At 45.5% G+C, this 69788-nt stretch overlaps 7 protein-coding genes across 8 annotated transcripts; 3 read left to right on the top strand and 4 right to left on the bottom strand.

Moving 5' to 3' along the window:
- Positions 1 to 694: 694 nt before the first annotated feature.
- Positions 695 to 15275, bottom strand: LOC120032411 (phosphatidylinositol 4-kinase type 2-alpha-like). The gene is made up of 9 exons (XM_038978494.1): positions 14795 to 15275; positions 5825 to 6025; positions 3871 to 4002; positions 3477 to 3630; positions 3280 to 3338; positions 2931 to 3030; positions 2604 to 2737; positions 2443 to 2502; positions 695 to 1785 (listed from the first exon to the last, which is right to left on the bottom strand). The coding sequence occupies exons 1-9, from the start codon at positions 15131 to 15133 to the stop codon at positions 1624 to 1626; spliced, it is 1341 nt and encodes a 446-aa protein (XP_038834422.1). The 5' UTR covers positions 15134 to 15275; the 3' UTR covers positions 695 to 1623.
- Positions 15276 to 19461: 4186 nt separating this feature from the next.
- LOC120032444 (M-phase inducer phosphatase 2-like) lies at positions 19462 to 24408 on the top strand. The gene is made up of 8 exons (XM_038978549.1): positions 19462 to 19479; positions 19807 to 19965; positions 20151 to 20258; positions 20427 to 20489; positions 20756 to 20854; positions 22725 to 23017; positions 23153 to 23270; positions 24187 to 24408. Exons 1-8 carry the CDS (start codon positions 19462 to 19464, stop codon positions 24310 to 24312), a joined length of 984 nt encoding a protein of 327 aa, XP_038834477.1. The 3' UTR covers positions 24313 to 24408.
- Positions 24409 to 24816: 408 nt separating this feature from the next.
- LOC120032861 (phosphoglycerate mutase 1-like) lies at positions 24817 to 27694 on the top strand. The gene is made up of 4 exons (XM_038979072.1): positions 24817 to 25145; positions 25769 to 26043; positions 26269 to 26449; positions 26714 to 27694. Exons 1-4 carry the CDS (start codon positions 25007 to 25009, stop codon positions 26881 to 26883), a joined length of 765 nt encoding a protein of 254 aa, XP_038835000.1. The 5' UTR covers positions 24817 to 25006; the 3' UTR covers positions 26884 to 27694.
- A 580-nt stretch (positions 27695 to 28274) lies between these two features.
- Positions 28275 to 37180, top strand: LOC120032858 (exosome complex component CSL4-like). The gene is made up of 8 exons (XM_038979069.1): positions 28275 to 28349; positions 29264 to 29379; positions 30149 to 30223; positions 30457 to 30545; positions 30798 to 30831; positions 34710 to 34760; positions 35038 to 35122; positions 35970 to 37180. Exons 1-8 carry the CDS (start codon positions 28322 to 28324, stop codon positions 36074 to 36076), a joined length of 585 nt encoding a protein of 194 aa, XP_038834997.1. The 5' UTR covers positions 28275 to 28321; the 3' UTR covers positions 36077 to 37180.
- A 1422-nt stretch (positions 37181 to 38602) lies between these two features.
- On the bottom strand, positions 38603 to 42910 carry LOC120032543 (lysine-rich nucleolar protein 1-like). 2 transcript variants are annotated; one of them, XM_038978686.1, is made up of 7 exons: positions 42749 to 42910; positions 42360 to 42425; positions 42027 to 42095; positions 40654 to 41757; positions 40116 to 40184; positions 39265 to 39342; positions 38603 to 39136 (listed from the first exon to the last, which is right to left on the bottom strand). In XM_038978686.1, exons 4-7 carry the CDS (start codon positions 41755 to 41757, stop codon positions 38822 to 38824), a joined length of 1566 nt encoding a protein of 521 aa, XP_038834614.1. In that variant the 5' UTR covers positions 42027 to 42095; positions 42360 to 42425; positions 42749 to 42910; the 3' UTR covers positions 38603 to 38821. The 2 variants fall into 2 exon arrangements, with proteins under 2 accessions (XP_038834614.1, XP_038834613.1); XM_038978685.1 differs by having other exon boundaries at positions 42345 to 42425.
- A 3462-nt stretch (positions 42911 to 46372) lies between these two features.
- Positions 46373 to 48476, bottom strand: LOC120032371 (G-protein coupled receptor family C group 5 member B-like). The gene is made up of 3 exons (XM_038978421.1): positions 47363 to 48476; positions 47063 to 47175; positions 46373 to 46417 (listed from the first exon to the last, which is right to left on the bottom strand). The coding sequence occupies exons 1-3, from the start codon at positions 48474 to 48476 to the stop codon at positions 46373 to 46375; spliced, it is 1272 nt and encodes a 423-aa protein (XP_038834349.1).
- Positions 48477 to 54837: 6361 nt separating this feature from the next.
- LOC120032445 (lipopolysaccharide-induced tumor necrosis factor-alpha factor homolog) lies at positions 54838 to 60609 on the bottom strand. Its single transcript, XM_038978550.1, has 4 exons — positions 60465 to 60609; positions 59565 to 59639; positions 55384 to 55534; positions 54838 to 54943 (listed from the first exon to the last, which is right to left on the bottom strand). The coding sequence occupies exons 1-4, from the start codon at positions 60607 to 60609 to the stop codon at positions 54838 to 54840; spliced, it is 477 nt and encodes a 158-aa protein (XP_038834478.1).
- Between the last annotated feature and the right edge of the window lie 9179 nt (positions 60610 to 69788).

Below are 69788 nucleotides of genomic sequence, written 5' to 3' on the forward strand. Positions count from 1 at the left end.
ACTATTGGCAGGTGACTATGGCTGTGTTCGAGAGCATCATTAACATTATCAATCCAGTCACTGTTCACTGACTGATCAGACAGACCGATCTATACAACACTAATCGGCAGGTGACTATGGCTGTGTTCGAGAGCATCAAAACGACTGCAGGCCACTGTCGAATCTACAAATCACCTTGCGTCAAATAACTCATTTGTACAATAGTCGGTCAGTTACAATTTACCCATGATACATTACGGTTTTGACCCTCTCGAACACGGCCTGTGTGTGTGGTCCAAAAATCCCAAAGGCACGGAGTTCGTAGAAAAGCCAGTAACACTAGAAGTTGTTCTCTCTGTAACAAAGCTCTACCTGGTAGATATCCAAGTCCTTTCAGGTTTAGTTGTAGGCTAAACAACATGGCAAGACAACATGGCAAGACATTTACAGAGCATTAACTGTGATGATGTGCTTGGCATCATATGATGTAAAACACATGACAGTTATCACTCTGTACTGAAAGTGGTCCAACAGTGGACTAATGAATAAAACTACGATTTAGTTTGAGTGAAATATCCATTTAAGGGTTATGGTTGACATGCAAATCTGTCAAAGTAAACTTGCATATATGTATTTGTGTGTATAGCTTTGTCTGACAAATAGATGAATGTCGTCACCAAATAAAGTGGGGGGGGAATAAGAATAAAGTCTTCTCTCTAAATAAAACACATTTATCAAAACAAACGACAAGATACATGGTATTAATGTAATACAGTTTTGTTATAATCTTTCATTAAATATATTACATACAAATTATACAGTGCATTGTCACAATACATTTCAGGTCAGTTAGAATCTGTGGCAACAGCAGGAAGTCCTGATAGTGTGTTTTCAAAAAAACGTGTCCATCTTTCTCCCACAAGTCAGAAAAAATACCAGAAATCAAAGTAAACAGAAGCGATGAGCGACATCTTAAATGTATTTGACTACAGAATGGCAGAGAGAAATCTGATCTACTTTTCCCCTGTTATTTTCAGAAAGGGGGGAAAGTAGTAGTTTCTCCAAATGTGGCCCCCTAAAACTTCAACGCGCTGCAGTACCTTGCAGTTCCTCATCCGAAGACAAAGGGGGCAGTAGAGAGCCGTGAGAGCAATGAGTCCGCATGGCTTGCTGCTGTCCACAGAGTGGCCCATAAGGAATGCAACACCACCTCTCACCCAAACGGGGGAGAAAGAGAGAGAGGCTTTAAAACTGCAGTGGCTGAGTTAAGTGTCTGTTTCCCAAATGGAACCTTATGGGCCCTGGTCAAAAGTAGTGCACTAGGGAATAGGGTTCCTTTTGGGACATAGACTGTGTGCAACTCCATAGAAAGGGAGTTTACTAAGCCCCTCATATAGACTCCATTCCTTATAGGAAGATATATCATCTTTGACATCCACACAAGGCACAGAGACAAACGGACGGAGGGATAAGCGTTCTCTTCCTTTGTCCTCAGTCCTCATCTTCCTCAGTCCTCATCTTCCTCAGTCATTCTCAATACCGTCTGTGTCCGTTGGGGGTAGGAGAGGGCGGAGAGACTCCTCACTCGTTTGCCCTTTACACACATACATTTGACGTACACACTTGCTCACTCCTCCTCCTCCTCTACCACCGGGTGAAGAAGGGTCTCCTGCTCTGGAAGCTCTGTGTGTAAGACTCACTGTTGGCCCTCTGTGGTGCTCTGGCTGTTTCTACTATGACTGGAGGCATCTGGACAAGCTGGAGGGGGGTCTTACTGTCCTTCAGAGCCTGGCTGAGGTTCAGGATCTAGGCCACCAGAGGCGCCGAGGGGGGGGTGGAGGAATGAGAGAGAGAGACCGACAGGTTAGATACTCTCCATAAGGGCATGACAATCTGTGATGCATTGTGGGTCAATTGTGACTGACTGATCTACAAAGAATGAGAAGTTATTTCTAAATAAATAGTTATTTCCAACTTCAATTAATAGCCCAACATTTATTTGCTTCAATCACTGAACACGACCGGCGCTTAGAGACAGGCTTCCATTTCCTTAATGCGCACAGCTTTCGCCCAATCAAAATGTTGAGAAGACTACCACGCGTTTTACTGTGACCAGTATACACATTAGAGTAACACATTCAGGGCAGGTTAGGCAGAGACTGCCTAGTAACCCCAGAGTTCCTGTCTCAGCACCATTCTCTCACTCAGTCTCTCGTGTCGGCTGTAGCTGAGACGACCACGTCACACCACACTGCTGTCTCATCCAATGACGTTGCTCTGCTTTACGTTACTCACTGACTTTCACTTGTAAAACAATTCATCTAGACCCGGCTTTTATTTGCTGAAATGTGTGCCGACGCCCAGGCTATTAAAAATGGACAGGCGGCGTTTAGACACTCTGTGTTTAATTGAAGCTTTCCGGGATATATTATTAAAAAGAGGCATGGCATATTTAAAACATACCTGTCCTCTCATAACAGCTATCTGCCTGTGGAACTGCCCTCTGTCGAAGCCTGGGTCTTTCTGCAACACACAAGTCAAGGGTCAAAAATACTCAAATAGAAACACCATCAAAGCTTGGATAATCAGTTCAGTTTGAAGTTAGCTCCCTCCCTCCTCTTCACCTTAAACAGTTCGTACAGGTCTTCCTCCAGATCTTTGATAAAGTTGGGATCGGCCAGTTTGGGCAGAACCAGCTCTCTTATCTCCTGGGAGAACGGAACCTTGGCTTGGGACAGCCACGCCCAGTAGAACGGGTCTACGATTGGTCAAAGAAATGAATCAACTTTAGTAAGAAATGCAATGATTGGTCACAGAGAAGGTGCATCTCTATAGGGTGCTCTGTGATTGGTCAGTGGGAAAGTGCGTCTCTACAAACTGCTCTGTGATTGGTCAGAGCATCTCTACAAGCTGTTCAGTGATTGGTTGAGGAGGCAGAGGGCGGTGCTTACAGGCTCTCCAGGAGTCGGGATGTTTGAGAGGGAAGGCCAGTCCGTTGTCTATAGCAGCTAGTTGGATGATAGGATCCTTCACTACTACCCAGTCTGTGTCCTAGACAGAGAGAGTGGAGGGGAGAGAGAGAGAGGAGGGACAGAGAGAGAGAGGAAGGGAGAGAGAGGAGGGGTGATAGACGGGAGGGGGGGGGTAGACGGAGAGGTGGAAAGAGAGCACTCTGAGTCAGACATTAGTGCATAAGAGTACTACCCCCCCCCCCCCCCCCCCCCCGGAACAGACACCTGAAAAAGGAACAGACACACAAGGTTTCGGTGCCTGTTCTGGTGTGTGTGTGTGTGTGCTTACCCTGCTTCCCTGGTCCATGGGACAGTCATATTTTAGAAGCCAGTTATCGTTTCCCCGATCTGTGGAGACAGAGAGGTGTTAGAGTTTAATGCACCTTCCACATCACCATTTCTAAAAGGGATTGACATGTCACATATTCACACAGGTGTCAGTCGGCCTGCTTGTTCTTCTTCACCGTCATCGCCTTGGTTACGTACCTGTGTTCCTGATGATGTAATCGAGGACCACCAGCCTCTCAAACTGTAGTTGCATCTGTCTGTTGGTGTTCTCTGGCAAGGGGTCTGCCTCAAACCTCCGCAGCCAGAAGTCTGCATCCTTAAAGCCCTCAACGAAGATCTGGAACGAACCCAACTGGAGGACAGGAGGGAGAGAGAGAGGAGAGAGGAGAGAGAGAGAGGGTGGAAGGGGTGGGAAAATAACCTTTAATCTGCTAAATCTCTTTACTTCAATTAAGGATTCACTTTAAAAACCCTTCATCCTGCATTTCCCTCTGGGCGGCCTGTAGTTCAAGAATTAGTATGTGAACTAAGTAGTGCACTATAAAGGGAATAGGGTACCCTTTGGAACACACCCAGGAAGCAGCAGACGTACCTTGGGAGGCAGGCCGATCCTGTGGAAGTGTTGTCCCACTTTGGGTACCTTCTCCAGAGCCAGCCTCTTACCCCTGGACTTGACCCGGTCTATAGCGTTATAGTTAAACGTCTCACTGGCCAGGTACACCACCTAGTGGAGAGATGGGGTGGGGGCAAGAGGGTGGAGAGAAGGAGAGGGTGAAGAAGATGTAGAGAGAGAGCGAGAGGACAGGAGAGAGTGTGTGAAGGAAATCAAGAGAGAACCCTGACGCAGGACCTCCCAGTACCTGCGTGTCTAAGTGTGTGTGTACCTGCGTGTCTAAGTGTGTGAGTACCTGCGTGTCTAAGTGTGTGTGTACCTGCGTGTCTAAGTGTGTGTGTACCTGCGTGTCTAAGTGTGTGTGTACCTGCGTGTCTAAGTGTGTGTGTACCTGCGTGTCTAAGTGTGTGTGTACCTGCGTGTCTAAGTGTGTGTGTACCTGCGTGTCTAAGTGTGTGTGTACCTGCGTGTCTAAGTGTGTGTGTACCTGCGTGTCTAAGTGTGTGTGTACCTGCGTGTCTAAGTGTGTGAGTCTCTGCGTGTCTAAGTGTGTGTGTCTCTGCGTGTCTAAGTGTGTGTGTCTCTGCGTGTCTAAGTGTGTGAGTACCTGCGTGTCTAAGTGTGTGTGTCTCTGCGTGTCTAAGTGTGTGTGTACCTGCGTGTCTAAGTGTGTGTGTACCTGCGTGTCTAAGTGTGTGTGTCTCTGCGTGTCTAAGTGTGTGAGTACCTGCGTTTCTAAGTGTGTGAGTACCTGCGTGTCTAAGTGTGTGTGTCTCTGCGTGTCTAAGTGTGTGTGTACCTGCGTGTCTAAATGTGTGTGTCCCTGCGTGTCTAAGTGTGTGTGTACCTGCGTGTCTAAGTGTGTGTGTACCTGTGTGTCTAAGTGTGTGTGTACCTGCGTGTCTAAGTGTGTGTGTACCTGCGTGTCTAAGTGTGTGTGTCTCTGCGTGTCTAAGTGTGTGAGTACCTGCGTTTCTAAGTGTGTGAGTACCTGCGTGTCTAAGTGTGTGTGTCTCTGCGTGTCTAAGTGTGTGTGTACCTGCGTGTCTAAGTGTGTGTGTCCCTGCGTGTCTAAGTGTGTGTGTACCTGCGTGTCTAAGTGTGTGAGTACCTGCGTGTCTAAGTGTGTGTGTCTCTGCGTTTCTAAGTGTGTGTGTCCCTGCGTGTCTAAGTGTGTGTGTCCCTGCGTGTCTAAGTGTGTGTGTACCTGCGTGTCTAAGTGTGTGTGTACCTGCGTGTCTAAGTGTGTGTGTCCCTGCGTGTCTAAGTGTGTGTGTACCTGCGTGTCTAAGTGTGTGTGTACCTGCGTGTCTAAGTGTGTGTGTCTAACCACTACCTTGGCCCCGGGGACTGTATTTAGTTTCTGATCGCACAGGCTTCAGACAGACAACCCTGGTTCAAAGTGTGTGTGTGTGTGTGTGTGTCTAACCCCTCCCTACCTTGGTCCGGGGTACTATGTTAAGCTCTAGTTTCTGGTCCACCAGACTGGCCCCGGCCTCAGACAGATAACCCTGGTTCAGTGTGTGTGTGTGTGTGTGTGTGTGTGTGTGTGTGTGTGTGTGTGTGTGTGTGTGTGTGTCTAACCCCTCCCTACCTTGGTCCTGGGTACTATGTTAAGCTCTAGTTTCTGGTCCACCAGACTGGCCCCGGCCTCAGACAGATAACCCTGGTTCAGAGTGTGTGTGTGTGTGTCTAACCCCTCCCTACCTTGGTCCGGGGTACTATGTTAAGCTCTAGTTTCTGGTCCACCAGACTGGCCCCGGCCTCAGACAGATAACCCTGGTTCAGAGTGTGTGTGTGTGTGTCTAACCCCTCCCTACCTTGGTCCGGGGTACTATGTTAAGCTCTAGTTTCTGGTCCACCAGACTGGCCCCGGCCTCAGACAGATAACCCTGGTTCAGAGTGTGTGTGTGTGTGTCTAACCCCTCCCTACCTTGGTCCGGGGTACTATGTTAAGCTCTAGTTTCTGGTCCACCAGACTGGCCCCGGCCTCAGACAAATAACCCTGGTTCAGGACCAGACAGTCCCGTCCAAAACAGCAGGGACAACACAGCTTCTGGAGCCACTTGGTCCACTTTGGGTTCAGCTGACCGTAAGGCTCCTCGTTCTTAGGCTTGAACACACCGATGATCTTCTACAGACAGAAACAGAGAGAAAGACAGAGAGATTTAAGTGTGCATTTTCTTCTTGCAAACTCACCTGTGCTGTGAGCAAATGTAACATTAGTAAAAGATGGGATGAGTGAAGTTAAAATATGCAGAGGAGACAGAGAGGAATTTCTCCACAGGTGCTGCATGTTAACTACTACCATGCTTCATACTGTACCAACACTGTTCTGTTAACTACTACCATGCTTCATACTGTACCAACACTGTTCTGTTAACTACTACCATGCTTCATACTGTACCAACACTGTTCTGTTAACTACTACCATGCTTCATACTGTACCAACACTGTTCTGTTATCTACTACCATGTTATCTACTACCATGCTTCATACTGTACCAACACTGTTCTGTTAAGCACCAAAGTAAATGCAAAAAGGTTAGTAGTATTTCTAGTTGTCACAATGTCCTTGTAAACCACTAGAAGTGGGTGGTTGACATCCCCCAAAAATAATTTCACTCTTTCACTTCCACAGGCAGTGTTTCAGTTGTGACAGGCAGGAGAGGACCCAGACGTTATCATTGTTTCAGTTGTGACAGGCAGGAGAGGACCCAGACGTTATCATTGTTTCAGTTGTGACAGGCAGGAGAGGACCCAGACGTTATCACTGTTTCAGTTGTGACAGGCAGGAGAGGACAAAGACGTTATCAGTGTTTCAGTTGTGACAGGCAGGAGAGGACCCAGACGTTATCACTGTTTCAGTTGTGACAGGCAGGAGAGGACCCAGACGTTATCGTTGTTTCAGTTGTGACAGGCAGGAGAGGACCCAGACGTTATCACTATTTCAGTTGTGACAGGCAGGAGAGGACCCAGACGTTATCATTGTTTCAGTTGTGACAGGCAGGAGAGGACCCAGACGTTATCATTGTTTGTTGTGACAGGCAGGAGAGGACCCAGACGTTATCATTGTTTGTTGTGACAGGCAGGAGAGGACCCAGACGTTATCATTGTTTCAGTTGTGACAGGCAGGAGAGGACCCAGACGTTATCATTGTTTCAGTTGTGACAGGCAGGAGAGGACCCAGACGTTATCTCTATTTCAGTTGTGACAGGCAGGAGAGGACCCAGACGTTATCACTATTTCAGTTGTGACAGGCAGGAGAGGACCCAGACGTCATCACTATTTCAGTTGTGACAGGCAGGAGAGGACCCAGACGTTATCTCACTTTATCAAGTCATGACTCATCTGAGGTACTGTAGGTGAATAGGCACGCTCCATTTCATTTTAGTCACGGTAGCATAGCCTATGTAGCATGCGTAAGCCTATGGCATGTGGACGTACGTACGTATACCACAGGAGGCAGCTGAAGGGAGGACGGCTCATAATAATGGCTAGAATGGAGTGGTATCAAACACATGGAAACCACGTGTTAGACGTGTTTGATACCATTACATATATTTCTCTCCAGCCATTCCTTTGAGCCAGTCCTCCCTAATTAACTTATGGATAGGGGGCAGCATTTTCACGTTTGGATGAAAAGCGTGCCCAGAGTAAACTATCAAATCAAATGTTATTGGTCACATACACATGGTTAGCAGATGTTGATGCGAGTGTAGTGAAATGCTTGTGCTTCTAGTTCCGACCGTGCAGTAATAACCAACGAGTAATCTAACCTAACAATTTCACAACAACTACCTTATACACACAAGTGTAAAGGGATAAAGAATATGTACATGAAGATATATGAATGAGTGATGGTACAGAACGGCATAGGCAAGATGCAGTAGATGGTATCGAGTACAGTATATACATATGAGATGAGTAATGTAGGGTACGTAAACATAAGTGGCATAGTTTAAAGTGGCTAGTGATACATGTATTACATAAAGATGACAAGATGCACTAGATGATAGAGTACAGTATATACATATCAGATGAGTAATGTAGGGTATGTAAACATTATATTAAGTGGCATTGTTTAAAGTGGATAGTGATAAATCTTTTACATCAATTGCCATTATTAAAGTGACCTGGAGTTGAGTCAGTATTTTTTTATTTCACCTTTATTTAACCAGGTAGGCTAGTTGAGAACAAGTTCTCATTTGCAACTGCGACCTGGCCAAGATAAAGCATAGCAGTGTGAACAGACAACAACACAGAGTTACACATGGAGTAAACAATAAACAAGTCAATAACATGGTAGAAAAAAAGAGAATCTATATACAATGTGTGCAAAAGGCATGAGGAGGTAGGCAATAAATCGAATAATTACAATTTAGCAGATTAACACTGGAGTGATAAATCATCAGATGATCATGTGCAAGTAGAGATACTGGTGTGCAAAAGAGCAGAAAAGTAAATAAATAAAAGCAGTATGGGGGTGAGGTAGGTAAATTGGGTGGGCTATATACCGATGGACTATGTACAGCTGCAGCGATCGGTTAGCTGCTCGGATAGCAGATGTTTAAAGTTGTTGAGGGAGATAAAAGTCTCCAACTTCAGAGATTTTTGCAATTCGTTCCAGTCGCAGGCAGCAGAGAACTGGAAGGAAAGGCGGCCAAATGAGGTTTTGGCTTTAGGGATGATCAGTGAGATACACCTGCTGGAGCGCGTGCTACGGGTGGGTGTAGCCATCGTGACCAGTGAACTGAGATAAGGCGGCACTTTACCTAGCATAGCCTTGTAGATGACCTGGAGCCAGTGGGTCTGACGACGAACATGTAGCGAGGGCCAGCCGACTAGGGCATACAGGTCGCAGTGGTGGGTCGTATAAGGTGCTTTAGTAACAAAACGGATGGCACTGTGATAAACTGCATCCAGTTTGCTGAGTAGAGTATTGGAAGCTATTTTGTAGATGACATCGCCGAAGTCGAGGATCAGTAGGATAGTCAGTTTTACTAGGGTAAGTTTGGCGGCGTGAGTGAAGGAGGCTTTGTTGCGAAATAGAAAGCCGACTCTAGATTTGATTTTGGATTGGAGATGTTTGATATGAGTCTGGAAGGAGAGTTTGCAGTCTAGCCAGACACCTAGGTACTTATAGATGTCCACATATTCTAGGTCGGAACCGTCCAGGGTGGTGATGCTAGTCGGGCGTGCGGGTGCGGGCAGCGAACGGTTGAAAAGCATGCATTTGGTTTTACTAGCGTTTAAGAGCAGTTGGAGGCCACGGAAGGAGTGTTGTATGGCATTGAAGCTCGTTTGGAGGTTAGATAGCACAGTGTCCAAGGAAGGGCCAGAAGTATACAGAATGGTGTCTTCTGCGTAGAGGTGGATCAGGGAATCGCCCGCAGCAAGAGCAACATCATTGATATATACAGAGAAAAGAGTCGGCCCGAGAATTGAACCCTGTGGTACCCCCATAAAGACTGCCAGAGGACCGGACAACATGTCCTCCGATTTGACACACTGAACTCTGTCTGCAAAGTAGTTGGTGAACCAGGCAAGGCAGTCATTAGAAAAACCGAGGCTACTGAGTCTGCCAATAAGAATATGGTGATTGACAGAGTCGAAAGCCTTGGCCAGGTCGATGAAGACGGCTGCACAGTACTGTCTTTTATCGATGGCGGTTATGATATCGTTTAGTACCTTGAGCGTGGCTGAGGTGCACCCGTGACCGGCTCGGAAACCGGATTGCACAGCGGAGAAGGTACGGTGGGATTCAAGATGGTCAGTGATCTGTTTGTTGACTTGGCTTTCGAAGACCTTAGATAGGCAGGGCAGGATGGATATAGGTCTGTAACAGTTTGGGTCCAGGGTGTCTCCCCCTTTGAAGAGGGGGATGACCGCGGCAGCTTTCCAATCCTTGGGGATCTCAGATGATACGAAGGAGAGGTTGAACAGGCTGGTAATAGGGGGTGCGACAATGGCGGCGGACAGTTTCAGAAATAGGGGGTCCAGATTGTCAAGCCCAGCTGATTTGTATGGGTCCAGGTTTTGCAGCTCTTTCAGAACATCTGCTATCTGGATTTGGGTAAAGGAGAAGCTGGGGAGGCTTGGGCGAGTAGCAGCGGGGGGGGCGGAGCTGTTGGCCAAGGTTGGAGTCGCCAGGAGGAAGGCATGGCCAGCCGTTGAGAAATGCTTGTTGAAGTTTTCGATTATCACGGATTTATCGGTGGTGACCGTGTTACCTAGCCTCAGTGCAGTGGGCAGCTGGGAGGAGGTGCTCTTGTTCTCCATGGACTTTACAGTATCCCAGAACTTTTTGGAGTTAGAGCTACAGGATGCAAATTTCTGCTTGAAAAAGCTGGCCTTTGCTTTCCTGACTGACTGCGTGTATTGGTTCCTGACTTCCCTGAACAGTATGTTGGCAGCAGCCACTCAATGTTAGTGCCTGCTACTCAGTCCCAGTTGCTAATATATGCATATTATTAGTAGATTTGGATAGAAAACACTCTGAAATTTCTAAAACTGTTTGAATGATGTCTGAGTATAACAGAACTCATATGGCAGGTGAAAACATGAGAAAAATCCAACCAGGAAGTGGGAAATCTGAGGTTTGTAGGTTTTCAACTCTTGGCCTATCAAATACACAGTGTCTATGGGGTCATTTTGCACTTCCTAAGGCTTCCACTAGATGTCAACAGTCTTTAGAACCTTGTTTGATGCTTCTACTGTGTAGTGGGGCCGAATGAGAGGGGATTGAGTACGGTCTACCATGACCTGAACATGTGCTGACCATACACGTTCATGTGAGAGCGTGCTCTGTTCCATTGCATTTCTGAAGAGAAAGGAATTCTCCGGTTGGAACATTATTGAAGATTTATGTTAAAAACATCCTAAAGATTGATTCTATACGTCGTTTGACATGTTTCTACGGACTGTAATATGACTTTTCGTCTGAACTTTTGCCTGGACCTGCACGCGCGTTGTGAGTTTAGATTGTGTACTGAACCAAAAGGAGTAATTTGGACATAAATGATGGACTTTATGGAACAAATCAAACATTTATTGTGGAACTGGGATTCCTGGGAGTGCATTCTGATGAAGATCATCAAAGGTAAGTGAATATTTATAATGCTATTTCTGACTTATGTTGACTCCAACATGTCGGATATCTCTTTGGGTTGATTTGTCGTCTGAGCGCCGTACTCAGATTATTGCATGGTTTGCTTTTTCCGTAAAGTTTTTTTTAAATCTGACACAGCGGTTGCATTAAGGAGAAGCATATTTTTAAATCTGTGAATAACACTTGTATCTTTTATCAATGTTTATTATGAGTATTTCTGTGATTTGACGTGGCTCTGTGTAAATTCACGGGATGTTTTGGAGGCAAAGCCGAATGTAAACTGAGGTTTTTGGATATAAATATGAACTTGATTGAACAAAACATACATGTATTGTGTAACATGTTGTCCCGGGAGTGTCATCTGATGAAGAATATCAAAGGTTAGTGATTAATTTGATCAATATTTCTGCTTTTTGTGACTCCTCTCTTTGGTTGGAAAATCGCTGTATGCTTTCTGTGACTAGTTGCTGACCTAACATAATGATATGTTCTGCTTTCGCCGAAAAGCTTTTTTGAAATCGGACACTGTGGTTGGATTAACGAGAATTTTATCTTTAAAATGGTGTCTAATACTTGTATGTTTGAGAAAATTGAATTATGAGATTTCTGTTGATTGGATTTGGCGCCCTGCAATTTCATTGGCTGTTGCTAGCGGAACCCCAGTCCTAGACAGGTTAAAGGTGCCACCGGCCGCCTGTGACGTACACACACACACATTATAAACCTAACCCTGCTTGTGGCGCGGATTAGCCTAACAGAGAGTTACCACCACTGTACTGATGACTGTTATATAAGTAGAGGGGCTGAAGGGGAGAGGAGAGGTTAGACTAGAGGGAGAGGAGGGGTTAGACTAGAGGGAGAGGGGTTAGACTAGAGGGAGAGGAGTTAGACTAGAGGGAGAGGAGGGGTTAGACTAGAGGGAGAGGAGGGGTTAGACTAGAGGGAGAGGAGGGGTTAGACTAGAGGGAGAGGAGGGGTTAGAATAGAGGGAGAGGAGGGGTTAAAATAGAGGGAGAGGAGGGGTTAGACTAGAGGGAGAGGAGGGGTTAGACTAGAGGGAGAGGAGGGGTTAGACTAGAGGGAGGGGTTAGACTAGAGGGAGAGGAAGAGTTAGACTAGAGGGACAGGAGGGGTTAGACTAGAGGGACAGGAGGGGTTAGACTAGAGGGACAGGAGAGGTTAGACTAGAGGGAGGGGTTAGACTAGAGGGAGAGGAGGGGTTAGACTAGAGGGACAGGGGAGGGGGTGAGAGTAAAGGGGGCAATGAAGGGGGGGATTGAGAGGTAGACAGAGTGACCCAGAGTTCAGGGATAAAATACTCTCACTTCTGTGTTAAATCCTGTGACTGTATGCGAATAGCACAGATCCCTAACACACGTTACTGAGGGCCTCGGCTCACAGATCCCTAACACACGTTACTGAGGGCCTCGGCTCACAGATCCCTAACACACGTTACTGAGGGCCTCGGCTCACAGATCCCTAACACACGTTACTGTAGGCCTCGGCTCACAGATCCCTAACACACGTTACTGTAGGCCTCGGCTCACAGATCCCTAACACACGTTACTGTAGACCTCGGCTCACAGATCCCTAACACACGTTACTGTAGACCTCGCCTCACAGATCCCTAACACACGCTACTGTAGGCCTCGCCTCACAGATCCCTAACACACGTTACTGTAGAACTCGGCTCACAGATCCCTAACACACGTTACTGTAGGCCTCGGCTCACAGATCACTAACACACGTTACTGTAGGCCTCGGCTCACAGATCCCTAACACGTTACTGAGGGCCTCGGCTCACAGATCCCTAACACACGTTACTGTAGACCTCGGCTCACAGATCCCTAACACACGTTACTGTAGAACTCGGCTCACAGATCCCTAACACACGTTACTGTAGAACTCGGCTCACAGATCCCTAACACACGTTACTGTAGGCCTCGGCTCACAGATCCCTAACACACGTTACTGTAGAACTCGGCTCACAGATCCCTAACACACGTTACTGTAGGCCTCGGCTCACAGATCCCTAACACACGTTACTGAGGGCCTCGGCTCACAGATCCCTAACACACGTTACTGTAGGCCTCGGCTCACAGATCCCTAACACACGTTACTGTAGGCCTCGGCTCACAGATCCCTAACACACGTTACTGTAGGCCTCGGCTCACAGATCCCTAACACACGTTACTGTAGGCCTCGGCTCACAGATCCCTAACACACGTTACTGTAGGCCTCGGCTCACAGATCCCTAACACACGTTACTGTAGAACTCGGCTCACAGATCCCTAACACACGTTACTGTAGAACTCGGCTCACAGATCCCTAACACACGTTACTGTAGGCCTCGGCTCACAGATCCCTAACACACGTTACTGAGGGCCTCGGCTCACAGATCCCTAACACACGTTACTGTAGACCTCGGCTCACAGATCCCTAACACACGTTACTGTAGGCCTCGGCTCACAGATGCCTAACTCCCGTTACCGTAGGACTAGAAAGTCCTGGCCTTGGCTCACAGCCCTCACGTTTCTGCAACTGAGGCTAATAACGTCCTGCTGTTGATACTGTGGAGACCCTGAGTTTATATGTGCGGATATCGACTGCCACAGGAGCATGTTTCATGGCAGAGCAGATCTCTGCGCTTATAAACACAGGGTCGCTACAATACTATAGACAGACCTGGCTGAATACCGGTAGACAACGGGCTGGTTAGGAATTACACATACAGGAAGTGAAATCTGGTGGATTCCCCCACACGTCAGGACTTCCAAAGTCCCCAGAGACACTTCCATTTTTAACCAACAAATGTGACCGCATCGTGGAGTTTCAGATGATGATAAATGTTGGGTAAATTGCTACCAGTACTAGGTCTATGTCTGTGCACCAAGTCACCATAGTTTGCTTCTCCCTCATGTTTCTATCCAAAGATTAGATTTTGGTTAGAATTCTCTAGACTGGAGTTCAATCAAATAGAAAGAGCACTATTTTCCATCCCAAAAAAACCTCGTGACAATTCATCATTATTACCAAGAGTGTGTGGGTGATTACAACCCCATGAGTTCAGCGCAACAATGACAATGCGGATGTAGATGGATAGACTGTGTTGCGTGGAGCTGTGTGGGAGTGTACATGTGTATTTGGGCTCTGGTCAAAAGTAGTGCACTATATAGGGAATACAGTGCCATTTGTGAGTCATTTGTCCCTGCGTTACACACACACACACACAAAGTCTATCCGTGAGTCGAGGCCAACACATGAGAGTGAGTAGAGGGCACTAGGCTCCTCAGCTGGTGTTGCCACAGTGACACAGCTGTTCCAGATAAGAGATTGGCTAGACTGTAACTGGGTCAACTCTACTGTATGGAAGTACAGTCAATAAACAACACCAAAACTAGGCCATATTGGAGACAACAAACAGTACAATGGAGGTTGAAGTTAGACACCTGTTTCCCCAGGCGGTTTCTCCGGTGGGAGGATATATTTACAAGTCATACTGAAGGAAATAAACCAGAGGCCTTGTCCACTTTTAGAGTACATAGTGAGATGGGAGGAATTTACCTGCAATAGTGTAGCCTTCTGGACAATAAAAAGACGCACAAAACATCATTACTCAAGGATGATAACTAATGGACTAACTAATCTCATTGTTGTCATTCATAAACAATAAAACAAAGTGTTGTACTTATCTTTGATATATGCTAGCTAAATATGACGACATGCAATCCATAGTTGCGTAGGTGAGCTAGCTAAATCGATCGATTGTGATCTCCTTTTCACTCTTTCTTACCCCTTGTGAATCTTTGACAAAGTAGCTGCCGCTGGATCCCTGGTAGATTCTCTCCGGATAGATCCCTTCGTCGATGGCGCGTTCCGCCTTGCGGATGATCTCTCGAAACTCGGGATCCTCCGGGAAGTCGTTTCTATGCGGATCACGCGGTGAACCTCCTCGGTCCCGGTCCAACAACGGCTGTCTCTCCCGGCTGCGCTCCGGACTCCCGGCCGGGATGCGAACCACCGAGCCCGGCGTGCCTCCAAATCCGCTCCGGGGACTGGTGGGCTCGGTGGGGCAGAAGCCGAAGTCGTTAGAGTCCCGTAGCGGGGAAACCAACGGACTAGTTTCGTCCATACCGGGGGACGCGGAGGAAAGATTGGTAGAGAGAAAAGAGGGAAAGACGAAGGGATGAGCTTTTGTGTTTAGGATATTTACCGATAATGTAATGTCACCGTTGTCAATAAAAACAAATCAGCTGACAGTCAGCTTCCGGGAAGAGGCGGGCCCAATTGGTGATTGCTGGAGTGTTTGGCCAATCAGAGCTATCATCCGGCCGCAAAGGATCTTTGTGCACGCAACTATTGGCTGGAATCATAACGCCCCCTTGAAGCATGTGACAAAAAAGTGCCACACAATTTAAATACAGGACAACGACTCAAAACTCTTTCTAAATCAGTGGTATTCAAACTTTTTCATCGGGGACCGCCTTTTTTCACAAATAAGTTCTGCGGACGCCATATTTACATAAACAAATAACCTTAAATTAATTGCATTTGACCTTAAATGCAACAAACCCTACCCATACTAGATTACGGAGACATAATTTATACTTCGGCAGGTAAGGGTGCTCTCGAGCTAGATGTTCTTTACCATTCGGCCATCAGATTTGCCAACCAATGCTCCTTATAGGACACATCACTGCACTCTATACTCCTCTGTAAACTGGTCATCTCTGCATACCCGTCGCAAGGCCCACTGGTTGATGCTTATTTATTAAACCCTCTTAGGCCTCACTCCCCCCTATCTGAGATATACTGCAGCCCTCACCCTCCCCATACAACACCCGTTCTGCCAGTCACATTCTGTTAAAGGTCCCCAAAGCACGCACACACATCCCTGGGTCGCTCGTCTTTTCAGTTCGCTGCAGCTACCGACTGGAACGAGCTGCAACAAACACTCAAACTGAACAGTTTTATCTCAATCTCTTCATTCAAAGACTCAATCATGATTACTTCCGGCGCTGACAGAGATGGCCGCCTCGCTTCGCGTTCCTAGGAAACTATGCAGTATTTTGGGCCATCACTAACATTGAGTGGCTGCTGCCAACATACTGACTCAACTCTAGCCACTTTAATAAGGGAAAAATTGATGTAAAAAATGTATCACTAGGCACTTTAAACAATGCAACTTTATATAATGTTTACATACCCTACATTACTCATCTCATGTGTATATACTGTACTCTATACCATCTACTGCATCTTGCCAATGCCGTTCGGCCATCACTCATTCATATATTTTTATGTACATATTCTTGTTCATTCCTTTACACTTGTGTGTATAAGGTAGTTGTTGTGAAATTGTTAGGTTAGATTACTTGTTAGATATTACTGCATTGTCGGAACTAGAAGCACAAGCATTTCGCTACACTCGCATTAACATCTGCTAACCATGTGTATGTGACAAATAATATTTGATTTCATTTAATTTGATTTCATAGACACTTACTGACAGTTGTGGCTGCTATGCGTGATGTATTGTTGTCTCTACCTTCTTGCCCTTTGTGCTGTTGTCTGTGCCCAATAATGGTTGTACCATGTTTTGTCCTGCTACCATGTTGCTGTCATGTTGTGTTGCTATGTTGTTGTCGTATGTCTCTCTTTGTGTAGTGTGGTGTTGTCTCTTTTGTCGTGATGTGTGTTTTGTCCTATATTTATATGTTATTTATTTATTTTTTAATCCCAGCCCCCCTCCCCGCAGGAGGTCTTTTGTCTTTTGGTAGGCCGTCATTGTAAATAAGACTTTGTTCTTAACTGACTTGCCTAGTTAAATAAAGGTTAAATGAAAAAAAGATATAACATTTTTATTTTTCTAATTATCTTTCTCAAAAACGTTTGCATATTGTCCCATACAATTATCTGTACTCTTAATTGTTTGTAACGTGTTTTTTTAAATACATTTTGACGACCACGCTGCAGTGCCCCGGAACACCACTAGGAGTAGCGACCTCGACTTTGAATTTAATTTAACCTTTATTTAACTAGGCAAGTCAGATGATGGCTTTTGATAGCACTGAAAATAAGTATTGTATTGATAACATAGCCTACTATCAATAGCCTACTATCAGTCATGGAAGAAGACTGCTATAAGGTTCACTTAATGCAAAATGTGTATAGCCCTATAATAAGCCAACTATAGGTAGTCATTCTGTAGAGGTGAGATGTTTACATTGTGTGCAAGCAGCATATAGCTTAGCCATAGTATAGGGCCTTAGGCTAATAGATTTTGTAGGATGGCTGCAGATCAATGGAATGGTGGTAAATGATGACCAACTGAATGCATTTCCAGAGGGAGAACAATTAGAATGTAATTTGTTATTTAACCAGGAAGTTGAGAGATAATAAAACAGTGTCTGGTTAGTCTCAGATAGGCCTTGTGTCAGAAATGATGAAAACATGAAATGCCTGATATTGCATTATATCTTCATACATCCAAACACCTTTAAATGACCAACTTTAGCCTACTGTTCAGTGAAGGACATAGGCCACCTTTTGGAAGTGTCAACATTTATTTTTCGTACTTAGCCTGTAGGCTATTGTGTAACTTTTTATTGTGTAACTTGATATGCCCCCATGAGATGAAGGAGCTCCTCATAATAACAACAAATGCCGCATCATCCCGCGGATGCGTTACCAGGGGAACGAACCACCACCAACACAGTCACCGTGGGTGGCCGCCTGACCGGCCAGTGTTTTGGGTTGGTGACTCGGCTATGTGTGCGTCCCATCTCCTTTCTCCTGAAGTCTCCACTCGTTCACTACTTCCCACAAATCTAAAAGCACTGGATTGGTGGAGGATGGGATAGAGGGAGAGTTTCTGTAAGTATTCATTAAAGGACTGTATGGGTATAGGCTAAACATAACCAACAGTATATTTCTTAGTCATTTCCTTTCAAATCAGTGAAGGGAAGTGAACAAGTAAACACTTTGGGGGAAAGGAGAGATAAACAGGGCCGCTTGGTTGGTGAGGGTGGTGGGGACGTGCCCCATGCATGCCCGGTCTAGCTGGCTTGTTGTAGCAACCACGGTTGCCACGGGGAAGGGGCTGAATGAAACATCCCTGCTGTGATGGTAGGATGGAGACCCATAACATAATCATCATCACACAGCTGAGACCGGTGAACACTTTTGGAAAAGCTTTACGCAAATAGTGTATCTTGATAGTATGCATATTGTGTAGACTTAGATATGTTCGCTGGTTATAATTTGACGCATGATTGTAGTTTTACGCATGCATTTTACGCATGACGTTTAACAGAATTGAGGCACATCTTGATTACTTCTAAATAAGCATAATTCGCTGCTCTTGTTTTATGATAGAATAGGCTACGAGGAATGGAGACATTCAATGTACTTGGGAATGAAATCTCTCCGGGAGACACACTACCTCGGCCGTCACACAACGAGACCGTTTGGAGCTTGTCACCTTCACCGGGCACCGGACCTTCACCTGTATCCGAGCTCTCCTTCAGCCTAAAGAGCCTCCGATGCCACGACGGCGCGTGAGTACACACACAGTTATCACGGTTACTGAAAAGCTAAAGGAAGCTATGTGTAGGCTAGGAGATGTGGAATAATATAAGTAATACAATGTGGGCACTTTGGGACGTTGTGCGCAACAGAGCGACTGGAGACGATCAAGTCCAGTTGTTATATAGTTGGAAATCTTTTGATCTTTGTTAGTTAAAAAAGTTCAATTTCATCCTCCACAGCGACACCCCACGCAGAAAGCTGCGACTGACGCCGGAGCTAGTGACTCCCAGTCCCCCTGGGCCCACGCCGGATTCGACGTGTGGCAGAGGGCTTGCCCCCAAGGGAGAGGAGACGCCGACAGGTCTGAGCAAGCACTGGATGACTGACGGAGAAATAAATACCCTATGAATGATTAGCTTTCCTCATGGCTTGATGACGCTGGGTAGAGTTAGAATGCATTAGAGGCAGAACTATTGGGTCAATCCCAAATGGAACACTGTTCCCGACATAGTGCACTTCTTCTGACTAGAGCCCTATGTAGGCCCCTGTCAAAGTTAGTGCACTATATAGAGAATAGGGTGCAATTTGGGACAAAAACATTGAGATTTAAATCCAGTTTGTCCAGAATGTAAATCTCTGTATATCTTATGTTGAGCATGACTTTTCAGTTTGTGAATCATTTACATGTGTAGCTTCCCTTTTGATAAATACATTATTCTCAAAGATTTGAAGTCCGATTTTTTTCTCACAATATTCTCTCTATGTAGGTAATGTCCTGACAGACTCCGGGAACAGGAGAAGAGGAGAGAGGTGAGGACACATGGATTCTATAAGCAAAAATTGCAAAGTGATTAGTAGGTGCCTACAAATAACAGGCGTCTGGTGACCCCTTAATTGGGGAGGACGGCTCATAGTAATGGCTGGAACGGAATGGAATGGTATGGAACGGTATGAAACACATCAAACACATAGTTTCCATGTGTTTGATATCATTCCATTCTCGCCATTCCAGCCATTATTAGGAGCCGTCCTTCCCTCAGCAGCTTCCTGTCTGCTGTCTGAATTACATTTTCAATCATTGTCGTACCATTTACTTTATAGGTTTCTCTCCCCTGCATGTTCTGCTCCTAAAATGGTGAGTGTTTACAAAGTAACTGAGGGAATAATAATCAATAAGGTACTGGAATTGGAACAGAGTGACCTGACTGGAAAAACTCTGGGCTCTAACTATATTCAGGAACATTATCATGTGATGTTCTGGTTCTGGTTGTCCAGAAGCGTCTGCGTGTGAAGCTGTCGACCCGGTTCTGCAGCGTTGCAGTTCAGCGGTCAGACCCAGGGGTCAGGGGTCTCAGATGTCAAGGTCAAAGTTCCCCGCCAGGAGGCGGAGCCTTGCATGTCCGTCAGGGTGACGTGGAGCTGCCAGATGTTGAGGTGAGATCCATTTGCAGTGTTCCAATGTTCTACCCTGCTCCCTGAAGTTTGCACCCCTACATACAAGTGCATACTTCTGGGAGGAGGGTAGAGAATGATAAACATAGGATCCCCCTATAAACCTGGGGCCCATTTGTGTCATGTTAGTTTTATGAAGTCTGGTTAAAAACAGTGTATCTCATCAGGCATTGCTCTCTGTACGGCGGGTCAGGTCCAGGAGGCGGCATTTCCCTCCCAGTAGCCTCCTGTGTTCTACCATGGAGGACCACACCCTGACTGGAGATTACAGCAAGGTGTGCAACCTCACATCAACATCTTCACAACGTTGTAAAATTTTTACTTTTTTTCCAGCTGGGTGATAGTAGGCTAGGACAAGCCCATGATTGGCTGAATCAGGTGTGTTAGTGCTGTGCTAGAACAATATGTTTAATGTGTGTGTGTGTGTGTGTGTGTGTCCACAGACACTACTGTTACCAGTAGAGAGAGTGGAACACCAGGATCTTCACTGCATCTCAGCCCAAACAGTAAGTCCTCTCCTTTCCTCCATCTCTCCTTCCTTCCTTCCCTCCTTTCCTTGTTCCTCCACTCCCACTCTCTATATTCTCCTTCATCCTCTTCATCATAATCATAAAGGATATCCACAGCACACATGTGGACTACAACACTGCTTATTGGACTTCAACATCCTGTTAGCGATGGTATCTAGAGGGTAGTCTCCTGCTAGTACTGTTGCCAGGTTGTTACCGTTGCTGTGGTAAACTGGAGGTGCATTTCTCCTGATGGCCTGCAGGTGGCGTCTCTGCTAAGAGGACAGTACAGCGGTACAGTGGGAGACTTCCTCATCATAGACTGTCGCTACCCTTATGAGTACCACGGTGGACACATCAGGGTGAGGTTTTTTGAGTAAACCAAATAGAGAAATAAACCAAAACCTTGACCATAATATTGATGAAATGTATTTTATTATACATAATAAGTTAACGACTGACTGGTCTGATAACTTATAACCTATTGTATAGGCCTGCTCATCTGAGTCCTCTACACACACACATATATATATATATATGTAGAGGACTCAGATGAGCAGGCCTATACAATAGGTCATAAGTTATCAGACCGGTCAGTTGTTAACTTATTATGTATAATAAAATACATTTCAGCAATATTATGGTCAAGGTTTTGGTTTATATATATATATATATACACAGTACCAGTCAAACGTTTGGACACACCTACACATTCAAGGGTTTTACTATATCTGGACTATTTTCTACATTGGAGAATAATAGTGAAGACATCAAAACTATGAAATAACACATGGAATCATGTAGTAACCAAAAAAGTGTTAAACAAATCAAAATATATGTTATATTTGAGATTCTTCAAAGTAGCCACACTTTGCCTTGATGACAGCTTTGCACACTATTGGCATTCTCTCAACCAGCTTCATGAGGTAGTCACCTGGAATATATTTAATTTCAATTAACAGGTTTGCCTTGTTCAAAGTTAATTTGTGGAATTTCTTTCCTTCTTAATGCGTTTGAGCCAATCAGTTGTGTTGTGTTGTGACAAGGTATACAGAAGATAGCCCTATTTGGTAAAAGACCAAGTCCATATTATGGCAAGAACAGCTCAAATAAGCAAAAAGAAATGACAGTCCATCATTACTTTAAGACATGAAGGTCAGTCAATCTGGGAAATTTCAAGAACTTTGAAAGTTTCTTCATGTGCAGTCGCAAAAACCATCAAGCGCTATGATGAAACTGGCTCTCATGAGGACCGCCACAGGAAAGGAAGACCCAGAGTTACCTCTGCTGCAGAGGATACGTTCATTAGAGTTACCAGCCTCAGAAATTGCAGCCCAAATAAATGCTTCACAGATTTCAAGTAACAGACACACCTCAACATTAACTGTTCAGAGGAGACTGCGTGAATCAGTCCTTTATGGTCGAATTGCTGCAAAGAAACCACTACTAAAGGGCACCAAAAATAAGAAGATCTGATGAGTCCAAATTTGAGATTTTTGGTTCCAACCGCCGTGTCTTTGTGAGACGCAGAGTAGGTGAACGGATGATCTCCGCATGTTGTTCCCACCGTGAAGCATGGAGGAGGAGGTGTGATGGTGCTTTGCTGGTGACACTGTGTGATTTATTTAGAATTCAAGGCACACTTAACTAGCAGGGCTACTACAGCATTCTGCAGTGATACATCATCCCATCTGGTTTGCGCTTAGTGGGACTATCATTTGTTTTTCAACAGGACAATGACCCAACACATCTCCAGCTGTGTACGGGCTATTTGACCAAAAAGGAGAGTAATGGAGTGCTGCATCAGATGACCTGGCCTCCACAATCACCTGATCTCAACCCAATTGAGATGCTTTGGGATGAGTTGGACCTCAGAGTGAAGGAAAAGCAGCCAACAAGTGCTCAGCATATGTGGGAACTCCTTCAAGACGGTTGGAAAAGCATTCCAGGTGAAGCTGGTTGAGAGAATGCCAAGAGTGTGCAAAGCTGTCATCAAGGCAAAGGGTGGCTACTTTGAAGAATCTAAATATATTGTGATTTGTTTAATACTTTTTTGGTTACTACATGATTCCATGTGTTATTTCATAGTTTTGATGTCTTCACTATTATTCTGCAATGTAGAAAATTAAAAAAAAATAAAGAAAAACCCTTGAATGAGTAGGTGTGTCCAAACTTTTGACTGGTACTATATATACGTTTATATATTTATGTTGTTCTCCATGTGTCCCATAGGGGGCAGACAACCTCCACACCGAGGCTCAGATCCAGGGGGCTTTACTCCAGCTCCCTGCCCTCTACCAGCTGTCCTCCTGGGGCAGAGCTCCCACCAGCCCCCCTGGACAGGCTCCAGATCCAGGTGTCAGTGGTACTTCCATGGGTGGAGTGTTACAGAGGTCCAGCTCACAGTCACATTCACCTGGAAGTGGTACCACTCCACCAGGACAGGGGTCACCCATGGAGGGGTCGTCGCCACGGAAACTGATTGTGTTCCACTGCGAGTTCTCGTCAGAGAGGGGCCCACGGCTGTAAGAGAACAACACACACACTCATCTGAACATAGGCTGCACACAAACACACACACGCTGCATGCACCCCCTCATCCCACAAACATACACAACTTCTTGATCCTGATACTGGCTTTTCCCACCTTTCCCCTGTAGATGTCATTACCTGAGAGAGCTGGACAGAGCGCTCCATGCCTCCCTCTACCCTCTGCTCTTCTACCCTGAGCTCTACCTGCTGGAAGGGGGCTACAGACACTTCTACTCTTGCTACCCGGTACGGTTCCTAAGTACATCACTGTAGCGAATTCAGGGGTATCTCCGATCGCTGTCACTACAACAACTTAACCAGCGTTACGCCAAGAGGGCTGTCCAGTCGCTACATTATGAAGCATGTCTTAAACTGAGATGTAATAGGACAGTTTCTTCATAATCAATGTATACTTCCTACTTATAATAGTGTAGCAAATTTTAGGGGGGAAGGACAGTTACGACTGACACTTGAACCTGGATCCCTGTCAGTCCAACAGCTTACCTATTGACAAGGTTGCTGGAGGAGTTGTACTAAAATCACTACGGTATCAACTAAAACAGTGTCTTCTACATATTCAATGTCTCAGAGCAGTGAATCACAAACTGTCTTTTAAGCGTTTCTCATTTCCCCTTGACTCTCTGAATAAACAAGAGCATTGTTTCTAGTTACAACGCAGAGTGTTGTTGACACAACCCTGAGAGTCTCAGCCATGACCCCCACCCCCATGATTTAGACATTTAGGGGGGGTAGGGTATTCATTGTTTCTAGTTACAACGCAGAGTGTTGTTGACACAACCCTGAGAGTCTCAGCCATGACCCCCCACCCCCATGATTTAGACATTTAGGGGGGGTAGGGTATTCATTGTTTCTAGTTACAACGTAGAGTGTTGTTGACACAACCCTGAAGGTCTCAGCCATGACCCCCACCCCCATGATTTAGACATTTAAGGGGGGGTAGGGTATTCATTTCCAAATGATTCAGACTATTCGTAAAAGCTTTCAGTGCATTTTCCCTCTGTTCCTCTGCCTGACTGCCTGCCTGCCTGCCTGCCTGTCTGTCTGTCTGTCTGTCTGTCTGTTCGTCTGTCTGTCTGTTCGTCTGTCTGCTTGTAAGTCTTTCAATCTGTCTGCCTGTGTGTCTATCTATCTGCCTGTCTAGGAGCTGTGTGAGCCACGCGGCTATGTTCCCATGCTCCACAGGGAGTACAGAGAGCAGCTGGGACGATTCAGACGGAAGACCAAGTCACGACTCCACAAGAGACTGCCGCTCTACAAGACTCACTGATTGGACACTTGCTTGCATACCAAGTTTCTACGGTTCCCTTTACACAATGGTGACTGCCACCCTTACAGTCTGCTGTCAGATTGGATATATTGGTATCAGGGGGTCGTCTAACAACCACCTGATGCAGATCTCTTTTGAAATTAGTTATCAATAAAGTTGTTTCAATACAAAAAGAATGTGTCATTATCATGGCCTTATATTGTGACATAATAAACTTCCCTTTTCATGCAAGGGACAGAGAGAGGAAGATATGGCAGCATTTGAGTAGCCTATAATACATGTAAAAACAAGCAATACAATAATAGGCTACCCATAAAGTATCTCAATACTACGCATACACCAAACATAGGCCTAAAATGTCATCACTGTGATACGATGGTCGCCTAGGCTACTGTGCTTTCTATCCACTGAACATCACTGGCTGACGTGCTCCACTGCGCGTTCGCTTCCTCCGCACCGCACACGAGAGGGTTTCTGATTGGTCTAGCGCGGCAGGAAGTCTGTCGGCATTATTCAGAAGGAGCTTTCAAGTTCACAACAGAACAGCCAGCCTAGGTAACCTCTCGAACCGAATCCTCATTTCATATCAGCCACGACACTACTGCGTGGATTTTCTCCGCATTTGACAACAAGATTGTTGCTCTTAAATTCCCGAGAATACAGCGGAGGTCGATTCAAACGTCACGGATTCGAGATGGCTGCGTACAAGTTGGTTCTGATCCGTCATGGAGAGAGCTGCTGGAACCAGGAGAACCGCTTCTGCGGATGGTTCGACGCGGACCTCAGTGAAACCGGGGAGCAGGAGGCGAAGAGAGGAGGACAGGCGCTAAAAGGTGACCCGGTCTATAATGTTACACAGTATAATGTATCTCTCTTTCGTTCTCTCATAGAATTAAGACAGGGCATGGAGGGCCATGGAGCGTTTTGCTGACAGATAGTAGGGCAGGCTATTCCCGTTACGCTAGGCGCGGCTTGAGGAAACAGGTAGTTGTGTCACTGCGGCATTATCTAAACCACCACTTGAAGGACTTGCCCGGTGGCATAATGTGAACTGTTATCAGCCCCTACAACCTGAAAGCATGTCTGCTCTCTGTGTAGTGTAGCTGGTCAAATTGAGGTTGTGTTAGGCTTATAGCCTAGCCTGGATAGCCTAAAGCAACTTGCCCCCCAAAACAGGAAATAAGGGTGCATCTCAATAGTCTGAAGTGGACTCCTCTCCTTGTCTCCTTTCCTTTACCTGCATAAGTAATATGGTGGTGGTGGATGCCTACCAGCTATTTACTGTAACCTGTAATTCTTTCACCTCTGTGCGGATTAAGGAAAGGAGACGAGGAAACCACTTGAGACTTAAGATGTACCCACAAGTAAAGAACCATATGTGTACATCACTCATTGACGCACTCATGCCCCCCCACACACACTCTCTCTCTAACACCTACTCTCTCTCTCTCCTCAGATGCTGGCTATGAGTTTGACGTGTGCTACACCTCAGTCCTGAAGAGAGCCATCCGGACTCTGTGGTTTGTCCTGGACGGGATCGACCAGATGTGGCTTCCTGTCCACCGCACCTGGCGCCTCAACGAGCGCCACTACGGAGGCCTGACGGGGCTCAACAAGGCAGAGACAGTGGAGAAGCACGGCGAGGCCCAGGTTAAGATCTGGAGGAGGAGCTATGAAACCCCGCCTCCTCCCATGGAGGAGGAGCACAACTTCTACAACAACATCAGCCAGGTGAGAGGGATGCGGACACACACACACACACACACGGGATACGGATACAGACAGGCACTCACGTACGCACACAGAGGTACACACACAGAAGCATGCCCATAGAGGCATACACACATCTACAACGTCACTGAACTCATATTCTGTGATTAGACACCATGGTGTCAGCCACACAGACCTGGGCTAACAGGCTTTGACTTTGCAGCACTAACATTCTCTTTCCTGCAGGACCGTCGCTATGGCGACCTGACGGAGGATCAGCTGCCGTCCTGTGAGAGCCTGAAGGACACTATTGCCCGGGCACTGCCCTTCTGGAACGATGAAATCGTGCCCCAAATCAAGGACGGGAAGAGGGTTCTCATCGCCGCCCACGGCAACAGTCTCAGAGGCATTGTCAAGCACCTGGAGGGTAGGTCACTAGGGGCGGTGGGGATGGATAGAGGGAGGGAGAGAGAGAGGGAGAGAGAACCTCCCTACATCTCAACGCTTACTCATGTTCCAGTGGTCATGCCAGAGTAATGGTATGTTACTGATATTGTTGTTTTTCTGATTGTTATTGTTGACTTGTTCTTGTTATTTACCTCAAGGTATGTCAGAGGAGGCCATCATGGAGTTTAACCTTCCTAGTGTTTAGTTGTATATGTTACTGATTGTTATTGTTGTTGACTTCCAGGTATGTCAGAGGAGGCCATCATGGAGCTCAACCTGCCTACAGGGATCCCCATCCTTTATGAACTGGACAAGAACCTGAAGCCTGTAGGGCCCATGCAGTTCCTGGGAGACGAGGAGACAGTGAAGAAGGCCATGGAGGCTGTGGCTGCCCAGGGCAAGGCCAAGAAATAGACACAGCGCCCCCGCGTGGTCAGGAGGCGTCGGTGCGGCTAGAACACGTTATAATAAGAATCACTCACACAGCGTGACATTACATTATCATGTTTACACGCAGACAGATATGTGTGTGTATATACATACATACATACATACATACACACACACTTCAAATACACACTCACACACATCACATTACACTATAGGTGGATTTGATAGGTCTTGCTTTCCTGCACATATATTTTTCCTGCACATTGAGACGTCAGTATTACACAGCCAATAGGAATCAGTAATACTGGATTGTACGGATCATCATAATATGAGTTGATCAAGATTGTTTGAGTTGACCAAAAACACACAGGATAGGGACCAGCTAATAGGGTATTTACAGTATCCAAAAACACAGGATAGGGACCAGCTAATAGGGTATTTACAGTATCCAAAAACACAATCAGGACCAGCATATATAGTATTTATCTAAATGGGGAAAATGATAGTGTGCTTTCTACTGCCATGTAGTTTTGCACTGAGTGAACATGTATGTAAACATTGACGGGCACGTTTGAAAAAGGAAACATTGAATCTCATTGTTATTGTTGTAGCTCTACGGCAACAGTATGTTATCATGGTTATGGTGGTTATTGTTAAAAGGGGCAGGCGGACCTGTTCTGTACTGCTGACCTTAGAATTGGTAGAGCGGGTGTCCTCATTCAGGAGAGGTTCTATACCCCTTCCACTCATTCTAATTCCATGCTGCTGACCTGTGCTTAGTGTTCTGTGTGGAATAAATAAAGATTCATCTCATTATTTATGAGCTGTCAAATGACTGTGACCCATGTCTGTTTCACAAGCTGCATATTTCTTGACTTGGCAGAGTTGAGCTGATTACATGTATGTTGGACTATTGAGCAATTTAGTGCTGGACTTGGACTGATATAGGTGCCAGTACTCATTTTGGGTGCCGGCACTGTTTATATTTAGTTGCTCCACAATACGTTTGTGCTAATATTCTATAAGAGGTTCAGGAGCTCAGGCAGTAGAAAAATGTAGGTGCCGGTACTCAGCTCCTGCCCAAGTCAAGCTCTGGAGCAATTACAACAAACGTGAGCCCTCCAGCTGTTCTCTCTCCTCTTGCCTGTTAGTTTCTGTCTCACATGTCCGGCTGCACTATTTTCTAATTTGCTCTAAAACAAATACATTTCCATTGATGATACTGGATACATCTCTCGTTCTTTATTCCCTGTCTGCGCTCATCTTAAATGAGAGTTCTAATGAGTGTAGCCAGAGTGTAGGTGAAGGAACGGAGAGAAGGTCGCTTTAGACTTGATGCATTCAGAACCAGGACACTGACTTTATCCGGAAAACCACAACAAAGATGGCGGACCAACCTTTCCGTCAAAGACTTGTGCTCAGGTCACATCCAATCGGCTTGCGTTCTGCTCTTCTTGAAAACATGTCGCCCATGAAGCTGTGTGTTCCAGGTGAGTCTGACATTAGAAACGTTTAAATGAGTTGATAACGGCATTCTTTTCACATTTGAGACCATTAGACAAATACGTTAGGCAATATGTTCTTGAAGGTTAAATTGCTATTTATAGCTTTCTAGCACGGGAAATGCGTGCCGTGCCACCACATGCTCGTTTACGTTCTAGCCTAGCTCGGTAGCTAACCTAATCTAGTGTATTTATTCCACATTATGTTAAATACAAACTCAATGTATAGTCACTTGGTACAACGCATGACATAATTTGCTAAATTACGAGCTTGTGAGGTCTAGCTAGCGATGCTGACTTTCAGGTACTTTTCAAGCCCACATTTTTTAAGTGCCCTGCCCACCGCCTCGGGGAGGAGCCCACTAATTCCAAGCGTTCCATCTCTTGTTGTGATCGACTCTACGTGCAAATGTTGAATTAACCCCGGGGACTTGGACTAAATGTCAGCGAAATGTAAACTATAAGGGCAGTGATTTATTTTGATTGTCGTTTGATATACACATATGTTTGTCAGTAACTGGGACGAGAAACTCTTGAGTGATTTAGCGATTCTGATTGTTTTTGTCAGACCATTATTATATTCTACTATTGGAAATGTGATAGATCAGCAGGACTCTGTTAACACGAAAGATGTCTGTCTCTCTACCCCTGTCTCTCTCCCTGTGTCTGTCTCTACCCATCTCTGTCTGTCTCTCTACCCCTGTCTCTCTCCCTGTGTCTGTGTCTCTACCCATCTCTGCCTGTCTGTCTCCCTGTGTGTGTTTACTTGTAATGATAGTGGATGTCTTACCTACCTTAGTTGAAAGCAGCGACTGTAAGTCTCTGGATATCTGCAAAAAGTAAAAAAAATTCTCACCCTGTGTGTGTATACATCTCTCTCTCCCTGTGTGGTGTGTGTGCAGGTGATAGACTATGCAGCACAGAAGACTGTATGCCCGGTACTGGGGTGTACCTACGACACGGCTACATCTACTCCTCGCTAGCAGGCTACGTACTCAGGAAGAACGAAGGAGAGGAGGTGAGACGGGGGGCAGCAGAGTACTAGGGTGTATTCATTAGTCACAGAACATAACAAAACATTTGGTCTCGTGCTAAATATTTACTTACAAACTTTTTGCAAAAAAAAACAAGTTTCTATTGGATAAATTCAGGTAGTTTCCTCCCCGTTCCGTTTGTTTCCTAGAGTAAACAGTAAACACTAAACAGCCAAACATTTTGCTACAGTCTGCCACTAATGAACACACCCCGGTTGCACTGGTCTTTTAAGCACTAACAACACTTGTCTTTTCTGACTAGCGCTGGTTATAGCTGCTTTGAGGGTTTTACTTCTTGTGTTATGTGGTTGTCTTACATTTTTTACATTTGACTAAATGACCCAAATGTGATTTATGAGGTGTGATCAGAAGTGTGACGGGGAGGGACGATGAGAGGAGGTGAAAGGTGGAGGAGGGGATAAGAGGGGAGTGGCTGGTTCATTGGCATGGGGGAAAGCAGTTGGGGCTGGTTTTGGGTGTGGGACTCATGTCAATGGTTATTTATTGTGTAACATTCCTGGAAGTAGAGAAACCACTCCAGGTTTGTTCACTTGGAACCCCTGAGGAATTATGCGGTGTTGTGGGAACGAAATGTAACATGTTCACACCTTAATCCTTCCTTGTCTTTACATTGACACCTCAGTCGTGTGTGTGTGTGTGTGTGTGTGTGTGTGTGTGTGTGTGTGTGTGTGTGTGTGTGTGTGTGTGTGTGTGTGTGTGTGTGTGTGTGTGTGTGTGTGTGTGTGTCTGCAGCTACCAGTCATCTCGGTGGTGAGAGAAACCGAGGCTCAGCTACTACCAGATGTAGGAGCCATAGTCACCTGTAAGGTGAGGTTTGGAGAGCTCTTGATGTGCGTGTGTAAACTTTTTCTACACCCTGGTAGTTGTTGTAGACCTACATAGTGCTAAAAAGCTGTGCGTATCACCTGGATTAAACCGGACAGAATAATTTTGAGGCTTGATAGATGAGGTGCTCTTGTCACTGATCCAAGCTCTCAACAATCGGTGTGTGTGTTTAACCTCACTGATAACAGCCCCGATCTGTCTCCCTTCCTGTCCAGGTGACCAGTATCAACCCCAGGTTTGCCAAGGTCCACATCCTCTACGTTGGTTCCACACCACTGAAGGACCGTTTTAGAGGAACCATCAGGTAACAGGTCTTATTACTGTTATTCTCATGGACTGTCCCAAATGCCCCTCTAGTCCCTATTCAGTGCACTACTTTTGTCTGGGGTCCAAATGGCAACCTATGGGCTCTGGTCACAAGTAGTACACTACATAGGATACCATATGGGACTATATAGGGAATAGGATGCCATTTGGGACTATATAGGGAATAGGATGCCATAACTGTCAAGACTGTTCAAAACTAATCTACTGTTTACTACACTAATATACACAGGAAAGAAGATGTACGAGCAACAGAAAAAGACAGGGTATGTTTTTGAATAAATCTAAAGTTCCCCCACTGTTTGACCAACATATTTTATATTGTGAAAATATCATTTTTGGTATCATATAGACCCATCTGTTACTGTTTGTCATGGCGTCATACCGTTTGATGCTGTTTGTCATGGCGTCATACCGTCTGATGCTGTTTGTCATGGTGTCATATCGTCTGATGCTGTTTGTCATACCGTCTGATGCTGTTTGTCATGGCGTCATACCGTCTGATGCTGTTTGTCATGGTGTCATATCGTCTGATGCTGTTTGTCATACCGTCTGATGCTGTTTGTCATGGCGTCATACCGTCTGTTGCTGTTTGTCATGGCGTCATACCGTCTGTTGCTGTTTGTCATGGCGTCATATCGTCTGATGCTGTTTGTCATGGCGTCATATCGTCTGATGCTGTTTGTCATGGTGTCATATCGTCTGATGCTGTTTGTCACACCGTCTGATGCGGTTTGTCATGGCGTCATACCGTCTGTTGCTGTTTGTCATGGCGTCATATCGTCTGATGCTGTTTGTCATGGCGTCATATCGTCTGATGCTGTGTGTCATACCGTCTGATGCTGTTTGTCATGGCGTCATACCGTCTGATGCTGTTTGTCATGGCGTCATACCGTCTGATGCTGTTTGTCATGGTGTCATATCGTCTGATGCTGTTTGTCATGGTGTCATACCGTCTGATGCTGTTTGTCATGGCGTCATATCGTCTGATGCTGTTTGTCACACCGTCTGATGCGGTTTGTCATGGCGTCATACCGTCTGATGCTGTTTGTCATGGCGTCATACCGTCTGATGCTGTTTGTCATGGCGTCATACCGTCTGATGCTGTTTGTCATGGCGTCATACCGTCTGATGCTGTTTGTCATGGCGTCATACCGTCTGATGCTGTTTGTCATGGCGTCATACCGTCTGATGCTGTTTGTCATGGCGTCATATCATCTGATGCTGTTTGTCATACCGTCTGATGCTGTTTGTCATGGCGTCATACCGTCTGATGCTGTTTGTCATGGTGTCATACCGTCTGATGCTGTTTGTCATATCGTCTGATGCTGTTTGTCATACCGTCTGATGCTGTTTGTCATGGCGTCATACCGTCTGTTGCTGTTTGTCATGGCGTCATACCGTCTGTTGCTGTTTGTCATGGCGTCATATCGTCTGATGCTGTTTGTCATGGTGTCATATCGTCTGATGCTGTTTGTCACACCGTCTGATGCGGTTTGTCATGGCGTCATACCGTCTGTTGCTGTTTGTCATGGCGTCATATCGTCTGATGCTGTTTGTCATGGCGTCATACCGTCTGATGCTGTTTGTCATGGCGTCATACCGTCTGATGCTGTTTGTCATGGTGTCATACCGTCTGTTGCTGTTTGTTATGGCGTCATATCGTCTGATGCTGTTTGTCATGGTGTCATATCGTCTGATGCTGTTTGTCACACCGTCTGTTGCTGTTTGTCATGGCGTCATATCATCTGATGCTGTTTGTCATGGTGTCATACCGTCTGATGCTGTTTGTCATATCGTCTGATGCTGTTTGTCATGGGGTCATACCGTCTGATGCTGTTTGTCATGGCGTCATACCGTCTGATGCTGTTTGTCATGGCGTCATACCGTCTGATGCTGTTTGTCATGGCGTCATATCGTCTGATGCTGTTTGTCATGGCGTCATATCGTCTGATGCTGTTTGTCATGGCGTCATACCGTCTGATGCTGTTTGTCATGGCGTCATACCGTCTGATGCTGTTTGTCATACCGTCTGATGCTGTTTGTCATGGCGTCATACCGTCTGATGCTGTTTGTCATGGCGTCATATCGTCTGATGCTGTTTGTCATGGCGTCATACCGTCTGATGCTGTTTGTCATGGCGTCATATCGTCTGTTGCTGTTTGTCATGGCGTCATATCGTCTGTTGCTGTTTGTCATGGCGTCATATCGTCTGATGCTGTTTGTCATGGCGTCATACCGTCTGATGCTGTTTGTCATGGCGTCATATCGTCTGATGCTGTTTGTCATGGCGTCATATCGTCTGATGCTGTTTGTCATGGCGTCATACCGTCTGATGCTGTTTGTCATGGCGTCATATCGTCTGTTGCTGTTTGTCATGGCGTCATATCGTCTGTTGCTGTTTGTCATGGCGTCATATCGTCTGATGCTGTTTGTCATGGCATCATACTGTCTGATGCTGTTTGTCATGGCGTCATATCGTCTGATGCTGTTTGTCATATCGTCTGATGCTGTTTGTCATGGGGTCATACCGTCTGATGCTGTTTGTCATGGCGTCATACCGTCTGATGCTGTTTGTCATGGTGTCATATCGTCTAATGCTGATTGTCATACCATCTGATGCTGTTTGTCATGGCGTCATACCGTCTGATACTGTTTGTCATGGCGTCATACCGTCTGATGCTGTTTGTCATGGCGTCATATCGTCTGATGCTGTTTGTCATGGCGTCATATCGTCTGATGCTGTTTGTCATGGCGTCATATCGTCTGATGCTGTTTGTCATGGCGTCATACCGTCTGTTGCTGTTTGTCATGGCGTCATACCGTCTGTTGCTGTTTGTCATGGCGTCATATCGTCTGATGCTGTTTGTCATGGTGTCATATCGTCTGATGCTGTTTGTCACACCGTCTGATGCGGTTTGTCATGGCGTCATACCGTCTGTTGCTGTTTGTCATGGCGTCATATCGTCTGATGCTGTGTGTCATACCGTCTGATGCTGTTTGTCATGGCGTCATACCGTCTGATGCTGTTTGTCATGGAGTCATACCGTCTGATGCTGTTTGTCATGGCGTCATACCGTCTGATGCTGTTTGTCATGGAGTCATACCGTCTGATGCTGTTTGTCATGGCGTCATACCGTCTGATGCTGTTTGTCATGGCGTCATACCGTCTGATGCTGTTTGTCATGGCGTCATACCGTCTGATGCTGTTTGTCATACCGTCTGATGCTGTTTGTCATATCGTCTGATGCTGTTTGTCATGGCGTCATATCGTCTGATGCTGTTTGTCATGGCGTCATACCGTCTGATGCTGTTTGTCATGGCGTCATATCGTCTGTTGCTGTTTGTCATGGCGTCATATCGTCTGATGCTGTTTGTCATGGCGTCATATCGTCTGATGCTGTTTGTCATGGTGTCATATCGTCTAATGCTGATTGTCATACCATCTGATGCTGTTTGTCATGGCGTCATATCGTCTGTTGCTGTTTGTCATGGCGTCATATCGTCTGATGCTGTTTGTCATGGCGTCATATCGTCTGATGCTGTTTGTCATGGCGTCATACCGTCTGATGCTGTTTGTCATGGCGTCATACCGTCTGATGCTGTTTGTCATGGCGTCATACCGTCTGATGCTGTTTGTCATGGTGTCATACCGTCTGATGCTGTTTGTCATGGCGTCATACCGTCTGATGCTGTTTGTCATGGCGTCATACCGTCTGATGCTGTTTGTCATACCGTCTGATGCTGTTTGTCATATCGTCTGATGCTGTTTGTCATGGCGTCATATCGTCTGATGCTGTTTGTCATGGTGTCATACCGTCTAATGCTGTTTGTCATGGCGTCATATCGTCTGTTGCTGTTTGTCATGGCGTCATATCGTCTGATGCTGTTTGTCATGGCGTCATATCGTCTGATGCTGTTTGTCATGGCGTCATACCGTCTGATGCTGTTTGTCATGGTGTCATACCGTCTGATGCTGTTTGTCATACCGTCTATTGCTGTTTGTCATGGCGTCATACCGTCTGATGCTGTTTGTCATGGCGTCATACCGTCTGTTGCTGTTTGTCATGGTGTCATACCGTCTTAGCTCATTCTTAAATTGTAATAGACTGGGAACCACTATAACCTTTGACCTCTGTTGCAGGTGGAGACGTATAAAAGCTTCCGTCCTGGAGACATCGTCCTGGCTAAAGTCGTATCCTTCCATTTGACAGTCTTTCCAGTTCAGTAACTAGGTAGTAACACAGGGACAGTCAACCAGTGACTGATGTTTGGCTGGTTCTATACCCTTAGTGCAGCTTTCACCATATTCACAATTTGACATTTAATCAATGTTAGACATCAGCCAAACAGAACGCACCAAACCACTGATCTACCAATCACCTTGCATCCCAAATAACTACTCATTATGTGATCGAGATGACTGGTTCTGTGCCTTTCCAAGTGTTGTCCTTTAACCTCCCGACCCCCAGATCTCCCTGGGAGACGTCCAGTCCAACTACTTGTTGACCACAGCAGAGAACGAGCTGGGGGTGGTGGTAGCCCACAGTGAAGCAGGTGAGACTGGTCACATGACAACAACACTGCTGTTCTTAGCCCAGGGCTGTCCTTAACCCTAGGTTACCCTCCATAACACAACCCTTGGTTAACTAAAACCAACTGACACTTTTGTCAAGTAGTATATTTCTGTTTCCCTCCACTCAGGAGCCCAGATGGTGCCTATCAGTAGTATATTTCTGTTTCCCTCCTCTCAGGAGCCCAGATGGTGTCTATAGGTAGTATATTTCTGTTTCCCTCCACTCAGGAGCCCAGATGGTACCTATCAGTAGTATATTTCTGTTTCCCTCCACTCAGGAGCCCAGATGGTGTCGATCAGTAGTATATTTCTGTTTCCCTCCCCTCAGGAGCCCAGATGGTACCTATCAGTAGTATATTTCTGTTTCCCTCCACTCAGGAGCCCAGATGGTACCTATCAGTAGTATATTTCTGTTTCCCTCCACTCAGGAGCCCAGATGGTGCCTATCAGTAGTATATTTCTGTTTCCCTCCACTCAGGAGCCCAGATGGTGCCTATCAGTAGTATATTTCTGTTTCCCTCCTCTCAGGAGCCCAGATGGTGTCTATAGGTAGTATATTTCTGTTTCCCTCCACTCAGGAGCCCAGATGGTACCTATCAGTAGTATATTTCTGTTTCCCTCCACTCAGGAGCCCAGATGGTACCTATCAGTAGTATATTTCTGTTTCCCTCCCCTCAGGAGCCCAGATGGTACCTATCAGTAGTATATTTCTGTTTCCCTCCACTCAGGAGCCCAGATGGTACCTATCAGTAGTATATTTCTGTTTCCCTCCCCTCAGGAGCCCAGATGGTACCTATCAGTAGTATATTTCTGTTTCCCTCCCCTCAGGAGCCCAGATGGTGCCTATCAGCTGGTGTGAGATGCAGTGCCCGCGGACGCACGCCAAAGAGTTCCGCAAGGTGGCCAGGGTGCAACCTGAGTACCTGCAGGCCTGAGCAGGGACCAGCGGGCGGCGTGCACCCCTCACCTCTACCGCCCCCCCGGCAGGGACCCCTTTCCCTTCCTCAAGGAACACACAGCTTCCCTATCTCTGACAGAGACAAACACACTCACTCACACTTGGATTGTAAACAATGCATTGTGAGTACAAAGGACCAATATTCTAGAGGTCATGTATAGATGCTTGGACACGAATCCATGGGTATTGACTTGACACACACACAGCCTTATGTTCAGGGGGGATACCTCAACACATACACACACGCACACAGAGCCTTATGTTCAGGGGGGATACCTTGACACGCACACAGAGCCTTATGTTCAGGGGGATATCTCGACACACACACACGCACACAGAGCCTTATGTTCAGGGGGATATCTCGACACACGCACACAGAGCCTTATGTTCAGGGGGGATATCTCGACAGTAGATTCCTCCCTCTACAACCTACAGCAAGGCAGCATTTTTTTCTCTCCTGGTTATACAAGGCTACAGTAGAGGTGCAGGATTATGTTCCAACCCAGCACTAGGACACCTGATTCAAATGATCACTGGGGCCTTGATTGGCTGAATCAGTCTCGTTAGTGCTGGGCTGGAACACAAGCCTGCACCCCATGTACCCCTTCAGAAGCAGGAATAAATAACACTGATCCGGGGTTACCTTCTGATCCCATACCCTTCTCCCTGAAGTGTGCACTCGTGTATCCCCCCCATAAATTTACTAGCATATGTCTTCCACCAGTCCTTTCCTTTTAAATCCATGAGGGGTAGTGAATGAGTGCACACCTTTGGGGGGGGGGGGGTGTAGAATCAGACCACAGCCCTGGTGTGACAGTCACCAGTACAGACAGGCCCAATTCCAAATCGACCCTTAAACCCTACACGCTAGTGAGTAGGGCTTGATTTGGGCTTGGGCCTTAGACGGCTAACACTGGGATGTTGAAGTAAAGTAAAGCGCTGGAATTGAAACTGTCATTTTGTGGCGGCACCGTTAAAGACTCATACAACAATACTTGTTTGTCTCTCTCATTTCTTCCTGTACTTGTCAGCAGAGGCACATGTGTTTTTAAGAGTCAAATAAAGTGAATACCAAAGTGCATCATGTATGAACTACTCAACCTGTTCCAATGTTAATTACCTGCGTTATCAGAAAGGTTAATTTTAAAGATTATTTTATTTTTATGAAATCTTTAAATAATAGAGAGCCAACTGATGACTGTGTAAACAATTCTATGCTGTTTAAATGTGTCTAATTGACAGCTTATCACCTGCCAGTTTTTATCATGTCATGTTCAGTTAAGGAATTAGTTGATCGTACTAGACAATTACCTATATAGTACACTACAGGGCCGCTGGTCAAAAGTAGTGCACTACAGAGCCCACAGGCCGCTGGTCAAAAGTAGTGCACTACAGAGCCCACAGGCCGCTGGTCAAAAGTAGTGTGCCATTCAGGATGCCAACAACCTCATATGATACTGGACCAGTCAGAAGGCAGAAACACACACAGCTCTGCTCTCATTGGTACCACAGGTGGATAGGTGCAGCTTTCAGTTCAATGTCAGCAGCTTTATGTCACACAGTACTCCTATACACTGAACATAAATATACATGTGTTGGTCCCATGTTTCATGAGCTGAAATAAAAGATCCCAGAAATGTTCCATACACACAAATGTTATCTATCATTGTGCACACATTAACATCTATGTTAGTGAGCATTTATCAGCATGATCATTACACAGGTGCACCTTGTGCTGGGGACAAAAGACCACTCTAAAATGCGCAGTTTTGTCAACACAATGCCACAGATATCTACGTTTTTTGAGGGCGTGTGCAATTGGCATGCTGACTACAGGTATGTACACCAGAGCTGTTGCCAAAGATTTGAATGTTAATTTCTCTACCATAAGCAGCCTCCAATGTCATTTTTGAGAATTTGGCAGTACGTCCAACCAACCTCACAACCACAGACCCCGTGTAACCAAGCCAGCCCAGGACCTCGACGTTCAGTCTTCACCTGCGGTATCGCCATCCACCCGGACAGCTGATAAAACGGAGTATTTCTGTCTGTAATAAAGCATTTCTGTGGGGAAAATCCCTTTCTGATTGGCTGGACTTGGCTCCCCAGTGGGTGGGCCTATGCCCTCCCAGACCCATCCATGGCTGCACCCCTGCCCAGTCATGTGAAATCTATAGAGTAGGGCCTAACTCATTATAATTGTTGCATTTATATTTTTGTTACCAGTCAAAAGTTTGGACACACCTCATTTCAGGTTTTTTATTTTTTACCTTTTTCTACATTGTAGAATAATAGTGAAGACAAACTATGAAATAACACATGGAATAATGTAGTAACCAAAAAAAAGTGTTCAACAAATCAAAATATATTTTCCAAGAGTGTGCAAAGCTGTCATCAAGGCAAAGGGTGGCTACTTTGAAGAATCTCAGATATATTTTGATTTGTTAAACACTTTTTTGGTTACTACATGATTCCATATGTGTTATTTGATAGTTTTGATGTCTTCACTATTATTCTACAATGTAGAAAAAGGTAAAAAATAAAGAAAAACCCTGTAATGAGTAGGTGTGTCCAAACCTTTGACTGGTACCGTATATACATTCATAAACACCCCATCCACAGACAGACAGACACTCCCAAGACTCTGCAAGAGAAAAGGTACACACACACACACACTCATCCACATCCGTTTGGGATGCTAGACACACTCAAGGGTCCCGACTCAGTCATCGAAGCGCACCGATCGGGTTTTGTTGATGTCAATCGAGAACTTGTTATTAGACGGCGCCGAGAACCCAAGTCCCGCCCCCCTTCCCGTGAAGTCCATGCGGCGCGACTGAGCGCGCTCAAATTCCCCCAGTAGGCCTTGCTGCAAGCTCTGCTGTCCGTCTTTAGTCAGCGCCATGTTGGCCCGCCCTCCCGTCGCACCGCTCGCTGCCATTGGCTGCCCGCCCTTCTTGAAGCCGCCCATCAACCGCAGGAACTTACTATGTTGGTCAGAACTGTCAAACTGGGCAGTGCCCCACTGGCCCAAACCCTGGAAGGGAAGAAGAACAATGTTTGTAATATTTATATTCGACATAATGATTTGTAACAGAGAAGAGTTGGTATGTGACCCCATATTTGGGATACACCTTGGTGTCCTGACATCGTAAGAGTACTGACCGATGGTACCGGTGCTGCTATGAGTTGGACTGGATTGGACTTCTGGTCGATCTCATTCTGCAGGGCCAGGCGTCTCCCCTATGGAATATAATAGGACCATCGTTTTATATTAAGGCCATGTTATATAGTACAAAACATATACTGTATAGTCCATGTTATAGAGTACACAACATATACTGTATAGTCCATGTTATAGAGTACACAACATATACTGTATAGTCCATGTTATATAGTACACAACATACTGTATAGTCCATGTTATATAGTACACAACATATACTCTATAGTACACAACATATACTGTATAGGCCATGTTATATAGTACACAACATATACTCTGTTATATGGTACACAACATATAGTCTATAACATGTGGTTGGTGATTCTATTTACTGTACTCCTAGTCTAAAATATAAAAATACTCAAATCCACGTGTGCTTCAATGGCTGCCCATTTGATTTTTTGACCAGTTATTGGCAAAAGATCTGATTATTGGCAAAACAGCAGAATCACTTTGCAATCACTTGGGAGTATCCCTGACACAGACCAGGGTATTACGTAATCAGTATAGAGCATGTATATTGGTTGGTGTGTGTCCAGCATGTTTGACTGCAGCACTGTGTAAATCAATGACAACAGCATTCACTAATAAGCATTTGTATAATATAATGCATTCATCATTTATTCATAAATAGTTACATAATCAATATACAATGTTTAATTCAGACCAGGAAGAAATTACATTTATCTTTCTCACAGTGACAGAGGGATGGAATGGAGACTTGGATTGGTGGACTGGCAAGTGGGATTCACAGGATCCAAACAGATCTAATGGGTCGTTAGCGATCTACCTGATCAATATGGATCTCGAAGGCGTTTCCCCTGGTCTCCGACAGGAAAACCACGTCCATCTGGTCCCTCTGGGGGTTGGAGCAAAACAACATATCAGACAACTACAGACCTTCATACTGATACTGTCAGCGTTTTAATACCTCTAAGTAGAAACAATTAAGTAAGAAAGTCAACACTGTTTTACCCATTCGATTGTTGGGAGCATATATTCATTTAACCGTTAACTATTCTGTTAGTCGGCACCTCCAGCATTTTGGGTGCGTGTCAGCACATGCTTTTTACAGTACTTTCAACAAGGACCCCCCTTTCAAATGGCTCTAGAATCAGGGCCACCTTCCATAGACAAACATTGTGGACCGTTTCAGATAGAAATGTCAGGAATAGAGCCGACATGATTCCTCATTCTACATGTCAGAGAGACATGTTTGTTCTACATCATATATGTCTATCTGAACGTTCCACAACGTTGTACCCTGCTGAAGGAGTCCCATGATTTGATAACCTCTTCACCTCTGACCCTTAACCCCTTTAACTCACCTCCTGGTCTTCAGGGGCGCAGCTCTCCACCTTTATCTTCTTTTTCCCCTTCGTCGGAATCTTCTTCCCTTTCTTGTGAGGGGTGCTGCCCTCCATTTCTGTCTCTACCCCAGAGGAGCTCTTCTTCACCTTTTTCCTTCCCTCGCTCTCTCCGTCCTCCGCCTGTTCCACTACTCCTTTCGTATCCACCCTTTTTGTCTGTTTGGGCTTCCGTTTGTCCACCACCATCACATCCTCCTTCTCTGTTAGTGCAGAGGCCTTTCTCTTCTTCATCTTGCCCTCCTCCTTTCCTTCCATCTCCATGGTGGTGTCTGCAGCGCTGCTGGAGGACTTGGGTTTCTTCTTTTTCTTTTTGGTGTTATTCTGTTCCTCCTCCTGTACTGCTACTGTAGCCTCAGCTCCCTTCTTCTTCTTTACTATCACTTCTTTCTCTGCCTCTCCGCTCTCTTTCTCTGCGATTGCTCTCTTCTTACCCTTCTTTTTCTTCTTCGTCTCCCCCTCTTCCTCCTCCTGACTCTCCTCAGTTGGTTCAGCAGCTTTAGGGATCTTTTTCACTTTCTTTTCTTCCTCTGTTTTTCCCTTCTTTTTCTTGCCTTCCTTTATTTCTATCACCTCTCCTTCCTGTGCCTTGACAACGCTGATCTCTGTCTCTTCTGCCTGAGAGAGCTTCTTTTTTTTCTGCTTCGGCCCATTTTCCACTACTCCTTTCTCGTCCTTTAATTCACTCTGTTCTGTCTCTACCTCCGTTTTAACGGTGTTAACACCTTTCTGTTTTTTCTTCTTCTGGCCGCACCTTCTGTCATTTCCATCAGTCATGGCTTCCTCACCGTTGATGTCAGTCCCAGACGACAACTTCTTCTTCTTCTTCCCTTTCTGTTTCTCCTGCTCTTCTTCCGTATTCCCCCATTCCCCATTGGATGACACCTGCTCTTCTTCTACCAGAGTCTCTACTTTCGTCTTCTTTTTCTTCTTCACTCCTTCGTTATTCCCTTGGTTTATGGAAGTGTTTTCTGAGATCTCTTCCTCAGCGTGGGTGTCCTTCCCACTCTTCTTGTTCGTCTTCTTCATGGTAACCATCCTGTTGCCTGTGTCGGCTTGGACCATCTGAGAAAAATAAACATCCCACAATATGTATCTGTTTGAAAGAAGCAGCCACTTCAAACGACATAGTAGAGAATGCATTTTAGGTTTAAAATGGACACAATATTGGTATTGACGGTGTGTGTCCTAAATGGATCCCTATTTTCTATATATTGCACTTATTCTGACCCAATGTGTCCTGGTTCAAAGGTGGTGCACTAAATAGGGGATATGGTGGCATTTGGGATGCAGTCAGTGTCATTTTGGAGAGCAACACAGAACCAGATACAAACCAGTGATCTGACCGAAACCGTGGACAGGGACTCCTTGTCTATCTCCCTCTGTAGGGCCAGACGTTGAGCCTACAGGGGATAAAGCCTGGATTAAAAACTAACAGTACACTTTTACAGTAGATGTTGGCTCAAGTACTATGTTTCATAGGTTGTCTATCCAAATTGTCAGCCAATCCCAGCACATGTGGAGGAAGGTGTCTTAAAACCAGTGATTCACATACACTGACTGGTGATCAATTGATAACGATTGTTGTTGATGTGATTTGATAAATTGATAACGTGATTTATTTTACGGTGATCTCATCTAACGTTAGCTACCTGATCAATAAAGACCTTTGCCACGGTGTTGTATCTTCCTGTCTTCTCGGACACGAAAACCACTTCGTCATGAAAAGCCGTCTGCAGAATCAAACACAGCCAGTTCAGTTAACGCAGGTAAGTTATACAAAACAATAACATTTACCAGTCTATTTGCCTAGGTTATAATGTAGTTTACAAAACAACTAGTTCAGTGTAAGTCAAGTTATGCTAGCAAGCAGCATCGATTGAATGTGTGCATGGGGTGTTAAGGGTTAGCTAGCTTGCCATGTTAGCTGGCCAAATAACCGTCACCGGTGATAAAACACTTTGCAACGGGTGAACACAGCAATTCGATACTTGAAAGACTACTTGAACGCTTGATCATTCAAAATGTATAAATAACGGCATTAAAGTTTACTTACTTTGAAGACTCACGTAGAACCGTGTGTACACCAGTGCTGTACTGCTCCTTGACCCGGAAGTACTGTGAGATTCTCTTCTAGTAATCGTCCTCGTGTGTCTATAGCAACAAAACTCAACGGCACGCTCCTTCTGTCCCTCTCCTATCTCCTGATTCTCTCCCTTCTTTACACCTCGTATGTTTCTGTATCTTTCTCTCTCTCTCTCATATGCTGTGTGTGTGTGTGAGAGAGAGAGAGTCAAATGGTTCTCTCTCTCAAAAACGTGCAGAACAACATATCCAATCAGAGCAGTGCTCTGGAAAGCCCATGTGCTTATTGCTCCACTACTTTTGACCAGAGTTCCCTTGTGGGATGCAGCCATGCAGTGTGGGCAAACACTCACTCCATAATTTGCTCACACACACATACATTTATACTGACTCTACACACACACACACACGACTTATATAAAATCATCATATACACTGCTGCTGTTCTGTTTATCATATATCCTGATGCCTAGTCACATTACCCCTATATATATATCTACCTCTATAGATCCAGTATCCCTGCACATTGTAAATATGGTATTGGAACTGACCCTGTATATAGTATGCTTACCCCTATACATATCTACCTATATATATCCAGTATCCCTGTACATTATAATATGGTACTGACCCTGTATATAGTATGTTTACCCGTATGCATATCTACCTCTAGATCCAGTATCCCTGTACATTATAATATGGTACTGACCCTGTATATAGTATGTTTACCCCTATACATATCTACCTCTAGATCCAGTATCCCTGCACATTGTAAATATGGTACTGGAACTGACCCTGTATATCATACGTTTACCCCTATACATATCTACCTCTATAGATCCAGTATCCCTGTACATTATAATATGGAACTGACCCTGTATATAGTATGCTTACCCCTATACATATCTACCTCTATAGATCCAGTATCCCTGCACATTGTAAATATGGTACTGGAACTGACCCTGTATATAGTATGCTTACCCCTATACATATCTACCTCTATAGATCCAGTATCCCTGCACATTGTAAATATGGTACTGGAACTGACCCTGTATATAGTAACCTTACCCCTATACATATCTACCTCTATAGATCCAGTATCCCTGTCACCTTACCCCTATACATATCTACCTCTATAGATCCAGTATCCCTGCACATTGTAATTATGGTACTGGAACTGACCCTGTATATAGTATGCTTACCCCTATACATATCTACCTCTATAGATCCAGTATCCCTGCACATTGTAAATATGGTACTGGAACTGACCCTGTATATAGTATGCTTACCCCTATACATATCTACCTCTATAGATCCAGTATCCCTGCACATTGTAAATATGGTACTGGAACTGAACCTGTATATAGTATGCTTACTTACTTTATCATGTTCTTCTTATTTTTTATTTACTGTGTGTTTTTGTTCTACCTTGTTATTCTCAGTATTACATTGTTATTGATTACTGCATTGTTGGGCTTAGAGCTGGGCAATAAATGTATTGTACTGTCCTTGTGCATGTGACATTAAAAACCTCTAGCTTTATGGAACCCAAATAGACTCTGTAACCAACAGCAGAGGGCGTTAGGGTGCTGTAGCCTAGCTGTTACTTTGTGTGTGTCCATTATGGCATCCTAGTCCCTATATAGTGAACTACTTTTGACCAGGATGCCATTCAGGATGCTCACTAGCAAAGCCTGTAGCTTATTAGAACTGTCAGCTCATGACAGTCACTTACCATGCCAGTGGCTTTTACCAGAGATAGATAGAAGCCCCAAGCCTACAAGGTTTGAACCTTTTCTGTGTTAAGCTTTCCATGCTACATAGTATTATTACCAAGACAGCATGGCTGCTGCAGGTATATCATGTTAAAACGCAAACAATCTGTCATTTTAGATAGAAGCAAAATAAACCTTCCAAACAGTTTCACATAGAAATGTTTCTGCCTGTAAATTTGCATGCTACAAAGCCTTCAACAGACACCTCAATAATGTGTCGATCCAAACAGTTTAATCTATAATCTATATTTTATTGAATTGAGTTTGTGTGAGAATTGTGTTTAAGAGACATGCAACCAAGCCCTCCTCTGTATTAGGACATAGGATGATAATATAATAGCCTTATACAGGAGTACACGACGGGTCAGAGTAAAGCCACTAATACCAATCCCCCCTATCAGTTTCCCTAAATGGGTTATTCCAAGGTTAGAGCACCATAGGGATTAAGAGGCAGCAGATTAGTCCAATCAAGGACAAGGGGGTGCTTCACTGTTCAGGTGTTGGGAGACAAGACACGCAAAGAAGAAGTCTCTGAAATATATAACAATAGTATGAGGTGCAGATCCTACCATTAATTCATATACTGTATATTCTGACATATAATCATACTGATATTGCACTCCCTGTTAAAATCTCTCAAAATGTGTTACAACAACCCCATAACAAAACTACTGATATCATAGAACCACACCAAAAAAATACATTACTCGTTTGTGACACCAATAATAAATTCAATTTCACCATCATAACATTCACCGTAGAAATATGCCACACGAACGTTATATCCCAAATAGTGACAGCAGAGATTAACTTAATAAAGTGCTTGATCACAACACCTCCGGTGGACCGAACACAAAGCCGAGAGTCTTAGATAAAACACTTGTTTACGTGTCCCAACACATCTAATAGAGTCATAATAATCGTCATCAGTAGGAGCAACTCTCGTGTTCCACATCCCAAATGGCACCCCATTCCCTACATAGCGCACTACTTTAGAACCCTTTGGATCCTGGTCAAAATTAGTGCACTAAATAGGAAATAGAATGCCATTTGAGACACGTCACACAGTCTGTAGAGAACATGAGTGGGCAGGCGAGGTTAGTGAGCACGGTGGATGGATGGAATTTACATAAATACTGAATGCCTCCAGAATGGAACCCTTTTCCTTATAATGCAGTGCTTCAACCAGAACCAGAACCGTACGGCTCTGGCCAACAGTAGTGCACTTTATAGGCAATAGAGTTCTATTTGGGACGTGACCACTGTTCACCTGTACCTGGTGTGTCATATAGGCTTTTTTTCCCCTTTTTAAAACAACAAAACAGAAAAGCTAAAAATATATTTTTTAAACAGAAACTGTATCTCAAATGGAACTCTATTCCTATGTAGTGCACTACTTTTGACCAGAGCCGGTGCCATTTGGAACGCAGCCGATAACTGTTCACTGAGCGAGCTTGACGTTCATCATCATCATCGGGGATATATTCCAGTCTGCATGGGTTAAGAAGGGGCAGGCAATGTCTTTGTTACCCATCTCTGAATCCCGTGTTGTCAATCCTGGAATGACATTTCTTGTGAGCACTGATCTCAAGTCAGTTTTTCCCTTTTCCTCTCAATGACCAAAGTGTATAAAAAGTTAGTGTGAACTGATCCTAGATCTGTGGCTAGGGGTAAATTCCTTGTTGCAGTGCTTTGTACAGTCAATGGTGAGGTGAGGTAGAGGCATTGATGGGGTTATGAGTGACATTGGAAACATTCCGGAGCATTCCGGCACCATAATATGCCATGTTGCCATGGAGACCGGTTCCAAGGTTCCCCTCTCACCACAGCTGTCTCCCTGTGTAGTTCACCGGAGCGGTAGGCATCTGTTACAGACAGACAAGTGGTTAGGGTGTGTGTGTGTGTGTGTGCAAATCAAATCAAATGTTATTTGTCACATGCGCCCGAATACAACAAGTGTAGACTTTACCATGCAATGCTTACTTATGAACCCTTTCCCAACAATGCAGTTAAAAAGTAAGAACATTTGCAAATAGATAAAAAATTAAATATTAAGACAATAAAATAACAGTAACGATGTTCTATACAGGCTATATACAATGAGTACCGGTACCGAGTCAGTGTACTGGGGTAAGAGGTAGTTGAGTTAATATGTAATAATATTATATAATATTATAAACTGGGTGGTTTGAGCCCTGAATGCTGATTGGCTGACAGCCAGGGTATATTAGACCGTATACCACGGGTATGACAAAACATGTATTTTTACTGCTCTAATTACGTTGGTAACCAGTTTATAATAGCAATAAGGCACCTTGGGGGTTTGTGGTATATGGCCAATATTCCACGGCTAAGGTCTGTATCCAGGCACTCCGCGTTGCGCCGTTCTTAAGAACAGCCCTTAGCCGTGGTATATTGGCCATATACCACACCCCCTCGGGTCTTATTGCTTAAATATAATATGAACATGGGTGTTGTGCGTTTGTGTGTGTGAGATAAGACACACTAACCGTTCCTCCGTTCATCACCAGGGCCATCTCAGTGGGCTGGTACATGTGGCCTCTGAAGGGGATCCCAGGACGCATCCCCCCATGTCCGTTATGGTACGACCCACCTCTCAGTGCTGAGACTCGACCCAGGGAGAGAGCAAACACAAATCAAGTGGATGCTACTAGTTAATCGTTAGTTCATTTTTTTTCTGTAGACAATCCTTCTATTTCGACTTAAATCTTTTGCATATACACAAACATTTGCATAAACCCACACATAGCCTTTCACACAACCAACACACACACACACACACAGTGTACCTGCGCTGTGTTCCTCGATAGAGTAGGTCTGGTTATCTGCGTAGGGCCTGTGTGTGAGGGTGTGTGTAGGTAATGGCACCTCCTGTTGGAAGCAGGGCTGCTGGGGCTGGCTGGTGTCAAAGTAGTCCTGCTGGCTGGGGACCGGCGGGTCTCTCAGACACAGGTGGGCTTCTGGGATAGCATGAAATAACAGGAGGATCCAACCTTGCGCCACCAAGGCAACTGCCAACGCCGGCTCATCCCAGTCCAGTCGCCGCCCTTCCCCACCACCCGTCCGCGCCCCCCTCAACACCATGTCGCCATAGAGATAGAGCACAAGCCAGGAAACCCATAGCAACAAGGATGCCAGGCAGGACAGGAAGAGCCATACGGCATTGCACTTCCAACGCCGCTCGCACCCTCCGTTACTCCCCTCCTCTACCTCGTCCTCTCCCCCTTCCCCTCCACACAGCACCACAGCCAGGGAGAGGCCAAGCGCCATCAGGAGCAGCCCCAGGGCGTAGCTGCAAACCAGGGCAAAGTCTAACGGTGGGTAGTCGCAGGCCCCGTGGCCCTCCCTCACCACTGTCAGCAGCAGCCACTCTCCAGAGATGATCCCCTGGACCAGGGCCAGGGCCATGCCAAGCCCAGCCAGGGAGCTCCCTTTGGGGCTAGACTTTCCAGACACCAGCCTCTTCAACCGCACCGCCTGGGCCAGGAGGCAGGAGAAGCACAGGGCGAACAGGGGGCCCCAGAGGACCCGGCGGACCACACACAGGGCCTCGTTACGCCCCACCAGGAAGACCAGGGACAGGGAGAAGAGAACCAAGAGGGAGGCCAGCAGGAGGAGAAGAGGACCCAGGCCGGAGCGCCGATCTGGGTCAAGGATGGAGTGGCGCTTGGCTAGGAGAACCACGGAGAGGACCAGGGAGGTGATGGCTCCACCACAGGCCACGGCCTCCAACACCACCCCCCACACAGACTCCAGGTCACACAACGTCCGGTAGAGGGGGTCCACGTTTACACCGCAACCCAGAGGAGGGGGAGGGGCCACGCCGGGGTCGATGATGTCATCCTGGGAGTGGCCGCAGCCAATCAGAGAGAGGAGAAAGAGAAGGACGGGACTGAGGGCCATCTGAGATAGAGAGAGAGAAATGAAGAAGAGGAAGAAGAGGGAGGGAGAGAGAGAGAAATGAAGAAGAGGAAGAAGAGGGAGGGAGAGAGAGAGAAGCAAAACGTTGTTACTGAATCATGTCAACAACACAGCACCAAAATGGCCTGTCTCTTGCTATCACTTGTTTAGTCACTTGTTTAGTCAGTGTATCATTCAGACCACAAGAGACTGTGGGAAGGAGTTTCTGCTAGAGGGAACTAACTGTTCCTGGTACGTCTTTCATTTCACAAATGTATCATTATTATGTCATGTCCTTTCTCTATCTCTAACTGCTTGGAAGCTCACACACACACACACACACACACACACACACACACACACACACACACACACACACACTGAAATGCACACACACACACACACACACACAGCATGGCCCTCAGCAGCCCACTCAGCCTGTGCCAGCCAGGGCCACGGTTCCCATAGTAACGAGCAGCCAAGTGGGTTGGCCTACATAGCGCTGGGTTTTCACAACACAGGCTGAGTGACAAGTACAAGCAAACACACCAACACACAGACACACACAGTTCAACATTGGAAGAAAACACTTTTTTTAAAGTGTCATGGCCCGGGGCGGGGCTACGATAGGGGCTATCAAAAAGTTGTAATTAAGCTGTCAGTCTTTACATCTGACACCAAAAACAACAATAATCCATAAACTTACTCTGCATATTAATCCTTGAAATATTCATTTGTTCAATTATTGTGAACTGAACTCACCTTGAGAGATTAGTTGAATGTCCCGTTAGGTTACTTAATAACTTTCATGACTTCGAAAAAATAAAGAGGTCACATCTCTAGTCCCACATAGTCGATATCCAAAACTCATAATTCATCTTGGGTCCATGTTAGTTCAACGACGTTTGTTCAGCAGACTCATTTAAGATCTTCTTCATTTACAGGCGACTACAAGGTGACCGTTATCTGACGTGTTGGCGAGCTGTGCGCACAGCAGATCGCACGCTCACCATAAATAACGGACTGTATAAAAGGTGAGTCACTCGTTGACTATTCCGTTTGTATTCCATCCGTTCCCCGGTGGCGCGAGCTGTGACGGTTATTAGGTCCGTTAAAATCACTCCTGTCTGTAGCATCTCTCTGGTGCGTTTCCGTTATTTTCCTATTGTATCACGTTATATCACATCGTTGTTTTGGCAACGCTACAGCGCGCTATGAGCACTCCAAAAAAGTGTCAGGTGCACGCTTGACTTCACTCCCCCACATAGCTAAATATAACAAACCCGACTAAAAGTTCTCTCTCTCTCTTTCTCGCTCTCTCTCTCTCTCTCTCTCTCTCTCTCTCTCTCTCTCTCTCTCTCTCTCTCTCTCTCTCTCTCTCTCTCTCTCTCTCTTTAAATCTGCGGGGGATGTAAACAGCAACTTGGTTGCAGCTGTCAGCTTGAGGCTCACAGGGATGCCGCAATGCTACTTCCAAGCACTGCTCTCCTCTGCTCACCCACTGTCAGAAGTGCATTTACACTGGTCTTCCTCCATGCAGAGGTCAACAGTTCAGTATCCAAAGATTCCTCAATTTCTCTTATCACTTTCACAATGCAATAATAAAGTATATAATCAGACCGGCCTTTAATGTTGGTTCCTTCCAACTGCAGCAGCTTTCAACTTTTAATGGTTTACATTTGACATGTTAGTCATTTAGCAGATGCTCTTATCCAGAACGACATACAGGAGCAATTAGGGTTAAGTGACTTGCTCAAGGGCACATCGGCAGATTTGTCACCTAGTCTTCTCAGGGATTCTAACTACCAACCTTTTGGTTACTGGTCCAATGCTCTTAACCGCGAGGCCACCTGCCGCCCCCAAATACATTCAATCAACCGTTACAATCACATATTAATAGTGGAATCATCCATCCCCACTTTCTTGTCCTCTTCCGCCCGGCTGTCTCCTCCTGGCGGAAGGTTTCAAGGACAGGTTAAAACACAGGCTGGCCAAGCACAGCAAAAGTAGTGCACTATATATAGGGAATAGGGTGCACGGTAAAGTCTCTTAGCAGAACCCTATAACAGAGACCTATTTTCAATACAAGGTGAAACATCTTCAGAAGAATCAAATCGAAGGGGGAAACCAGAAGGCAGCTAGAGCAGGTATGCTGAGAGGAGAGGAGGAGGAGAGGAGGAGAGGAGGAGGAGGAGAGGAGGAGGAGAGGAAGAGAGGAGGAGAGGAGAGGAGGAGGAGAGGAGAGGAGGAGAGGAGGAGAGGAGGAGAGGAGGAGAGGAAGAGAGGAGGAGAGAAGAGGAGGAGGAGAGGAGAGGAGGAGAGTCCTGAACACCGGTGAGTGTCAGGTCCACGTAACCGCTGTCTCTTTAGTTTAGTGAGTGTCTTGGTCCAAAATGTCACCCTATTCCCTGTGTAGTGCACTACTTTAAACCAGAGTCCAATGGGCCCTAGTGCACTACTTTAAACCTAAGTCCTATGGGCCCTAATGCACTACATAGGGAATAGGGTGCCATTTGGGGACTGAGACAGGGTGTCACGTAACAGAGAAAATCCATGACTCAGCCGCATGCTGCTTTCTCCTTATACTGACATGGGGGTAATCCCCACTCTGTGACCGTGTGTGTGGTGTGTGTATGTGTGTGTGTGTGTGTGTGTGTGCGTGCGTGCGCGCGTGCGTGTGTGAATAAGATTACATGGACATGGGGAACCTGTTCCTAGATCAGCACTCCTACCCTGAGACTGTTTATTAGTACAGCCCCTGTACTGTACTGAGAGAGTCGTTACCTGGTCCTAGATCAGCACTCCTACCCTGAGACTGTTTATTAGTACAGCCCCTGTACTGTACTGAGAGAGTTGTTACCTGGTCCTAGATCAGGACTCCTACCCTGAGACTGTTTATTAGTACAGCCCCTGTACTGTACTGAGAGAGTCGTTACCTGGTCCTAGATCAGCACTCCTACACTGAGACTGTTTATTAGTACATCCCCTGTACTGTACTGAGAGAGTCGTTACCTGGTCCTAGATCAGCACTCCTACACTGAGACTGTTTATTAGTACAGACCCTGTACTGTACTGAGAGAGTCGTTACCTGGTCCTAGATCAGCACTCCTACACTGAGACTGTTTATTAGTACAGCCCCTGTACTGTACTGAGAGAGTAGTTACCTGGTCTGAGATCAGCACTCCTACCCTGAGACTGTTTATTAGTACAGCCCCTGTACTGTACTGAGAGAGTAGTTACCTGGTCTGAGATCAGCACTCCTACCCTGAGACTGTTTATTAGTACAGCCCCTGTACTGTACTGAGAGTCGTTACCTGGTCCTAGATCAGCACTCCTACCCTGAGACTGTTTATTAGTACAGCCCCTGTACTGTACTGAGAGAGTTGTTACCTGGTCCTAGATCAGGACTCCTACCCTGAGACTGTTTATTAGTACAGCCCCTGTACTGTACTGAGAGAGTCGTTACCTGGTCCTAGATCAGGACTCCTACCCTGAGACTGTTTATTAGTACAGCCCCTGTACTGTACTGAGAGAGTCGTTACCTGGTCCTAGATCAGGACTCCTACCCTGAGACTGTTTATTAGTACAGCCCCTGTACTGTACTGAGAGAGTTGTTACCTGGTCCTAGATCAGCACTCCTACCCTGAGACTGTTTATTAGTACAGCCCCTGTACTGTACTGGGAGAGTCATTACCTGGTCCTAGATCAGGACTCCTACCCTGAGACTGTTTATTAGTACAGCCCCTGTACTGTACTGAGAGAGTCGTTAGGAGCAGTGATGTTAATGAGACAATGGATTTCTTCATAGATGCCTGTAATAGAGGCTAAACATAGAAGGTTCCTGTCATCATCTCCAGTAGCTCACACACACACACACACACACACACACATACACACACACACGCCCGCGTCAGTAGTGCAGATTAGTGTGTCTAATAATGTCTCAACTAGCCTAGTAACAACATGATGACCTGAATGAATGGGGCCAGTGACGGACCACAAATTGTCCCAGGTATTTCGGCCCATTTTGTTCCTCTGGGCCCCCAAACCGGCCCATTTTGTTCCTCTGGGCCCCCACACCGGCCCATTATGTTCCTCTGGGCCCCGAGACCGGGCCTTTATTTCCCTTGAAGCCTCCATTATAAGCCATATAATGGTCATTCTGCAGAAGAAGAAAAAACTATCCAGACCGGCCCACTCGGCTACAGATGGACCTGCCCATCTGGCATTTGCCAGAATTGCCCAGTGGCCAATCCGTCCCTGAGTAGGGCTGAGCAGGAGAGCTCTGGGTGAATGGACTGCTATGGCTTTATACAGTGTTGGGTCTTTCTCAAACTCAAAGCACTTTGTGTTGGTGTAACTCAACTCCAATGTGTAGCAATGTGTGAAGGTGTAGTGAGCCGAAAATCAATCAGTCAATTTCAATGACTATGTGTGTCAGTTAACAACACTTAAACAGTTCAACAAATTGCAAATCGGGATATAAGCACCATGCAACAGGTGTGAACGATGTCGACCTCTGAGCAAAGGGGAGAGAGGGGGAGAGAGGGAGAGAGAGTGTGAGAGAGGGAGAGAGAGGGGGGAGAGAGACAGAGAGAGGGAGGGAGCGGGAGAGAGAGTGAGAGGGAGATTGGGAAAGAGAGAGAGCGAGATGGGGGGGAGAGAGAGAGAGAGCGAGAGAGAGAGGATAATGACTATAGAGGAGTAGAGTGCTGGCTTGGTGATTACCTCGTCATTACCCTGCAGTTGTGAAGTATGGGACATCCCATAATCCTCCCTTCCCCCTCACTCCATCCCTTCTTCTCTCCCTCCATTTCATTCCATTCATCCACTCTTTCTCCTGTCTATTTTTTGTATAGCTGGGAGGTTGACGTTTTGATCGAGCCCCCCATATGCACACACCAGTACACACACACACACACACACACAGTATAGTAGGTGTGCGTGTGTAGAGGGGCTAAATAGCTTGGACATTACTCTAGGTCAAAGGTCATTGTGGGTCATTCTAAGGTCATCCTCTCCTGTCTGACCTCTCCTCAACCACTTACTTACTAGTGATTAGCTGTTTTGAGATGTTAAAGTAACTTGTAAACAGTTAGTACAGGAAGTGATTCATTTGTCCATATACATTACTCTCTCCCTCTCTTTCTCTCTCTATATATATATTTATCTCTTTCTTTCTCGCCATCCCTCTCTCTCTCCGCTCTCTCGCTGTGCCTTCCTTCTCTCTCTCTCTCTCTCTCTCTCTCTCTGCTCCTCCCTTCTCTCTCTTTCTCTGTCTCTCTCTCTATCTCTCCAGCCAGATAACCTCTCAGCACCATATAGATAAGGGCCAGTATTCATAAAGCACTGATGATCTAGGATCAGTTTGGACTTTAAGATCATCATGAATAACATTACATGGACTCTGAGACTCTTAGTGAACACAGGCCCAGATCAGTCCAGTCCAGCTCGTCTACTCTGAGACTCTTAGTGAACACAGGCCCAGATCAGTCCAGTCCAGCTCGTCTACTCTGAGACTCTTAGTGAACACAGGCCCAGATCAGTCCAGTCCAGCTCGTCTACTCTGAGACTCTTAGTGAACACAGGCCCAGATCAGCCCAGTCCAATCCAGCTACATCATTAACACCACTACAGGTGGTTTGGAGGTGGTGTGGTTCATGTGGAATAGCACCACCATGTGGAATGTGTGAGTGTGTGTTTCTGGGGAAAACAATACAATAACCATTATCATCTCAAAAGTCAAAGTCATTATTGAGATGATTCAAATCCTTGTTATTCATCAATCATTTAAAGCAAACAACCAATCAATAAACTTGACCGTTATTCATTGGAAAGTACAATATGTTCTGTTTTAATTAAAAAACTTCATTACAATTAGTATAAAACCTATTAAACGTGGTCTTTGCACGTACATTTGTATGGCTGTCTACTCTTTAACCTGTTCCCCCTAATTAGGGGCAGGTTGGCATTTCTTGTCATGATTCTTACCCTGGAGGCAGCTCTGTAGAGGGGTCACTAGCTGGCACAGCCACAAAGTCATCAAATATAACCACACTGCTGACCATAATACCTAACCTTAACCTGAAATGAAGACCAAGAAGCACATTTAGTTTTCATGAATGTTTACGATATAGTAAATGATGACTATAATAATACCCTGTCACACATTCCCAGTAGATGAAAAGCTGGTACTGCAGTAGTGATGTCAGCCCATTGTCTTTCCAATCCTGGTGCGTTAAACTGGTTTTGCAGTTTCCCTAAGAGGATCAACACTACTGGAATAGATTAATATAGGTAAGAATCACTTTGTGGCAGAAGTGTCTGCGGATCACTTTGTGGCAGGTGTCTCATCTTGGTCTGTTCACATGCGTTTGTGGATGTAGATCACTGTCTTGCAGTTGGGGCAGCGGTGTTCTACGTCCTTACAGGAGTCAACACAGAACGGAATCCAAGAGAATATCATGCACCTAGAGAGAGAGAGAGGGGGGACGGACAAAGAGAGAGATAGATAGAGAGGGGGGGTGGGGGACAAAGAGAGAGAGCGAGAGAGAGTGGGGTGGGGGACAAAGAGAGAGATAGATAGATAGAGAGGGGGTGGGGGACAAAGAGAGAGAGCGAGAGAGAGGGGGTGGGGGACAAAGAGAGAGAGAGATAGAGAGGGGGGGTGGGGGACAAAGAGAGAAAGTGAGAGAGAGGATATTTAGTGTGTGTGAGAGAAAAAAAGCTACAAATACTATGTGTGTGTATTCCTGTATGTACGTGTGTGTGTATTCCTGTATGTACATGTGTGTGTGTGTGTCGGCCCGTGTGTGTGTCGGCCCGTGTGTGTGTATTCCTGTATGTACGTGTGTGTGTATTCCTGTATGTACATGTGTGTGTGTGTCGGCCCGTGTGTGTGTCAACTCACAGGAAGCAGAAGAGGACTCCACAGATGAGCCAGGCGAGACTCCCGGCGATGTGTGTGGTCTCTGTCAGAACCTGGACCTGACAGTGGGGACACGTCATCTGGCCGGGTACGTCTCTTAGCAGCGGCTGCTGCATCACCACCACCTGGGTTACTGCAGAGGGAGGAGAATACTGGTTAGAACCAGATATAACTGGTCAGAACTGGATAGAACAGGACAGAACCACCACCTGGGTTATTGCAGAGGGAGGAGAATACTGGTTAGAATCAGATATAACTGGTCAGAACCGGATAGAACAGGACAGAACCACCACCTGGGTTATTGCAGAGGGAGGAGAATACTGGTTAGAACTGGTCAGAACGGGATAGAATAGGACAGAACCACCACTTGGGTTACTGCAGAGGGAAGGAGGGAGGGAATACTGGCCAGAACCAGATAGAATCAGATATAACTGGACAGGACCATATAGAACCCCTTAGGATGGAGTAATAGTATAGTAATACTTGATAGGACTGGACTGGACAGGACAGGACAGGACTGAACAGGACTGGACAGAACCATGTAAAACCCCTTAGGATGCAGTAATACTATAGTAATACTGGATAGAACTGGACAGGACTGGACCATATAGAACCCCTTAGGATGGAGTAATACTATAGTAATACTGGATAGAACTGGACTGTACAGGACCATATACTTGATATACTTGATATAACTGGACAAGACTGGAAAGGACCATATAGAACCCCTTAGGATGGAGTAATACTATAGTAATACTTGACAGAACTGGATAGGACTGGACTGTACAGGACCATATAGAACCCCTTAGGATGGAGTAATACTATAGTAATACTTGACAGAACTGGATAGGACTGGACTGTACAGGACCATATACTTGATATACTTGATATAACTGGACAAGACTGGAAAGGACCATATAGAACCCCTTAGGATGGAGTAATACTATAGTAATACTTGATAGAACTGGACAGGACTGGACCATATAGAACCCCTTAGGATGGAGTAATACTATAGTAATACTTGATAGAACTGGACAGGACTGGAGAGGACCATATAGAACCCCTTAGGATGGAGTAATACTATAGTAATACTTGATAGAACTGGACAGGACCATATAGAACCCCTTAGGATGGAGTAATACTATAGTAATACTGGATAGAACTGGACTGGACCATATAGAACCCCTTAGGATGGAGTAATACTATAGTAATACTTGATATAACTGGACAGGACTGGAGAGGACCATATAGAACCCCTTAGGGTGGAGTAATACTATAGTAATACTTGATATAACTGGACAGGACTGGAGAGGACCATATAGAACCCCTTAGGGTGGAGTAATACTATAGTAATACTTGATATAACTGGACAGGACAGGACTGGACCATATAGAACCCCTTAGGATGGAGTAATACTATAGTAATACTTGATAGAACTGGACAGGACTGGAGAGGACCATATAGAACCCCTTAGGATGGAGTAATACTATAGTAATACTTGATAGAACTGGACAGGACCATATAGAACCCCTTAGGATGGAGTAATACTATAGTAATACTGGATAGAACTGGACTGGACCATATAGAACCCCTTAGGATGGAGTAATACTATAGTAATACTTGATATAACTGGACAGGACTGGAGAGGACCATATAGAACCCCTTAGGGTGGAGTAATACTATAGTAATACTTGATATAACTGGACAGGACTGGAGAGGACCATATAGAACCCCTTAGGGTGGAGTAATACTATAGTAATACTTGATATAACTGGACAGGACAGGACTGGACCATATATAACCCCTTAGGATGGAGTAATACTATAGTAATACTGGATAGAACTGGACTGGACCATATAGAACCCCTTAGGATGGAGTAATACTATAGTAATACTGCATAGAACTGGACAGGACTGGACCATATAGAACCCCTTAGGATGGAGTAATACTATAGTAATACTTGATATAACTGGACAGGACTGGAGAGGACCATATAGAACCCCTTAGGATGGAGTAATACTATAGTATCAAATCAAATCAAGTTTATTTTATATAGCCCTTCGTACATCAGCTAATATCTCGAAGTGCTGTACAGAAACCCAGCCTAAAACCCCAAACAGCAAGCAATGCAGGTGTAGAAGCACGGTGGCTAGGAAAAACTCCCTAGAAAGGCCAAAACCTAGAAAGAAACCTAGAGAGGAACCAGGCTATGAGGGGTGGCCAGTCCTCTTCTGGCTGTGCCGGGTGGAGATTATAACAGAACATGGCCAAGATGTTCAAAATGTTCATAAGTGACAAGCATGGTCAAATAATAATCAGGAATAAATGTCAGTTGGCTTTTCATAGCCGATCATTAAGAGTTGAAAACAGCAGGTCTGGGACAGGTAGGGGTTCCATAACCGCAGGCAGAACAGTTGAAACTGGAATAGCAGCAAGGCCAGGTGGACTGGGGACAGCAAGGAGTCATCATGCCCGGTAGTCCTGACGTATGGTCCTAGGGCTCAGGTCCTCCGAGAGAGAGAAGCTACATTGGCTCAGGTCCTCCAGCCTGGAAGCTACATTGGCGGTTAGCTTGTGATCTCCACAAATCCTGATATTTCCATCAGGCTTCATTACTGGGACAATGGGGGCAGCCCATTCAAAGTAAGAGATTGGTTAGAGTATTCCAGTGGTCTGGAGCCTGTCGAGCTCTGCCTCGACCGTCTGTTGTAGTGCGAACGGCACTTGGCTTTTGCAGAAGCATGGTCAAACGGATTGGTCCACATGAATTTGCACTTCAGTCTCTTTTCATTTTCCAAGTTCGTTAATTGTTTCCTCTATCCTTACCAGTCTCCCAGTCCCTGCCACTGAAAAGCATCCCCATAGCATTATGCTGCCACCACCATGCTTCACGGTAGGGATGGTGTTAGATGGGTGATGAGCTGTGCTTGGTTTTTCTACAGACATAGCACTTTGCATTCAGGCCAAAGAGTTCCATTTTTGTCTCATTAGACCACAGAATCTGGTACCTTATGATCTCAGTCTTTCGCGTGTCTTTTTGCAAACTCCAGGCGTGCTATCATGTGCCTTTTCTCAGGAGTGTCTTCCGTCTGGCCACTCTCCCATAAAGCCCAAATTGGTGAAGTGCTGTAGAGACTGTTGTCCTTCTGGCAGGTTCTCCCATCTCAGCCAAAGAACTCTATAGTTCTGTCAGAGTGGTCATTGGGTTCTTGGTCACCTCCATGACCAAGGTCCTTCTTGCCTGCTCAGTTTGGTCGGATAGTCAGCTCTAGGCAGAGTCTGGGTATTTCCATATTTTTCTATTTCTCAATTATGGAGACCACTGTGCTCTTGGAAACTTTCACCATTCTAGAAATAGTTTTATACCCTTTCCCAGATATATGCCTCATCACAATTATATCTCGGAGATCTACAGACTGTTTCTTGGACTTCATGGTATAGTTTCTGTCAACAGGTGTGTTTCTTTCTAAATCATGTCCAAACAATTGAATTGGGCACTGGTGGACTCCAATCAAATCGTATTGACATCCCAAGGATGATCAAATGAAATTGGATATACCTGAGCTCAATTTGGAGTATCATAGCAAAGCGGTGTGAATACTTATGTAAATTTGTTATTTCTGTATTTAAAAAAAAAAAGTTTTATTTTTAAGAATAATGGGCAAATATTGTATAATCCAGGTCAGCAATGCTCTTAGAGACTTACCCAGAAAGACTCACAGTTGTAATTGCTGCCAAAGGTGATTCTAACATGTATTGACTCAGGGGTGTGAATACTTACGTAAATGTGACATTTCTGTATTTCATTTTCAATAAATTAGCAAAAATGTCTGCACTACTCAACACTTGTGTGCATCTGGCACAGTTAACCTGGCTTGGTTTACTTCACTCACAAACTCGAAACCGTGACTCTGTCTTCACAACGTTGTGTCTACAGTCTGCTGGTCGGAAGGAGCTGTAAGCCCGAATCATCAGACAAATTACTTTTGTTATTGTGAGAATTTAATTTTAATATTTAATTAAAATTTTAATTTTGATTTGGCTTTTCATAACAGCTATTTTGAATAAATAATCACGCCACTGTGTGTGTGTGTGTGTGTGTGTGTGTGTGTGTGTGTGTGTGTGTGTGTGTGTGTGTGTGTGTGTGTGTGTGTGTGACTCACCCCCAGGGGTGTTTGTAGGTTGTGCCATGCCCGTGCTGTATTGGGGAGGTGGTGGGTACATGCCGGCTTGGGGACCTGATAAATAAGGGATAGATAAATACATCAATAAATTAATTAAACAGAAACCATCTTGCATAATGTACCACCACACAGGGATACAGAGTGGTTGGACAGCATTATGGGAACACAAACACAGGGATACTGAGTGGTTGGCCAGCGTAATGTACCACAACCCAGGGATACAGAGTGGTTGGCCAGCGTAATGTACCACAACCCAGGGATACAGAGTGGTTGACCAGCGTTATGGGAACACAAACCCAGGGATACAGAGTGGTTGGCCAGCATTATAGGAACACAAACCCAGGGATACAGAATGGTTGACCAGCGTTATGGGAACACAAACCCAGGGATACAGAGTGGTTGGCCAGTGTAATGGGGACACAAACCCAGGGATACAGAGTGGTTGGCCAGCATTATGATGACACAAACCCAGGGATACAGATTTGAGGGCCAGCATTATGGGAACACAAACCCAGGGATACAGAGTAGTTGGCCAGCATTATGGGACACAAACCCAGGGATACAGAGTGGTTGGCCAGCCCTTAACAATGAGTCTCATGATATCTATGGCTATCGTGACACACTTCCAAAACGCTTAATGAAAACACTATTGAAGGGAGTTGCTGTCCAGTAACATTTTAATTTACATCAAGAGCAAGGGCTGGTTTCCTGGACGCAGAATAAACCTAGTCCTGGTCTGAAAAGCATGCTCAACGGAGAATCTCTATTGAAATAGCTCTTTAGTCTAGGGCTTAAACTGTCCCTAAGAGTATCAATGTAGATCTGGTCTCTCACCTCCCTGGAAGCCAGGCTGGGGTGGGTAGGCTGCACCCCTGTCACCTCCCTGGAAGCCAGGCTGAGGGGGGTAGGCTGCACCCTTGTCGCCTCCCTGTAAGCCGTAGGCCGCGGGGGGGACGGGGTAGGAGGGAGCTGGGATGTGCTGGGGGGATCCATACTGACTTCTATACTGCTGACCATTCTCCATACTGTCGGGGTAGCGGAGCGTCGCCCTAGGTTGAAGACATCCAGGGTTAAGACAACATAATAATTTCATGCGGAAGTGTTTGAGAGAGAGAGAGAGAGAGAGAGAGAGAGAGAGAGAGAGAGAGAGAGAGAGAGAGAGGAGGGGGAGAGATATATGGGGGGGGGCAGTGTGGAGAGAGGAGGGGGAGAGAGAGGTAGGGGGAAAAGGTAAGACAGGTGGAAGAGAGAGAGAGAGAGATGAGGGGAGAGAGGTGAGGGAGTGAGAAAGAGAGGGGAAGAGGGAGAGAGAGGGGGGGCAACCAGTGAAGAACAAACACCATTGTAAATACAACCCATATTTATGTTTATTTATTTTTCCTTTTGTACTTTAACCATTTGCATATCGTTACAACACTGTGTATATACATAATAGGACATTTGAAATGTCTTTATTCTTTTGGAACTTATGTGAATGTAATGTTTACTGTTCATTTTATTGTTTATTTCTCTTTTGTTAATTATCTACTTCACTTGCATTGGCAATGTTAACATATGTTTCCATTTCAAATAAAGCCCTTTGAATTGAATTGAATTGAGGGAGAGAGGGGGAGGGGAAAAAGAGAAGACAGGTGGGAGAGAGAGAGATAAAGGGAGCAGAGAGAGAGAGAAGAGAGAGGGAGATAGCAAACACAGTGTCAGAATCTCAATGGGGTCCTCTCTACTCTCTCCTCTCTCTGCTCTCTCTCTCCTCTCCTCTTTCTCCTCCAATGGGTTTTGAGAAGGAGGCGAGGAGAGAGGACGCGAGGAGTATGCAATTGAGATTCTCCCAGTGAGCGTCATTTATGACAGCACTATTACTAATAAACCTTCAGCAAACATCACATGACGTACCCAGCTCATAATCAGAACCATAAAAGGGCGCTCCGTCCTTAAAGGGGACAGTTAGCATCACCAGAACGTAACACTTGTCTTGCAGAAAAAACATTAACTTGGTCCATGTTCAAAATCAATTCATTTGCAATGTACTATTCAATTATCAACAGTTGAAGTTAGTTAGAAAACCTTTAAGCGTCACTCCACAAAAATGACACATCAGTTGACAATACTAAATACAGTTTCAAATGCCATATTATGGACCATTCAAATGGAGTTTCGAGAAACCGTAGTCAGTCATAGGCAACCACAGTGCAGTATGTCATCTGGAATCAGCTATAGTACACAGTGCAGTATGTCATCTGGAATCAGCTATAATACACAGTGCAGTATGTCATCTGGAATCAGCTATAATACACAGTGCAGTATGTCATGTGGAATCAGCTATAATACACAGTGCAGTATGTCATCTGGAATCAGCTATAATACACAGTGCAGTATGTCATCTGGAATCAGCTATAATACACAGTGCAGTATGTCATGTGGAATCAGCTATAATACACAGTGCAGTATGTCATCTGGAATCAGCTATAATACACAGTGCAGTATGTCATGTGGAATCAGCTATAATACACACTACAGTATGTCATCTGGAATCAGCTATAATACACAGTACAGTATGTCATGTGGAATCAGCTATAATACATCACATGATCTAAACATAATTGATCTACGTGGTCTCCATTAGGAAACAGGTCTTCTGATCCCAATGGGACTTCCTGGTTCAATTTAGGTTCAATAAATAAATACAAATTCTAACCTCATGATTCATACTAACCTTGTACTATAAAACAATCTGTTTAATCTTTACTAACAGTAACCATGTCAGTCTTGAGAACATATTTTATAACAATCTGAACGTAATAAGGAAATGCAGAGGTTATATAACTCCTCTCTATCTATGGGTGTGTCCTAAATGGCCCCCTATGCCCTATGTTCTGTTGTTACATACAGTCGTGGCCAAAAGTTTTGAGAATGACACAAATATTACATTTCCCAAAGTCTGCTGCCCCAGTTTGTATGATGGCAACTTGCATATACTCCTGAATGTTATGAAGAGTGATCAGATGAATTGCAAAGTCCCTCTTTGCCATGCAAATTAACTGAATCCCCAAAAAACATTTCCACTGCATTTCAGCCCTGCCACAAAAGGACCAGCTGACATCATGTCAGTGATTCTCTCGTTAACACAGGTGTGAGTGTTGACGAGGACAAGGCTGGAGATCACTCTGTCATGCTGATTGAGTTCGAATAACAGACTGGAAGCTTCAAAAGGAGGGTGGTGCTTGGAATCACTGTTCTTCCTCTGTCAGCCATGGTTACCTGCAAGGAAACATGTGCCGTCATCATTGCTTTGCACAAAAAGGGCTTCACAGGCAAGGATATTGCTGCCAGTAAGATTGCGCCTAAATCAACCATTTATTGGATCATCAAGAACTTCAAGGAGAGCGGTTCAATTGTTGTGAAGAAGGCTTCAGAGTGCCCAAGAAAGTCCAGCAAGCGCCAGGATCGTCTCCTAAAGTTGATTCAGCTGCGGGATCGAGGCACCACCAGTACAGAGCTTGCTCAGGAATGGCAGCAGGCAGGTGTGAGTGCATCTGCACGTACAGTGAGACGAAGACTTTTGGAGGATGGCCTGGTGTCAAGAAGGGCAGCAAAGAAGCCACTTATCTCCAGGAAAAACACCAGGGACAGACTGATATTCTGCAAAGGGTACAGGGATTGGACTGCTGAGGACTGGGGTAAAGTCATTTTCTCTGATGAATCCCTTTTCCGATTGTTTGGGGCATCCGGAAAAAAAGCTTGTCCGGAGAAGACAAGGTGAGCGCTACCATCAGTCCTGTGTCATGCCAACAGTAAAGCATCCTGAGACCATTCATGTGTGGGGTTGCTTCTCAGCCAGGGAGTGGGCCCACTCACAATTTTGCCTAAGAACACAGCGATGAATAAAGAATGGTACCAACACATCCTCTGAGAGAAACTTCTCCCAACCATCCAGGAACAGTTTGGTGACGAACAATGCCTTTTCCAGCATGATGGAGCACCTTGCCATAAGGCAAACGTGATAACTAAGTGGCTTGGGGAACAAAACATCGATATTTTGGGTCCATGGCCAGGAAACTCCCCAGACCTTAATCCCATTTGAGAACTTGTGGTCAATCCTCAAGAGGCGGGTGGACAAACAAAAACCCACAAATTCTGACAAACTTCAAGCATTGATTATGCAATAATGGGCTGCCATCAGTCAGGATGTGGCCCAGAAGTTAATTGACAGCATGCCAGGGGGGATTGCAGAGGTCTTGAAAAAGAAGAGTCAACACTGCCAACATTGACTCTTTGCATCAACGTCATGTAATTGTCAATAAAAGCCTTTGACACTTATGAAATGCTTGTAATTATACTTCAGTATTCCAAAGTAACATCTGACAAAAATATCTAGACACTGAAGCAGCAAACTTTGTGGAAATTAATATTTGTGTCATTCTCAAAACTTTTGGCCACGACTGTACACCGGATAGGTGCAGTAATGTGTTGTTTTACAGGGTCAGCCATGGTAGTACGGCGCCTCACAGTAGGAGTACTGATCTGGCATCAGTTTTGCCCTTCAGAAAATCTGATTACATGGGCAGAAGGGACCTGGGCCCATATCCACAAAGCTTCTCACAGTTGGAGTCCTGTTCTGGGATCTGTCCATGTATGGACAGAGTTGCGCAGAGGTCTAAGGCACTGCATCGTAGTGCTAGAGGCGTCACTACAGACCCTGGTTTGATCCCGGGCTGTATCACAACCGGCCGTGATCGGGAGTCCCATAGGGTGACGCACAATTGGCCCAGCATCGTCCGGGTTTGGCCGTGGTAGGCCGCCATTGTAAATAAGAATTTGTTCTTAACTGACTTGCCTACCGTTCTCTTTTCTTTCAGACAAACACAAATGTAGAACACACACACACAGACAAGCTAAAAAAAACTGCCCACCTTACCCAGCTCAGAACACTCTATCCCAACCCCTCTTACCCAGCTCAGAACACTCTATCCCAACCCCTCTTACCCAACTCAGAACACTCTATCCCAACCCCTCTTACCCAGCTCAGAACACTCTATCCCAACCCCTCTTAACCAGCTCAGAACACTCTATCCCAACCCCTCTTATCCCAGCCCAGAACACTCTATCCCAACCCCTCTTACCCAGCTCAGAACACTCTATCCCAACCCCTCTTATCCCAGCTCAGAACACTCTATCCCAACCCTCTTACCCAGCTCAGAACACTCTATCCCAACCCCTCTTACCCAGCTCAGAACACTCTATCCCAACCCTCTTACCCAGCTCAGAACACTCTATCCCAACCCTCTTACCCAGCTCAGAACACTCTATCCCAACCCCTCTTACCCAGCTCAGAACACTCTATCCCAACCCCTCTTACCCAGCTCAGAACACTCTATCCCAACCCCTCTTACCCAGCTCAGAACACTCTATCCCAACCCCTCTTACCCAGCTCAGAACACTCTATCCCAACCCTCTTACCCAGCTCAGAACATTCTATCCCAACCCCTCTTACCCAGCTCAGAACACTCTATCCCAACCCCTCTTACCCAGCTCAGAACACTCTATCCCAACCCCTCTTACCCAGCTCAGAACACTCTATCCCAACCCCTCTTACCCAGCTCAGAACACTCTATCCCAACCCCTCTTACCCAGCTCAGAACACTCTATCCCAACCCCTCTTACTCAGCTCAGAACACTCTATCCCAACCCCTCTTACCCAGCTCAGAACACTCTATCCCAACCCCTCTTATCCCAGCTCAGAACACTCTATCCCAACCCCTCTTACCCAGCTCAGAACACTCTATCCCAACCCCTCTTATCCCAGCTCAGAACACTCTATCCCAACCCCTCTTACCCAGCTCAGAACACTCTATCCCAACCCCTCTTACCCAGCTCAGAACACTCTATCCCAACCCCTCTTACCCAGCTCAGAACACTCTATCCCAACCCCTCTTACCCAGCTCAGAACACTCTATCCCAACCCCTCTTACCCAGCTCAGAACACTCTATCCCAACCCTCTTACCCAGCTCAGAACACTCTATCCCAACCCCTCTTACCCAGCTCAGAACACTCTATCCCAACCCCTCTTACCCCAGCTCAGAACACTCTATCCCAACCCCTCTTACCCAGCTCAGAACACTCTATCCCAACCCCTCTTACCCAACTCAGAACACTCTATCCCAACCCCTCTTACCCAGCTCAGAACACTCTATCCCAACCCCTCTTACCCAGCTCAGAACACTCTATACCAACCCCTCTTACCCAGCTCAGAACACTCTATCCCAACCCTCTTACCCAGCTCAGAACACTCTATACCAACCCCTCTTACCCAGCTCAGAACACTCTATCCCAACCCTCTTACCCAGCTCAGAACACTCTATCCCAACTCCTCTTACCCAGCTCAGAACACTCTATCCCAACCCCTCTTATCCCAGCTCAGAACACTCTATACCAACCCCTCTTACCCAGCTCAGAACACCCTATCCCAGCCCACCTTTCCCCAGCTCAGAACACCCTAACCCAGCCCACTTTACCCCAGCTCAGATCCCACTATCCCAGCCCATCATACCCCAGCACAGAACACCCTATCCCAGCCCACCTTACCCCAGCTCAGAACACCCTATACCAGCCCACTTTACCCCAGCTCAGAACACCCTATGCCAACCCACCTTACCCCAGCTCAGAACACCCTATGCCAACCCACCTTACCCCAGCTCAGAACACCCTATACCAGCCCACTTTACCCCAGCTCAGAACACCCTATACCAGCCCACTTTACCCCAGCTCAGAACACCCTATACCAGCCACGAGCAGAGCGACAGTCCCTTACCTGTCTGGAGTCCTGGAGGAGACGAGGTACTGTGGAGCTAAAGATAAGAGCTGCAACTCCCTCAAGAGACAACGAAACTGAAGCAGAGAGAGACAGAGAGAGAGAAAAACTGAAGCAGAAAGAGACAGAGAGAGAGAGGAACTTAAGCACAGAGGAAGAGAGCGAGTGTGATAGAGAGAGGAAGAGAGAGAGTGTGATAGAGAGAGGAAGAGACACAGACTTTCACTATTTGCACATATGACATTTGAAATGTCTTTATTGTTTTGGAACTTCTGTGCGTGTAATATTTACTGTTCATTTTTATTGTTTACTTCACTTTTGTTTATTATCTACTTCACTTGCTTTGGCAATGTTAACATGTGTTTCCCATGCCAATAAAGCCCCTTGAATTGAAATTGAATTTATAGAGGGGGCGGGCTAAGCTGTTAGGGAGGTGTCAGGTAGATAAGGTAATAACTTTATCTGAAGTGACTGAATAGTCACTTCAGATAACCTGCCAGTAGCATACCACCCTGCATACCACTGCTGGCTGGCTTCTGAAGCTAAGCAGGGTTGGTCCTGGTCAGCCCCTGGATGGGAGACCAAATGCTGCTGGAAGTGGTGTTGGAGGGCCAGTAGGAGGCACTCTTTCCTTTGGTCTAAAAAATATCCCAATACCCCAGGGCAGTGATTGACACTGCCCTGTGTAGGGTGGTGTCTTTTGGAAGGGATGTTAAATGGGTGACTCTCTGAGGTCATTAAAGATCCCATGGGATTCATTGTAAGAGTAGGGGTGTTAACACCTGGTGTCCTGGCTAAATTCCCAATCTGTCCCTCAAACCATCACGGTCACCTAATAATCCCCAGTTTACAATTGGCTCTTTCATCCCCCTCCTCTCCCCTGTAACTATTCCCCAGGTCGTTGCTGTAAATGAGAACGTGTTCTCAGTCAACTTACCTGGTAAAATAACAGATAAATATAAAGTGATGATGAGCAACACAAGCCTGAAAACATGTCTGTAGGTAACCGTCCTGCCCCTGTTCCGCCCTCCTGGAAGCCTCTTCCCAACAGCTGAAGGTCCCAATCACGTTTTGTGTCTCTTTACCTCTACTTTACACACACATTGTTGTGGTCAACATCCCTTCACATTTCTCCCTGTCAATCGTGAATGATAATTCTTCACGTTTTACCAGTGAAATGTCCATGCAGCATCTGCGTACCAACCATGTGTTCTCCATCAGTTTAACAGGGATCTGTATTTAGATCTTGTTGAGTTGTACAGTGTTGATTTGAATGATGTACAGTGAGCACATTTGAAAGAAGATGGTTTTAACAAACTGTAGCATACCTGTGTTTAGTTCCAATTAAAGCACATATTTGTCCTAGTGGTGTGCACTGTTGACTTCTGGCCGCATGAGAGAACTGCCAGAAATATCATCCGAAAATCTCATAGGTGGTATGTTTTGTCTTACAGCAACTTTATACTCGGCTATTATGTTGGGTTGTGTTATGTAGAATGCTAACATGATGTAATCTTGCAGACATTCAGCTTTGATCTCAACAAGATCTCACAGTTTTACCAATTTGACTTCAGCTTCTGACGTTTGTCCACGTTTCTCCAAAAGTCAAATTTCTAAGTTGCTCCAAACGAGCCACGGCCTGTACACCCCGCTACCATCTAGAAGACGGAGACGGTACAGGTGCATCGAAGCTGGGACTGAGAGACTTTATAAACATCTTCTATCTCAAGGCCATCAGACTGTTAAACAGTCACCACTGCGCCCAGTTACCTGCCCTGCCCTGAACCTTAGAGACTGCTGCCCTGTGTACATGGACTCACTGAACACTGGACACTTTTACATTTTGCATGTTTACATACTGTTTTACCCATACTGAGTGTACAAAACATTAAGAACACCTGCTCTTTCCATGACAGACTGACCAGGTGAATCCAGGTGAAAGCTATGATCCCATATTGATCATAGCTTTCATCCCATAAATGATCCCACATTTTAGCAGTGTAGATGAAGGGGAGGAGACAGGGTAAAACAAGATTAGACATGGAGTGTATATGTGTGTCATTCAGAGGGTGGATGGGCGAGACAAAAGTCCTAAGTGCCTTTGAACAGGGTATGGTAGTAGGTGCCAGGCGCACCGGTTTGAGTGTGCCAAGAACTGCTGGATTTTTCACACTCAATAGTTTCCTGTGTGTATCAATAATGATAATTAAATCCATTTTAATCCCACTTTGTAACACAACAAAATGTGGAAAAAGTCAAGGGGTGTGAATACTTCCTGAAGACAGTGTATATCCTGGACTCTGACATTGCTGTGAATACTTCCTGAAGGCAGTGTATATCCTGGACTCTGACATTGCTGTGAATACTTCCTGAAGACAGTGTATATCCTGGACTCTGACATTGCTGTGAATACTTCCTGAAGGCAGTGTATATCCTGGACTCTGACATTGCTGTGAATACTTCCTGAAGACAGTGTATATCCTGGACTCTGACATTGCTGTGAATACTTCCTGAAGGCTCTGTATATCCTGGACTCTGACATTGCTGTGAATACTTCCTGAAGGCAGTGTATATCCTGGACTCTGACATTGCTGTGAATACTTCCTGAAGGCAGTGTATATCCTGGACTCTGACATTGCTGTGAATACTTCCTGAAGGCAGTGTATATCCTGGACTCTGACATTGCTGTGAATACTTCCTGAAGGCAGTGTATATCCTGGACTCTGACATTGCTGTGAATACTTCCTGAAGACAGTGTATATCCTGGACTCTGACATTGCTGTGAATACTTCCTGAAGACAGTGTATATCCTGGACTCTGACATTGCTGTGAATACTTCCTGAAGACAGTGTATATCCTGGACTCTGACATTGCTGTGAATACTTCCTGAAGGCTCTGTATATCCTGGACTCTGACATTGCTGTGAATACTTCCTGAAGACAGTATATATCCTGGACTCTGACATTGCTGTGAATACTTCCTGAAGGCAGTGTATATCCTGGACTCTGACATTGCTCATTCTGATATTTCTTAATTTCTTTCTTTCAACTTTGTGGTTTATGTGTGTATTGTTTTGTATTACTAGGTATTACTGCACTGTTGGAGCTAGAAACACAAGCATTAGGTATTACTGCACTGTTGGAGCTAGAAACACAAGCATTAGGTATTACTGCACTGTTGGAGCTAGAAACACAAGCATTAGGTATTACTGCACTGTTGGAGCTAGAAACACAAGCATTATATATTACTGCACTGTTGGAGCTAGAAACACAAGCATTAGGTATTACTGCACTGTTGGAGCTAGAAACACAAGCATTTCGCTGCACCTGCGGTGTTATCTGAACATCTATGTTGATTTGACTGTGAGACAACGCCCAGTATGCCAGGGAACAGG

This window comes from Salvelinus namaycush, chromosome 39 (assembly GCF_016432855.1).
Source record: "Salvelinus namaycush isolate Seneca chromosome 39, SaNama_1.0, whole genome shotgun sequence".
Classification (NCBI taxonomy): Eukaryota; Metazoa; Chordata; class Actinopteri; order Salmoniformes; family Salmonidae; genus Salvelinus; species Salvelinus namaycush.

Bases quoted from the DNA above. Each gene is read 5' to 3' on its own strand.
- LOC120032411 (XM_038978494.1), bottom strand. From the start codon at position 15,133: ATGGACGAAACTAGTCCGTTGGTTTCCCCGCTACGGGACTCTAACGAC. The intron at 2,738-2,930 runs GTAAGCACCGCC...GACCAATCGTAG, and splicing joins TCCCGACTCCTGGAGAGCCT to ACCCGTTCTACTGGGCGTGG. The intron at 1,786-2,442 runs GTATGTTTTAAA...CTGGTGGCCTAG, and splicing joins TAGCTGTTATGAGAGGACAG to ATCCTGAACCTCAGCCAGGC.
- LOC120032444 (XM_038978549.1), top strand. The intron at 20,490-20,755 runs GTAAGTCCTCTC...GATGGCCTGCAG, and splicing joins ACTGCATCTCAGCCCAAACA to GTGGCGTCTCTGCTAAGAGG. The intron at 23,018-23,152 runs GTAAGAGAACAA...TTTCCCCTGTAG, and splicing joins TCAGAGAGGGGCCCACGGCT to ATGTCATTACCTGAGAGAGC.
- LOC120032861 (XM_038979072.1), top strand. From the start codon at position 25,007: ATGGCTGCGTACAAGTTGGTTCTGATCCGTCATGGAGAGAGCTGCTGG. The intron at 25,146-25,768 runs GTGACCCGGTCT...CTCTCTCCTCAG, and splicing joins AGGAGGACAGGCGCTAAAAG to ATGCTGGCTATGAGTTTGAC. The intron at 26,044-26,268 runs GTGAGAGGGATG...TCTTTCCTGCAG, and splicing joins TCTACAACAACATCAGCCAG to GACCGTCGCTATGGCGACCT.
- LOC120032858 (XM_038979069.1), top strand. From the start codon at position 28,322: ATGTCGCCCATGAAGCTGTGTGTTCCAG. The intron at 29,380-30,148 runs GTGAGACGGGGG...GTGTGTCTGCAG, and splicing joins GGAAGAACGAAGGAGAGGAG to CTACCAGTCATCTCGGTGGT. The intron at 30,546-30,797 runs GTAACAGGTCTT...TAATATACACAG, and splicing joins CGTTTTAGAGGAACCATCAG to GAAAGAAGATGTACGAGCAA.
- LOC120032543 (XM_038978686.1), bottom strand. From the start codon at position 41,757: ATGGTCCAAGCCGACACAGGCAACAGGATGGTTACCATGAAGAAGACG. The intron at 40,185-40,653 runs GTGAGTTAAAGG...TCCAACCCCCAG, and splicing joins GCGCCCCTGAAGACCAGGAG to AGGGACCAGATGGACGTGGT. The intron at 39,137-39,264 runs GTCAGTACTCTT...CTTCCCTTCCAG, and splicing joins TAGCAGCACCGGTACCATCG to GGTTTGGGCCAGTGGGGCAC.
- LOC120032371 (XM_038978421.1), bottom strand. From the start codon at position 48,476: ATGGCCCTCAGTCCCGTCCTTCTCTTTCTCCTCTCTCTGATTGGCTGC. The intron at 47,176-47,362 runs GTACACTGTGTG...GTCGAGTCTCAG, and splicing joins TATCGAGGAACACAGCGCAG to CACTGAGAGGTGGGTCGTAC. The intron at 46,418-47,062 runs GTTAGTGTGTCT...TGTCTGTAACAG, and splicing joins TGGTGATGAACGGAGGAACG to ATGCCTACCGCTCCGGTGAA.
- LOC120032445 (XM_038978550.1), bottom strand. From the start codon at position 60,609: ATGGAGAATGGTCAGCAGTATAGAAGTCAGTATGGATCCCCCCAGCAC. The intron at 55,535-59,564 runs GTGAGTCACACA...CTCCCTCTGCAG, and splicing joins ACCTACAAACACCCCTGGGG to TAACCCAGGTGGTGGTGATG. The intron at 54,944-55,383 runs GTGAGTTGACAC...CTCTCTCTCTAG, and splicing joins GGAGTCCTCTTCTGCTTCCT to GTGCATGATATTCTCTTGGA.